The following is a 71,606-nucleotide window of genomic DNA, read 5'->3' as shown; positions in this document are numbered from 1 at the left end:
CCGTATGACAGTTTATGCTTGGTTCGTAAGGACAGATAAATGTCAAGTTTCCGCGGATAAATGTGAAGTTTCCGAAGATAATCACGAAAATCGGGAAAAATGAAATAACTCCATTTTTAAGCTATGACTGTTTAAGGGCAGAAGGGGAAAGGCGTAAACCGACATAGGGCAAGTATATAAGGAGTCCTAGGCGAGAGGCACGGGGAAAAACTTTTGAGACTTAGAAACTCTGAGGCATTATTCTCGACATGCTCTGTTTCCATGACTGGCACCCACTTACCAGACGAATGCGCACAAGCAGTTCGATTTTTTGGTTCACTCTTGAACTACGTTCGGCTTGATCCTCGAAAGGGGTACATAGGCAGCCTTTCATAAGGTTCAGTCCGAAATCAAACAAAAAACCTTTTATGTACTTTCTTCGTCTTTCGTTATCGATCTGCGACTCAACTAGGTTTGAGCTTTTAGGCCGCTAGAACTAGGTAATTCGCTGACAGCCTTTGTAATGATCGCAACGCTCTTACGCGGACTCGAAATAAGATCTCTTGTTTTCTCTAAACTCGTTTGTTATCTTTTCACGATTTCCGCATATATTTGGTCACTTGTTGTTGGCTCTCGCAGATATTCGGGACCTCTGGGAAATTAGGGTTTTCCTAGTTTCCTAATTTAAACGTAAATCGACAGTGCGAATTTCGGTTTCCACAGTTGCTGTTGTTGAAGTTGTTGTTGTAGGGTTTATGGAACTGTGAATTCTGGTTGAAATTACTCATCTGTCCATTGTCATAGGAGTTTATGTATCCACTCTGATTCCCAGGCCTCTGATTCTGAAAGCATGTACCACTGATTAAGTTCACATCTTCTTCCCTATCTCCATCACTGTTGATCTCTACTGCTTCTATATCCTCTGCAAACCTAACTTGCTTCTTAAGAAACTGGTGAACACTGTCCAGCTTGGCCTTAGCATCGTCCAGCTCGTCAATTCCTAGGGTGGCTGATTTTCTCCTCTCAAAATCAGTGTTTTTGGTGCTATTGCCAGCCGTCAAGTTCTCAATCAGTCTCAAAGCTTCCTCTGGAGTCCTGGTATTGAAATTTCTTTCACTACCTGTGTCCAGAGCCATCTGATATGCCAGTGCGATGCCTCTGAAGAAAGTGCTGAGTAGCTGCACTTCGTTGAATCCATGGTGTGGACAATCTCTCTGATAGGACTTGAATCTGATCCATGAGCTTCTGAATGACTCTGTAGGCTCCGAGTGAATGTTGCAATCTTGCTCCTTGAGTCCTCAGCTCGCAATTCATCTAATAAATTGCGCAGGAACACATTCTTGATGTCAGTCCAGGATGTGAGAGATCCTGGTGGTAACTGCTTGAGCCAACCCGAAGCTTCTCCAGCCAGTGAGTACTTGAAGAGATTGCAGAAAAGATAGTCCTCAGAGACTCCATTAGCTTTAATGGCAGAAACAAAATCCTCGAACCGCTCCAGATGGTCCATTTAATGCTCGTGTGACAACCCTCAGTAAGGTGTCTGAGTCACGAGTGTAAAGTACTGAGGTTTCAGCTCGAAGTCTATCCTCTGAATAGCAGGAGGACGAATAGCAGATCTGTTGGCGTAGTACTGATCTGGACGATCGTAGTCAGCCAACGTTCTGGGTCGAGCATCATCGTCTACAGCTTGATCAGCTGCAGCGATATCATCATCTTGATTAAGAATTACTGCCCTTTGATCATCCAACCTCTGACCCTCCTGGTCATGAAGGTCGACGGATGAAGAGTATCGGTCGACGTTTGCTGAAAAGTGTCGGTCGACATGGATCTATTTTCTTTGCGGATCGTGCGTTCCATGAGTGCAGGGTCTGAGAAGAGTAGGGATTTTTACTTGTTGCTTCTGGTACAGTTGGACATGCAACTGAAAGACGTTAAGAAAAAAATTTATCAGTTTTTGAGTAAAAGAAAAACCTAGCCTTAAAACTACCAAGACAAGATCTAACGGCGATCAAAGCTCCCTGACAATGACGCCAAATTTGAGATCACTCAAGTTACGCTAAGTGATTTGTACTCTCTCAAATAAGAATTTGAGTTGTAGTACTTAGGGATCGAATCCACAAGGAGCTAGGACACACAAAAGATCTTAAAGAGTTTATGATTAAGCTAGCTCAATTAAGTAAATTTTAAATAACAGTGGTGAACAAAGCAGTTGTTCGGTTGATTGGATTGAGGTTTTGTAAACGATTATGAGAAAGCGTTAGACTTAGGGTTTCTATTCAGATAATCATGATTATAATAGTATATAAGCTAGAGTAGTTTATTGGATATTCTAGAACTCACAAAAAGTAATAAACCATTAACTTTCGTTTGTTTAGAATATCTATTTTCTGGATCTCGGATCTCAACTGTCATTTGTTGATCTAGAGAAAGTGTTGATCAATATTATCAATGGATAATCGATCGATATTATCAATGGATAATCGATCGATACACCTTTCAGAACGTCGATACACCTATGGGGTTGTCGATCGACGATCCTTCCAGTAAGCTTTACCGAGCGGGTTTGACTTATGTTCACTAGGTTTAACAAAATCAGATGACGCTTGTTTCTAGCAATCCTAGCACAATGTGAACTAATTTAGGTAACAAACCATGCTTTCGCTTGCGCCTAATTATCCTAATATCAAGGTTCTAGTTAGCTGCTCTAGAACACATGCATTGGGAGCCATTCAACTGATGGATATCACAAAAAACTCAGCAATCTATATTTTGGGGCTAATCCTTCATAATCATATTTGAACCCTAAACCTAACAAGGTGAATTACTCAGACATAGCAAAGCAATTCAGAACAATCATAATAAAAGAATGCAAAAATAGATTAAGGTTAGAAATACTGGAGTTCCAATACACATCTCTGAAGGAGACTTGGATCTTCTCTCCAAATCTACTAAAAACCTTTGCTGTGTAAAACTAGGGAATAGAAAGCGTATGTTGCCTAGAACAATGGCATAACAAATAAATATTAGGTTAAAACTCGACCAGGGGTATCTCCGTAATTATGTCATGACATTGGTTTTAAGCCGACTGGGCTTTGCGCGCTTCGCTGTGGATCGATAGCACACAGTGTGCATCGATCGATGGTGAACTCTGAATGTCGACCTCGAACTTGTTCGATGGTTAGCTTCGAGCTTCCCCTCATTTTATCTCCAAAATACACTCAAATCATCACTTTTCTCCAAATCATCCCTGATCTGTAAAAATTCTAAAAGGACTCCAAAACAACATAGACAGTTCCTAAAACACTGATATATTATGGCTGAAAGTTGATAAAATCCATAGTATATCATATGTAAATTCGTTTTGTTATCTTTTCATATTTTCAGCATTTGTTTGGTCACTTGTCGTTGGCTTTCGCAGAGATCCGTGACCTCTGGAAATTTAGGATTTTCCTAACTTTCCTAATTTGACGGAATTTGACAGTGTGAATTTCGCTTGCTAGAGTTTGGCGCTAGAAGAAGGGGGGTCGGATTACTCTAAGTCACAGCTGCAAAACGCTTGGTCAAAACGATGTCTGGGTATATGAAAGACAAACTCGCAGCTCACAAACAAACTGCTATAACAACTCCAGCAGCGACTGCTCCTATGGCCAACGCTTACGCAAATGCCGCACTGCTCAAGAAAATCGAAAACCTAGTCGTAATTTTTTCCACAGGAAGAGCATGAAAACGTGATCCAGATTTCTCAATCTAAACAGAAAGGGAAACGATAATATCTATCAAACCCCATAAAATTTGTTTCTTTACCCAGTTCTGAGAACTCTTCGGGAAAATAAAACTTGATCTCCCCAAAAACCGCGGAAAAATCTTAGATTACTCGCAGAAATAGAAGCGCAGAAAATTGGGTTGACAATCCCCCACGTCTGTACTTCTTCCGAAAAACCTTCGGAGAAACGAATGTGATTTCTATAAAAGTCACTCAAAACCTAAAACGGTTAACGACGACTAAACAAAGCAAAAACGAGAGATTGTATCCCTCACTGCTAAGACGTTTTCTAAAACCTAAAATTTTGTGTCACTGCAGACTTTCGGAAAAATTAGGCTCACCGAATCGAGAGTTTCTGATGTTAAAACTCGGAAACAGGACCGGCAGAACAGCCACAAAATATGTGTTTTCCGAAAAGCTGCTCTCGCACAACCAAACTTGATAACATTTTACGGAACAACTTTCGTAAAATAATACTCGACAACATTTCACAAAACATCTTTTGTAAAATTAAACTCGACGATATTTTTTGAAACAATATTTGTAAATTTAAACTCGACGACTTTGTACGAAACAATTCGAAAGATTAAACTCGACTATATTTTACAAATAAACTTTCGTAAAATTAAACTCGACGACATTTTACAAAGTAATTTTCGTAAGATTTAACTCGGCAACATTTTACGAAACAACTTTCGTAAAATTGACTTGAAAACAGTTTGCGTAATAAATTTCGTAAAATAAAGGCTTGACAATATTTAACGAAACATCATTCGTAAACTCAAACAAGATCATATGAAACGATCAACGGAAAAGAAAGACAATAAGGGCTGGGACAGGATCAGTGATACCACTCAAATTACCCTAAGGAGTGATTTATACTCTCTCAAATAAGAGGGCGAGTTGTAGTACTTAGGGATCAAATTCACAAGGAGCTAGGGAACCTAAGAAATCTAATATGATTTGTTAAGCTAGATGGTTTTAGAGATTTAAATGTAAATTGCAGTTTTATATTGAACAAGTGTTTGTTCAATAGATTGGTTGAGGTTTTGGTGCTTAAAAAGGAAATAGTTAGACTTAGGGTTTTTATTAAGGAAACTTGGGATTATAATCCTACAGATGCCTAATGAGTTGCATGGATGATAATGTAAAGCTCAACTACTTAGTCAACAAGTCTATCAGTTTTCGCATGTTTAGACTTGTCTATTAACTAGATCTAATGATCTCAACTATCGTATGTTGATCAATTAGAAAGTGTCGATCGATGATCCTATAGGGATATCGATCGATTCACCTTTCGCTCCGTCGATCGATGATTCAATAATGATATCGATCGACGCGCTTGTAGTTAAGCTTTATGCGCAGGTTGAATGATTGCTTACTAAGCTCACTAGATCAGCTCTCGCCTTACTCATAGCAAGAAACTTAGCTCAGTTAGAATGTTTTTAGGATGAGAATGAAGCTCTCGCTTTTATCTATCAATCCTAGGGCAAGTTCTAGGTAGCTAATCTAGAGACATGCATTAATAAACAATCCTAATGACAATTACCACAACTCAGCAATCTATAGTTGGGGATAATCCCTCCTAACCTATTTAAACCCTAAAATCTAACAATGGAACTACTCAGACATGGCTAAACAATTCATAACAACAGTTAGGTAAGAAAACTTCATTAGAATAGTAAATAGAAATCAATGGAGTTACAATCACAAATTATAACTTTGGATCTTCTCTCCAATCTATCAAAATCCTAGAAAACCTTGCTATGAAAATAATAAAACAAGAAAAGCACACTTTGCCTCTAACATGGTGGCAAAGCTTATATAATTAGATTAAAACTCGTCAAGGGTAATCTTGTAAATTGGTGAAGACTTGGGCTTCAAGTCGGCTGTGACCAAACGGGCTTTCTGCGTGCTTCGCTGTCGATCGATGTCATGATATGAACATCGAATGATTATTCATCTTCAATATCGAACGATGGTCGAGCTCGATGGTCATCTCGGGTGCTTGCTCCAAATATCTCCAAAATGCTCCAAAATCATCACTTATCTCCAAATCACTCCTGATCTTATAAATATAATAAATAGATTCTATAATATAATAATTATTAGTAAAAACACCTATAAACCATGGATGAAAATGGGTCAAATCCATGGTCTATCAACTCCCCCAGACTTACCTTTTTGTTTGTCCTCAAGCAAAACAAACAGGCAGTCTCTCTGAAAGAGGTTTTAAAAACAGCATGGACTCGCATGATTTAAAACTTAGAATCATTACCTCTGAAATATTGCAATCCACATCTAAGAAGTCCTCACCACAAAAGCACATTATACCAGACCGTAATGGATGTCGACCGATGTAGGGATGTTGATATCGGTCGCGGCAGGTTAGGCAATGTCGATCGATGTCGACAGCTTCTCGTCGGTCGATACTCACGACAATCGTCTACTCGGATCTCTTTTTGTGTGTTTTTTTTATTTTTATGACCTGCAATAATTAAAAACCAACATAAATATTATATCAATAAAAACTAAATAAATATTACCTAATAGTGGGTTGCTTCCCACTCAGCGCTTTGTTATAATCATTTAGCTTGACTTTGGAGGTGATTGGGCTAGTAATTTTGAAAGCTGGAACTTGTTGGAAAACAAGTGTCCATCTCTTCTCTGCGCTTGTTGAACCATGTACCAGTGAAGTCTCACATAGCTTCATCCCCTCTACGCCATTTTTCTTTCATTGTTGCAGTTGTGTTTTCTATTCTCTACAATCTATCCTCAAGACTCTCAAGGTTAAACTGATGTCTTGTAAGTGTGGCGTATGTGTCAGCTGAGATCTCCTCTCCATGGTAATGTGTGTCGGACATGTCTGATGTCATCTTTGGTACTAGCCGGCCTCGGTTTGTAGCGTCGTCGATCGATGATTGATGATGAATATCGGTCGATTTGTTGTTGCGTCTGTGGATCGATGACGATGCTTCTGGTCGAAGGGCAATGTAACTCTGAATCTCCACCAATTCCCCTTGTATAGCTTCAGTCTTGGAAGTCAAAGAAATAATGTTAAGATCCTTTGGGAAATAGATGTCATCACATCTCCCATCAAGCCTCTCTTCTGTATTTTCCAGAGCTCTATAGATCTCTTCTACCAACTGATCTATCTCTTCCCTGGTGTGAAAGTTATGTTGAGACTTCATCGTATGTGGATGTGGTGGATTGTCGTCGACCGATGTTGGCATCTGGTTGTCGACCGATGTCGGCATCTGGTTGTCGATCGATGTGCGTTGACGAACGTCGATCGATGTCTGTTGATATCTGTCGATCCATGACGATCGAGCAACGTCGGTAGCATGTTGAATTCTGGCTATGTCTTGCTTCATCTCCTCCATGCAAGTAGTTAGCCAACTGATACTATCATTCAATGGATCGTAGACACCATCAAGTTTCATCTGGAAAGCTTCTTTGTTCTTCTCTTGTTCTCCACAGACTCCATAGAACATCTTATTGATCTCGTCCTTGGTGTAAATCTCTGGTACCAGCTTGGTCTGTGTGAATAATTTAGCATGTTCAGGAAGACATATGTAGCTTGGTTCATCTCTCGAAGCTCTCACCAGAACTCTTCTGATATCCATGTTGTGAAGACGAATGGTGTTTCCATCTAGATCACTGGCGTATCCCTGTTCATCTCTGTAGACTCCATACTGATCTTTCTCTTCCCAGTAAAATCTTCGGGTACCGTGGAAATCAAAGGCTCTTCTGCCGAGTTTTGGCTGTCTGTCGACCGATGTTGGGACGTCAACGTCGATCGATGGTCGAGTGGGATGGCGAAGCCTTAGTTTGAAGCTTTTGTCTATGCCACCAACTGCGTCATAGAACTCTTTTGTATCCTTTTGTTGGTATTCTGGAATGTTGTGTTGATGTACGAACAAATTTTCTGCTCCATTGGCTGTCTGAAGGATGTCTGCAATATCTTTTCGAGATACATTCAGTATACATCCGTCTATTTCTCTTGCGTGGCCATCTGGGTCCCTGAATGTACCAAATTCGTCTGGAGTTAGATACTTGTTATTAAATTTATGTTTTTCGCTTACAGTGGTTTTTGGTTTAGAGCGGATGTTGATTGATGTTGTATGTGTAAGGTTGATCGATGTTGAAGGAGTTATGTCGATCGATGGACGGCGTGCTCTGTCGATCGAATGCCTGTATCGTGTTCTTCCCCAAGCAGTTTCTGATCAATGTTGAGCTGTTTAATCTCGTCTTTGCATGTTGAGAAGTTCTTCATATGTGAAACCTTCATGTAGTTCATCTGCTCCTGGCTCATATATTGTTGTTTCTACTGCATAGCTTTCGTGATGGTGATCATCTGCCCAACTGTCAATCGAGTAGTCTCCCTCTCGCACTTGATTGACTCCTGTGTCGATCGATGAGTAGTTGGCAATGTCGGACGATGCTCGTTTCCGGTTTCTCTGATGAGGTTGAGTATCGATCGATGGTGAGCCAGGTACGTCGATCGATGGTGCATTCCTTTTCCAAGAGGAATATTGTAGAAGTGTATCTTCCTCATCAAGGATGGCTTTGTACTCAGTAGATCGTTCATCCTCATAGTCTTCATCATACTCTTCTGTATGCATGTTTTGTCTGGTGTATGCGGCAATAGTGGGGTTGTAGTAGTCGTTCTCCCAATCATCTAGAAGACTATCGACCGATTCTTCGTGGGGATTATCGGTCGATTTAAGATTGTCACTGTCGATCGATGTTGCAGTATGAGTTTTGATCGACGCTGAGTATTCTATCTCAAATTCCACTCCACATTGGCAAGCTGCAATGATTTATGGATCATTGATTCTTCTAGAGGACATTTGTGGTTTCTTGACTGGAATGGGGTCGTAGTGGGCATTAGGATCGATGAGTGTTAGACACAACTGGTTGGTTTGCAAGTTGCACACTGCTCCCACTGTTGAAAGAAGGCTCTCCGAAGTAGTAGATAAGAGTTTCAGTTTAGCTTGATGTCCAGGACATAGAAATCAGCTAGAACTAGGGTATTACAAATCTGCACCTCTAGGTCTCTCACAATTCCTCCTGAGTTCCTCTGGGAACAGTCCACAAACGTGAACATTTCCTGCGAAGGCTCCACCTGCAGACCCAGATTGTCTGCCATAACCCTAGGTAGGATGATGACTGATGCTCCTGTGTCGCACAAGGCATGTGGAAATTCAATACCCTTCACTGTGCATGGTATTGCAAATTGCCCAGGATCACTCTTCTTCTTCAATGTAATCCTCATCCTAATTTTTTCTCTAGCTTCACAGAACATTCTCTTGATGTCTTCTTCTTTCTCTCTAGTTTCTCTGAAGAATATCTACAATCTGTGAGTATAATAAACCTCTTCGAATGACTTATCTAGAGGAATCCTGAAGCCTCTCTTTCGTAAATTTTCTTTTTCCTTTTTATTAGGCCCCCTCTTCAGATGTTTTGCCACTTTTTCCTTTCTTCTCCACAGGGTTCTTCAAGTAGGAACCCTATCCTCTTCCATAGGATCTTCTCCTTCATCTGAAGGTGTCCTGATGGTCTCTGGTGGGTTTTCTAAAGGTTTGGGTTTGGGCCTGAGTGCATTAAGACGTGCAACATTTATTTTTGGCATCTGCACTCGGTAGGTAATAGGTGCTTGTCGATCGATAGGTGCTGGAGGTTTTCGATCAATATCGACATCCTGTTGTCGATCGATGGGGGTAACATCACGTCGAGCGATTCTGACGTTATCAGGGTTGGGTGGACGTGGGTGTTTTGCTGCGAACTCCTCGTGAGTCAGAATCCTCACGGCATTGCAAGATGCGGTTGACTCCGTTGGTGTCATCGGTCGATGCTCTGGAGATCTTGTCGATCGATTTGGACTGGTATGTGTCGATCGATGTTCGAAGTCTGGCGTCGATCGACACTGATGCAATCTGTCGAAACTCATCAAACTTTTTACTTTGAAATCTCCTTCTTGCAGCTTCTCTTCCTTCACCACTTGCCAAAAATCATCCTCAATGATGGCATTCACGTGGTGTTTCATCACATCATCCACTACCCCTCTTGTCGAGGCTTCCTACCTCTTGACAGCATCTCATGTCTGCACAACCTTCATCTCCAGCTTCTTTACATGAGTGCTCAAAGTCTTAAACTTTGTGTTCAAGTTGGTGTAGACAGAATCAATCTTCTCATTGAAGTCCACTGTCATTCGCTGCTGTGCCTCAAGAACCCTATCAAGCATCTCTTCAATCTTGCTCTCTTGAGTAGGCGGCGGTGGCTTCTGGTAGTAGGAATTTCCATAATAATTGATGTTGTTGTAGTTGTTGCTGTAGGGTTTCTGGTACTGCGAACTCTGGTTGAAATTACCCCTATATCCATAAGAATTTCTGTCTCCACCCTGGTTTCCAGAACCTTGGAATCCAGTTCCACCAATGTGGTTCACCTCTTCTTCTTCCTCTACTCTACCCTCTGTGTCTACAACTTCTGCATCTTCAACCAAGCAGACCTGCTTCCTAAGCAGCTTGTGAACACTATCCAGTTTTGCCTTCACCTCATCCATCTGATCATTGCCAAGGATGGTGGCAGACTTTTTCCTCTCAAAATCAGTGTTCTTGGTGCTGTTGCTAGATGCTAGGTTTTCAATGACCTTCACTGCCTCTTCTGGATTCATGGTGTTGAAGTTCCCATTGCTGGAAGCATCACGAGCCATCTGGTACTGCACCGAGATGCCTCTATAAAAAGTACTGAGCAGTTGTACTTCATTGAATCCATGGTGTGGATAGTCTCTCTGATAAGACTTGAATCTGATCCAAGAGCCTCTGAATGATTCTGCAGGCCCCTGAGAGAAGGTAGCGATCTTGCTCCTCAAGTCTTCAACACGTGCTTCATCAAAGAAATTGCATAAGAATGCATTCTTGATGTCGCTCCGGGATGTGAGAGATCCTGGTGGTAGCTGCTTAAGCCAATGAGAAGCATCTCCAGCAAGAGAGAACTTGGAGAGCTTGCATAGGAGATAATCCTCAGGGACTCCCTTGACTTTAATAGCAGATATCAGATCCTCGAACCTCTCCAGATGGTCCATAGGATGCTCTTGAGACAATCCATGGTAAGGTATCCGTCCCACGAGTGTGTAGTAATGCGCATTCAACTCGAAACCACTCTGAATAGTGGGAGGACGAATGGCTGATCTTTTGGTTTAGAACTGATCTGGACGGTTGTAGTCAGCCAAAGTCTTGGGTCGCATAGCCTCATCTACACGTAGAGTAGTTCCTGTAGCATTACCATCAGACTCAGGGATTGCAGCCCCCTGAGCCTCTATCCTCTGACCTGCTGCATTACGCAGATGACCCTCCTGGTCATGCAGTTCACCATTATTATCTCGTACAAATATCAAAGTCACAACCATGTCTCCCGGCTTCTCGCGGCTCTGTATCGATCGATGTCTGGGGTGGAGTATCGAACGATGTCGGATGGACGATGTTGGTCGATGGAAGATGAGTGTCTTCAGTCGACGGTGGTGAGCGAGTATCGGTCGACGGGACTAGTGTCTGGGTCGACGGTGGTTGAACGAAATCGAGCGACGAACAGGTGTTGTTGTCGATCGATGAGGAGCGCGCTTTTTTGCGGATTGAACGCTCCAAACTTGCAGGGTCTGGTGAGAATAGTAGTTGGGTTTCCTTATGTTCTTCTAGTACTGCTGGGCATGTACCTGGAAATCCAAGAAAAAATTTTGTGTCAGAAACTTAACAAAAATTAGATCGAATAGGCGATCAAAGCTCCCCGGCAACGGTGCCAAATTTGATACCACTCAAATTACCTTAAGGAGTGATTTATACTCTCTCAAATAAGAGGTCGAGTTGTAGTACTTAGGGATCGAATTCACACGGAGCTAGGGAACCTAAGAAATCTAATATGATTTGTTAAGCTAGATGGTTTTAGAGATTTAAATGTAAATTACAGTTTTATATTGAACAAGTGTTTGTTGAATAGATTGATTGAGGCATTGGTGCTTTAAAAGGAAATAGTTAGACTTAGGGTTTTTATTCAGGAAACTTGGGATTATAATCATACAGATGCCTAATGAGTTGCATGCATGATAATGTAAAGCTCAACTACTTAGGCAACATGCCTATCAGCTTTCGCATGTTTAGACTTGTCTATTAACTAGATCTAATGATCTCAACTATCGTATGTTGATCAATTAGAAAGTATCGATCGATGATCCTATAGGGATATCGATCGATTCACCTTTTGCTCCGTCAATCGATTATTCAATAATGATATCGATCGACCCGCTACTTGTTAAGCTTTATGCCGGGTTGAATGATAGCTTACTAAGGTCCCTAGATCAGCTCTCGCCTTACTCATAGCAAGAAACTTAGCTCAGTTAGAATGTTTTCAGGATGAGAATGAAGCTCTTGCTTTTATCTATCAATCCTGGGGCAAGTTCTAGGTAGCTAATCTAGAGACAGGCATTAATGAACAATCCTAATGACAATTACCACAACCCAGCAATCTATAGTTGGGGCTAATCCCTCCTAACCTATTTAAACCCTAAAATCTAACAATGAAACTACTCAGACATGGCTAAGCAATTCATAACAGCAGTTACGTAAGAAAACTTCATTAGAATAGTAAATAGATATCAATGGAGTTCCAATCACAAATTATAACTTTGGAACTTCTCTCCAATCTGTCAAAATCCTAGAAAACCTTGCTGTGAAAATAATAAAACAAGAAAAGCACAGTTTGCCTCTAATATGGTGGCAAAGCTTATATAATTAAGTTAAAACTCGTTTGGGGTAATCTTGTAAATTGGTGAAGACTTGGGCTTCAAGTCGGATGTGACCAAACGGGCTTTATTCGCGCTTCGCTGTCGATCGATGTCAAGATATGAACATCGAGCGATTATTCATCTTCAATATCGACCGATGGTCGAGCTCGATGGTCATCTCGGGTGCTTGCTTCAAATATCTTCAAAATACTCCAAAATCATCACTTATCTCCAAATCACTCCTGATCTTATAAATATAATAAATAGACTCTATAATATAATAATTACTAGTAAAATCACCTAAACCATGGATGAAAATGGGTCAAATCCATGGTCTATCAACCAGTTCGCTCACAGCTTGACGAACTGAGAACCTCACCCGAATGACATCTTGTCCATTGCTTCCTTTTTCCTAATCGCCAACCTCATCCTTCTTGGGATCATCACCTACTTCTCCTCACTTTGTTTCAATCATTTCGAAAAGTTCCTTTGGTCAGAAGACACGAAGAGAAGGAGAATGAAGAAGAGGCAAACCTGAATCTCCCATAAGGCTAAGGTATGGCCGACTTAGAAACTTTATTAGACTTGTAATTTTTCTTAGGAAAGAAAAGAAAACGTCTTGGAAACTTCCATGAACTTAGGGAATTTAGAATCTAGGTGGATAATCTAGCAAGCTAAGTTTTAGGCAATTTTTCCAGTCTGGTTCTATTGTTCCTTAACAGTCCAAGCAGAACTTGGAAACCGATCTAATCACTCGTAAAACCGAGAAATGATCGCCACACATTCATGCATTCTCATCTCGCTTCCTAAAGAAAGAAAAAACGTACACAACTCTTCGAAAGAACAGTTAATTCATTTTCTTTCATAAAAAAAAGGAGAGTAAGTACGTATACTCCCATACTTCAACAAATTTATCTTCAGTATCAAGAAAAACGCTTTCGACAGAGCAAACTCTCGCAGAAATAAGTAAAAGAACAGTTAGGCAATGCGATGCCCCATCAAAATCATCCCAAAAGGAAAACGACAATCTAAGATTCGTCTCCAAAGTTAGCAACATAACCAAACCCTCACAAACATAGTCTTGAAAACTCTACATCATCTCTTGTCGCAATCTCGCGATTACAAAACTTGTGCGAGCATCAGACTAATAACATGATGGTTAGCAATCGAATCGTAACAAAGTAACCCTCGGTAAAACTCCATGAGTGATTCCAAGCAACTTTTGTGAAAGGTCAAAATCAAAGCGGAAACTTGTCCCGCAAAATCTGCGGAAACAACTTTACTTAGACATCTTCGATTTACTATATTCATAGAACTGATCACCCATTTTTTTCGTAGAACAAAAACATTTTATACGAAACAGTCTACAGGAAACCAAGATCGGTGTCATGCAAAATGACTTTGTGAAACGAAAAATTGAATGAGGAAATAATATTCCTCGTTCAAAATCACGAGTAATTTGCGAGAAACACTCTCTATTTACTTCTACAAGAAGCCCCTATCACAATAATTTCAAGAAAAATCCTCCGTGTAGTCAAATCGAGTCGTACGAAGCAACTTTAGGAAATAAACATAATGGGTCTTATGAAGAACCATCGTAAATACTTTTTCGTATAACCAAAAATGAAGCTCCCTGCAGGTCGCTGACTCCTGCCTGTCGCTTCCCTCGGACACATCCGAGCAGGCAGTCACCTCGCAGCTGACATTGCACAGGTTCTGTGTTGAGTCTCTTAGGCTTTGTCTCCCTCTAACAAAAAGAAAACAATTTTCATATGACAAAAGGAATACATTATACTAAACATTCATCATATAACTGAAATCTAATACGGAAAATCTTTTTCTAAAACATAGGCCATCTTAAAACGGAAATTTCCGGTATACTTGGCCTATCAATCTCGACAAACGCTCTTTTCCCTCGGCCAATTACGCCTTCCAGTAAAAGTCTGAATTTGAATTTGGCATCTCCTTTGAGGAAAATCATAAACTTACATGACCTTAGTGTTAACACGAATGTGCCGTGGTCTAGTCCTTTGCAAACAACGTCCTTGGCTATACAGCTGAACACAGATTTCACGCAAAGCCAAAACAATTGAGCAACCACTGCTCCAATCACTTACCGGCTAAACGACGATCCCCGATTTGTCATAAACACGATGTGACCATTACACAAACAATTTGTCGTATAACCCATAAGAAAAAATCATGCGATAAAACTTCATAACAAAACTCGGTCCTGACAACCAAACGGTTAACATAAAATTTGAACTTATCGACGATCGACTAAGTTCTGTATGCTAGCTTTAATCCCGCAAAATTTTACCCACAAAATGCGGCATGAAAAGAAACACTCATAACAAAGCACCTAGAGCTATACAAGTCGTCCTTAAAAATACACGAAATAAATTTCGGAAGCCCAACACTTCATGAAGCACAGTGGAGAAAGACGCTTCTTCCCTGGGACAAATTTACGCAACCCCTCGGTCCAAATTTCCTTGATCACAAATCAAACAATTTAGCATCCAAACAGAAACGACAATTTTGGCTGCGAACATCCGCAAACAAACCAAAATGTTTCTTTGCCGTAAGGTTAGAAAAAACCCTTGCGATACCACTCTTCAAGCCGGCAAACATTTCAACCATGAAATGCGGCATAAGGAAAACCCACCCTTTGGCACTGCGAGACATCGCTAACGCTCGAAGAACTGTTTTCCGTCTAAATTTTTTAGACAGAACCCTCGTCCCAGAAACTTGAAACAGTCAAACGCACTAACACCTCTAAACTGTAACAAACATATAAATGGTAACACTTATCATTTATTTGTTTCTGATCACAACCTACGAACTCTAACGTCCTAAACAGACTTAGCCATCCCCACAAGGATACACTCTCGTACATCCAACAAGGATAACATAGTGCGCTATACAAGAAATTCCAAATTTTGGTCAGCACCTCCAAAAGGCTTTTGGAAGTAGCTCGGTTCATACCAAGACAAGTCATTTAAGCCGATAATACTTCGCGGACTTTAAATCGGTACGAATCATGAAATCGCAGCATGCAAAATGAAAGCGATTAGTTGTCACAAAGCCTTAAGCCGGAAATAAACCTAGGTCTTGCCTTAAACCCAGCATCCCCTGGTCTCTTACATCTCAAAGGGTATCAACACCCCGATACGAGATTCCAAAATTTGTCTCCTCATTTTTATTGGTAAGTTTATGAGTCTCTAGAAAATTTTTGAGAATTCTCATCTTGCGCAATGGCTGGTATTATGATCGTCCGGGTGACAGCAATGAGATGACAATGCACACCATGTCCCTCTAACTCCGAAAGATGTTAGTTCTCTCGATTTATAAAACTATAATCATATAGATTCGAGCACAATATTTTTAAACACCCTAACCAGGCAGGGATTCGAAGCCACCAACGGCCAGTCCCAAAAATATAAATACGGCCACACTTGGCCGAAACAAACAGCCTCCAAGGCTAGACTCGAAGCCGAGAAAGGTCCAATACAAAATGCCATCGGCAGCAACATGCTCGATATTCTCTACCCGATATATAACTAAATCGCGAAGGTATCATTGGAAAACATGGTCATAAGAACTTTAACTTCAAGACAAACTACGAAAGGCTTGATCCCTTTGATAAGGGTACATAGGCAGCCTTCATAAGGCGCAGCCCCAATCTTACCGCAGTCCACTCTTAGGAGAGCGAGAAGACCACTTACGGCAGACCTTTTCAACCATTAAATCCGCCTAATTTGCCTAACTTGCCTAACTTGCCTAACTATTCGCTAGAAGTTCACGGTTCTAATGAGCTGGAGGGTTAACTGTTGGGGTCAAAAACGGTCGGGACAGAATCAATGCTTGAAAGTCCCCGAAAAATAATTCTCGGAAAAAATAAATTTCGTTTAATCTTTAACTAGGGAATTTTACGATAAGTTCTGAAATTGTTTTATCGGCAATCTTGAAATCAACGTCTGAAGGCACTGATCTTGGAGAATGCTCGAAACAAGTTCGAGGAATGACCAAGACATCGTGCAGCAGGGTCGGTACATGGCAACCGAGACGTCGCAAGCCCATGTCGCCATATGGCGACCAAGACTTCATAGGTTCAGGCCGCCATATGGCGACTGGAACGTTACGTCCCCAGGTTGTAACTGGTTATAGGTTGTAACTGTTTTGTTCAAAGCAGTAAATCGGTTTTGAACAAAGTGATTGTTCGATTGAATGGTTATAGGTTGTAACTGTTTTGGAAAGGGTTAGGCTTGGGATAATTCTCAGGGATGACAAGTATGAAAATGTAACTAAATTGTTTAGGAATTGTAAATTAAATGTTCTCGAACTCAAACTTAAGTATAATTTATCAACTTTCGTTTGTTTAGATTATCTGATTCTGATTTTTGCGCTCTCGACCATTTTATCCCGAAGGGCGGGTTATCACATTCTCCCCCCCCCCCCCCTTAATAGAATTCGTCCTCGAATTCTTTGTTGCGTAAATGCTCAGCTTCAGGGCACACTCCTCCTTGATACTTTGTGATGGTGATCTCTTCTTGAATGATTCCGTCTTGTGGTCTCCATAGACACTTCAGACTTTAGACTCGCTCCATCTTGATGCTTCTCCAAGAATTCTTCTTGGTCGAACCTTTTCTTTTCCTCTCGAATTCCCATGGCTCATCCATTATCTACTTGTCCTCATCATCTCTTTTACGCTGTATACCAATGTTCCTTGAGTGTTCTCCTCAAGGTCTCCACAACAACCTTCGTAACTCTTCAGCTGAATGATCGCTGGATCATCTTCTCTTACTCGGCCATAGTATATTTATTTCCGATGATATTATCTTATTCTCTCAATAATACCATCCTTGAACCATATCACTCGAATCCTCTTCTCAAACTCTCTTTTCTCAATACTAATGAAGTGAAGCCTTGTCCCTGTCCATTGTCCAGTCCGTACCACAGTCCAGTCTCTGAATCTCTCTTTCCTCTTTCTCTTCGGGTTTTGGGTTTTTGGCCTTGAACTCTCTTTACTTTAAGGTTTTCATCCCTTAAAGTCTCGATCAACAAACACACTTACAAGCTGCAACTTAACAGAACACTGCATATGCAAGTTAGCCAACCACTTCACAAATAATCTACTAGCCAAACAACTTATCGCAAGGCTAACTAATCGCAATACTAACAGGGCAACCTAACTTGGAAAGCTAACCAGCAACCTAACAATTCTATCCAGGCAACCTAGCAATTCTATCCAGGCATTCTAGATTCCACCATCTAATCTTAAAAAGGAGGTCTAAAATTCTAAGGTTCCAATGATACTAACAATTTTGTGTGATATTTCAACCATTGTAAATGTTATGTTAGACCATATGTTCAAGCGATCTCCATTTTTCATTTTGCAAACCAAATAACTCAAATATGCAACATCAAACAAGAACATGCATACTTGAATAATATGGTCACATAATTACTAAATAGATTACGCAAACTGATAACCATTTTCACTACAAAACATATCCTTCCATCAAATATACATATACTTGACAGAAAAACATCCTTTATAACTACTGATGGTATATCATACAACAAAAGGGACATAGCCTGTCACATAGCACAACGAAAGTCTATACACCGCTATATCACAACAAAAAGTTAGTACCCAAACTTACCCGGCCCTAAGCGTCTAAGGACGCCATATATAAAGTAACATAGCGCAGTTGGGGCAGCGCCCCCACTCCGTCGATCCCCCATCAGGTCGTGCACATGGTAGGTAGGGTATCTCGAGCAACTCCACATATCTCGGACAAATAGCAGTCAAATGCCCCATTGTTCCGCGAACAAAACACCTCGGGTATAGATCAGATCCTCTAAGATAAGTCGTAGTATGATATGGGTATCCGTGCGGATCCACATATCCATCTTCGGCACCAGTGAACATCTCGCTACCTTGTCCATAGTAAAAGGACTGAGTAGCGTAAGGATCTCCAAAATAAGTTGATCCTCCGGGAGCATAAGCTGGAAAACTCGAAGGTCCTCCGGTCTCGTAAGTAGTATGGGGTAATGGTAACTTTGTCGTGGCTGTCTCCATATATGGAAAGCTGGAAGGCTCTCTAATCTCATATATGATCTCCGGGAATGGTAACTCCATCGTAGCTGCCTCCGCATGTGGAAAGCTGGAAGGCTCTCTGGTCTCAAAGATAGGCTTATAGTGGGGTAACTCGATCGGCTGAGTAAAAGGGTCATCGGTAATCATCATGTCTGGGTAGTAAGGTGCTGGGTCGTCCTCACTGTCTCCAATAGACTCCATATGCTGATAAAAGAGTGTCAGCCATCCTGTCTCAAGCTCGTACTGCTCATCAGTCATCGGTATAAAAGTGGGATCGGGTAATCCCGGTGACATAGGGGAGATGGGTAGCTCAAATGCCTCCAAAGGTGGGGACCAAGATGGCATCCCTACCTCTGGCGTCGGAGGAGAAGGACCATGATCCTCGGCAGGATCATAGCTAGGTGTCTCCCCTGTAGTGCCTGTAGATAGTGATAGGGCTCGGTGGCACTACTGAAAGTATCTCCAGAACATCATCATCTGACTCGGTGTCATCATCCGAAATGATAATAATAGGTGCTGGAACCGCCACATCGTCTGACTCATCATCAGACATGATGATAGGTGTCGTGAACATGTCAGGCACAACCTGATCAAAACTCTGGGGCGCAAAAAGGTCTGCCAATGTAGGACTAGGTAAAACGTCGAAATCCTCCATAACTCCAAATATCCACCCTACCACTCCAGTGCAACAACCTGTGGAATCAAAGTTACAAAAATATATATGGGTTCGACGAAATTCTAATACTATAATCTAACAAACCCCTTCCCAACGATTGGACACGACCGGATTTCCTGGAGAGTGCATTGGCGACTCCTTTTGACTAGAAAATTATTGAAAACGTTTGAAAACACGGGAATCAGTGAGCATAATCGTAACCATGCCTCTGATACCACCTCTGTAACACCCCCGAACCGTCCTAGGCATAGGTCGACCCACCGGCCAACAATCAAACAAGAACATGACCGACCGTCCAACCCAACACCATGGTCCGGAAGAGCTACATGACGGGCTAGGGATGATCCGGTCAGAGTCATAAAATTTACTCTACGACTTAGAACAGTTCGTCCACTAACACGTCCCGCTGACTCAAGGCTGAATGCTTTACAACCTACACCCAAAGTTAACGGTTCCGTTAGTTCGAGGCCTAAGGCTTCTCAACCCGTACCAAGACCTAACGTTGTGTTGGTTTGGACTAAACCAATATCATATTGGACCTGTTGATTTTTAAATTCAATTCTATGTCTTTTAAGAACATTTAAATATTTTAGGGATCCCAAATCCAAATAAAACGCAACGGAAACATAAAATTTTTTAAGAATCAAACCGTAGGCAAATGCACTGCAAATCTACTCTGGTGGCCTATGCGTCCAATCCTCTACAACCTGGTCTCCTGCAAAAAGGACAACGAGAGTTGGGTGAGTAACGTAAGGTCACTCAGTGAGCTGGCTACCTCTACCCAAAACCTAGTAGCTAGCCCAGACAACCCAAAATAACAAACAATCTAGCCTAAGCGCAATAAACAAAGCTTAAAGCTAATCCCCAAAACAACACCGACTAAGGTATGCTCATCCTTAATCTAATAATAATAACCTTGGCCACACGGCCAACTACTAAAACGGATCCCTAACAATTCTAACAATCATGACTCGATCAGAGACAACATTGTATCTCGGTGCTAATACTGACTCGAGGGTTCCAAAACCCCCCAACACAACACAATAAGACTAACTCGACACAATAAACTAAGACGACACGACACTCTAACTTGGGCCCTGGTGACTTCGTGTTCATCCTCTCTATCGGCAATATCCTATCTTCCTACCACAGAGGCCAGAAGAAGGAAGTTTCAACCGACCGCAGCCCACAGTCCTTCGGGTCACCGCGCGACAGCCCACAGTCCTTCGGGTCACTGCCACATTACACCGTCGTGTAATACTCAGCCATAGGAGCTGACCCCATTCGTCTGAGTGTTCCCGATCCAACGAATAAGGGGTTTCCTTGAACCCGCTGGGCACGAGGGCGAGGAAACACTAGTCCACCCCAAAACATGCCTAGCATGGGCAGGTTTCGCACCTGCTGTCGGCATAACACACACTCGACACAATTATCCCTAGGAAAGACCTAAGGGACAAGACTCCTATCCAAAACTAAACAATACTTAGTAGTCTACGACAATATCCACCAATACTCGTAGTCCAGCCTATATGGCATAGGACTCGTAGTATCAACATCAAAACTAGGAGATCGGCCTATATGGCCAAAGATCCCTAGACGACAACATTACCACAATCCCTGCACAAACAATAATCTTAACCAGCAGCAATCATCCTAACATCTCTAAGGCATGTTTAAATCATAACTAATCAACCAATTAATAAATAATCAAGACATGCATATTATCCTTAGCCAATTCAACTAGGTCATAATTCATCATAATATATATCGATTCATGAATAACTATAATCGATCATCTTAGTCCTAGTCCGGTTATTAACTCAGTCTTAATTCCATTTCATCTCAGCTTATCCCGTGCTAAACTGAGTCCGGTTTAATGAATAACCCTAAGGACTCTATCATGCAACAGTGGTGAGCATTCTACTCTATATGAATACTCGATCTTCCCTAAGTTCCAAGTGGAACTCAAACAAACCAACTCACAGTGTTCTAGGCCGGTGAGCAGCTGGTTGATCGGAGAGTATTTAGCCAAAACCCAACGTCAATGTCTTGATTGGACTGGACTGGACTGATCAGAAGTCGGACAGAGTCTTCTCTAGCTTCTGGATAGTATTTCGGAACTTCCCGGCAGAATTTCGGTCCTCGGAAACTCTCTAAAACTCTCGTAACAGCTCGGAATCTCTGGCTTTCTTTTTCTACTCTTCCTCTCACGTTTTTATGTTGCCTTGGACAGGTCTGGATGTGGAGAAATGAAGTGGGGGTCGTGTGTATATATAGATATCTTCAGCGAGTAACATCAAGCCACACAAGCGCTCGTGTATCAGCCCGCATGCTTCCGGTTACATGCGCGGCGACACAAGGGCACACACATGTCGTGAGGCATGTCCCAGAAACATGCAGGGAGACACACCCACGTCCACATGTCCCTCAGCATGCACAGACTTCATGCGTTGCGACACACCGGCCTCTGCATGTCAGTCCGAATGCGCAGTTCGCAGATACTGCGACACCTCGAGCTACGACTTGTCAAGCTGCATGTTCAGCACCCATTCACGTCTACACCTCTTCCTTTTGTTGACACTCAGCTGCTGATATGCTAGACTGAACGTCCTGGCCATATGTATAGAGACACCTCGAGCTTCTTGGTCGGTTTACGCGATTTTTGACCCTTCCATCATATTTTCGACCCACGATCAATCCCGAATATTTTTTCGCTCAAGTTCTGATGAGCTAAATATTCTTAATAGACTCCAAAATATTTCTGACCTTAATGAAAAATATTTCCCGAGTCTCCGTCTTCCTCGGAAAATTTCATCATACCGAAATTAGGGTTTTTACCTTTCGGGTTTTCCCGTCGTGCTTCGATCCCATCGTGCTTACTTCCTGTCCTGCTTAAATCCTGTCCTTCTTCTGACTTATGATGTCTCTGAATTAATATTCCGCTGATACGAAGTTTTGTGGATTACTTCGTGTTTAAGAAACGTTGTGCTTCGGAAACGCCGTGCTTCTAAAACGTCGTGCTTCTAAAACGTCGTGCTTCCAAAAATGTGATGCTTCCAAAACGTCCGTCTGATCAATCTAAGACATCTTCTAACTATGGTCTAGCAGCTTATTCGACTCATAGTTCACTCACGATCAATTCTTCGACCACTTCGTTCTTCAAAATTTCTCGATCGATCTTTACCGCCCGCGATTCGACCACCAAGTTGATGTTCGACCAGTCTTCTCTTTTCTTCGAATCATGTCAAGTTTTATGTGATCAAAACTCAACATTCCTTCTGATACTTAGACTCCCAAACGCTCGGCTCCAGATTCTGATTTTTGCGCTCTCAACCATTTTATCCTGAAGGGCGGGGTTATCACACAGCTGGTCTGCCATAACCTTAGGTAGTATCCTGACTGATGCTCCTGTGTCACAAAGTGCATGGGGAAATTCAATACCCTTCACCACACTTGGAATTGTGAACTTCCCAGGATCACTCTTCTTCTTCAATGTAATCCTTAGTTTCATCATTTCCCTGACATGATGAAACATTCTCCTAATGTCTTCCTCAGTTTCCTTAGTCTCTCTGAAGAACATCCACAACCTGTGTGTGAAATAAACTTCATCAAAAGGTTTCGCCATTGGGATTCTGAGGACTCTCTTAGTGAAATCATCCATCTCCTTCCCATTAGCTTCCCTCTTAAGGTTCTTAGGATTCTTTTCCTTCCTCTTCCTTAACCTTCTTCCTTCAATTGCCTCGTCAACTTGCATAGGCTCTGGTGTAGTGTCTGAAGGGTTGGTTGTAGGTTCTGGTGGGTTGGCTGATGGTTTAGGTGGTGTTCTGAGTGCGTTGATTCGGTCATTATCAATAGATAGTAACTGCACTCGGTAGGTGCAGGTGCCCGTTGATCGATGGGAGGTGAGGGGGGTAGATCGATGTCGGTCTCTCTCTGTCGGTCGACTGCTGGCTGAAGCGGTCGATCAATTTTGACGTAGAAAGGGGAGGGTGGGTGAGTATGTTTCTCCGCGAATTCCTCATGAGTCATGATTCGAACTGCACTACACTCCGAAGTCGATTCAGCAGATGATGTCGATCGATGTCTAGAGTAATCTGTCGATCGATCTTCGTCATGGTCTGTCGATCGATGTGTATCCATTGACATCGGTCGACACCATTGTGATCCGCCGAAACTCATGGAGATTTCAACTTCGAAATCTCCTTCTCCAAGCTTCTCATGCCTCACCACTTGCCAAAAATCATCATCTATGAAGGCATTAATGTGGTGTTTTGCTTTCTGAACTCCTGCCTCTCTAGCCAAGGTTTCTTGCCTCTTTACCGTGTGTCCAGTCTGAACTACTTGCATTTCAAGCTTCCTAACCTGAGTCCCTAAGGTCTCAATTCTTGTGTTCAGACTGTTGTAGGCGGAATCTATCTTCCCATTGAAATCCACAGTGAGTTGTTACTGTCCTTCCAGAACTCTGTCAACCATTGCTTCATTCTTGCTCACCTGAGTCTGTGGTGGTGGATTCTGGTAGAATGAGTTTCCATAGCCTCTGCTGTTGTTGCTGAAAGGTTTCTGAAACTGTGAACTCTAGTTACTCCTCTGACCATTGCCATAGAAGTTTCTGTTTCCACCCTGGTTTCCAGACCTCTGAAATCCAGTACCTCCAATGTAGTTAACATCCTCTTCTCCTTCCATGTCTACAGCCTCTTCTCCTTCAGCTGAGCAGACCTGCTTCCTGAGAAGCTCATGAACCACATCTAACTTTGCTCTAACTTCGTCCATCTTCTCCTTCCCTAGGGATGCAACATACTTCTTTCTTTCAAAGTCAGTGTTCTTGGTGCTGCTGCTGTTTGCTAGATTTTCTATTAGTCTAACAGCTTCCACCGGATTCCTTGTGTTGAAGTTTCCCTCGCTAGCTGTATCAAGAGCCATCTGATACCTCAAGGCGATACCTCTGAAGAAAGTGCTCAGCATTTGCACTTCGTTGAATCAGTGGTGTGAACAGTCTCGCTGGAAGAACTTGAATCTGATCCACGCGTCTTTGAAAGACTCTCCTGTCTCTTGCGCGAATGTTACGATTTTGCTTCTCAAGTCTTCAGCGCGTGCCTCATCGAAGAATTTTCGTAAGAAATCATTCTTGATGTCGGCCCAGGATGTTAGTGATCCTGTGGGTAGCTGCTTAAGCCAGTGCATCGCTTCTCCAGTTAGAGAATACTTGAAGAGCTTGCCCAATAGGTAGTCCTCAGGGACTCCATCCATACGAATAGCAGCGATAAGATCCTCGAACCTCTCAAGATGGTCCATAGGATGCTCGTACGGTAACCCAGAGTAGGGTATCTGTGACACGAGTGTGTAGTACTGAGGCTTCAGCTCGAAATTCTGCTTCTGAATCTCTGGAAGTCGAATAGCTGATCTATTGGCGTAGTACTCATCTGGACGATTGTAGTCGGACAGTGCCCTTGGTCGAGCAGCCTCTTCTACAGGTTGAGCAGCTCCTGTCGCATCAGTATCAGGGATTACATTCCCCTGAGCGTCTAGTTTCTGATCTGTTGCATTACGGAGATTACCATCCTGGTCATACAGGTTTCCATTCTCGTCTTGTCTGAGAATAACAATCGCAACCATGCTTCACGACTAAGGATCGATCGATGAACGTGGTGTAGTGTCGATCGATGGCGAACGATTTAGATTGGTCGAAGATGAAGGTCGGGTGTCGGTCGACGGTTGGGTGCGAGAATCGGTCGACGTGAAAGCTGCTGCGACGATCGATGGAACGTTGGTCTTTGCGGATCGAGCGTTTTAAGTGAGCAGGATCTTCTGAGAATAGCAGGTGTTTGTTCTTGTTGCTTCTGGTACTGCTGGGCATGCACCTGAAAAGACAAGAAAATTTTTGTGTCAGAATGGGGGTAGAGAAAAGAATAAGAATCAATAACACTAAATCTAATGGCGATCAAAGCTCCCCGGCAACGGTGCCAAATTTGATACCACTCAAATTACCCTAAGGAGTGAATTACTCTCTCAAATAAGAGGATCAGTTGCAGTACTTAGAGATCGAATCCACAAGGAGCTAGGGAACCTATTAAATCTAGTCAGGTTATTAATTCTAGGTGTTTGTTGTTTTATGGGTTTAAATGTAAATAGCAATCCTAATTGAGCAAGTATATTGCTCGACTAACAATATGTTTGAGGGTGTAACTTTATTGGAAGATATTAGATGCAGAGTTTCTATTTAGGTGTTGGAGATAATAATCGTATAGATGCCTAACAGTTGCATGCATGATATATTAGAGCTCAACTCCTTAATCACAGTGATCAGCGATGGCAATGTTTCATTGGTTAACTAACTAGATCTTGGACCTCAACTGTCGTCTTTTGATCACAAGAAAGTGTCGATCGATGATCCTATAGGGATATCGATCGATACACCTTTCGTAATATCGATTGATTGTCAGATGACAATATCGATCGATTGTCAGATGACAATATCGATTGATAGCTTCTAGTTAAGCCCTAGGCGCAGGTTGATAATGCACACTAGTCTCCTAGATCAGCGGTTAGCTTTCTCTATCAGTCCTAGCATGACAGATTAGATTCAGGACAGGATGATTAAGGATGCTTGACACATGCAAATTCCTAGGTTTAATATTTTAGTTAGCAAGGCTAGAACAAGCATTAAGAACAATCAATCAATGAATATCACAACTAAGCAATTCTATAGTTGGGGCTAATCCCTCTAACCTATTTGAACCCTGAATCTAACAAGTAAACTACTCAGACATAGCTAAGCAATTCATGACACAAAATATAGATAAAAACTACATAGAATAGAACAAATGAATCAATGGAGTTCCAATCACAAATCTCTCTATGATCTTCTCTCCCAAAACTCTCTCTCTCTCTTGCTGAAAGTAAGAATACAATGATGGTAAATGCTCTCCTTGCCTCCTAACACTTAGGCAAGTATATAACTATTAGGTTAAAAACTCGTCAGGGGTAATCTTGTAATTTGGTGAAGCCATGGGATTAAAGTAGGCTGGAACCAAGTCACGCGTTCTGCGTCTCGACATCGATCGATGGTACATGATGTACATCGATCGATCATAATCTTCAATCGTCGAGGCTTCTCTTATGTATCGATCGACGGCACTGGGTGTGCATCGATCGATTGCTTCTTCTGCATATCGACCTCTAATGGTCAGCTCGGATGATATCTCTTTTAAGCTCCTAAATGCTCCATAATCATCACTTTACTCCAAGATACTCATGAACTTGAAAACATACCTAATAGGATAGAATATATAATATATAGATAGTAAAACACTTATATACCATGGATGAAAATGGGTCAAATCCATGGTATATCAGTATCCTGACTGGCTCGCTAATCCAGTCGTTGTCAAAAAGAAAAACGGAAAGTGGCGAGTGTGCGTCGACTTCACAGATCTCAATAAGGCATGTCCAAAGGATAGTTTCCCACTGCCACACATCAATCGCTTGGTCGAAGCAACGCCAGGGAACAAACTCTTATCCTTCATGGATGCATTCTCTGGGTATTATCAAATCATGATGAACACTGACGATCAAGAGAAAACCGCATTCATTACTGACCGCGGCACTTACTGCTACAGGGTGATGCCGTTCAGACTTAAGAATGCTGGCGCCACTTATCAACGACTGGTCAACCGTATGTTTTCCGAACAACTCAGAAAAAACATAGAGGTATACATTGATGACATGCTCGTTAAATTTCTCGAAGAGCAGGATCATATCAATCACCTCCAAGAATTCTTCCAAAGGCTAAATCTGCATATATAATATGAAACTGAACCCTGCAAAGTGTAGATTTGCAGTAGCATCAGGAGAATTCTTGGGGTATCTCGTTACCTTCCGCGGGATTGAAGCCAACCCTAAACAGATCACCGCGCTAATCGAAATGGCATCCCCGAGAAAGAAACGAGAGGTACAGAGATTAACCGGGAGAGTCGCAGTGCTCAACTGCTTTATCGCGCGGTCAACGGATAAGTGTTTGCCTTCCTACGACACCTTGAAGGGGAATAAGAAATTCGAGTGGACCGAGGAACGCGAAAAATCTTTCCAACAGTTGAAACATTACTTGGCCACTCCCTAGTGCTCACAAAACCCGTAGAGGGGGAGTCACTGTTCCTATACATCGCAGTATCGGTCACGGCTGTGAGCGACGTCCTCATCCGAGAAAAACGCAGCGAGCAAAAGCCCATCTTTTACGTAAGCAAAACTTTGCTCGACGCAGAAACACGTTATCCGATGATGGAAAAACTGGCTCTTGCGGTCGTAATGTTATGAAAGCTAAGGCCGTATTTCCAGTCCCATACAGTCGTAGTGCTTACATCATTCCCACTGCGGACGATCCTGCATAGCCCCAGCCAATCCGGAAGATTAGCAAAATGGGCATTCGAGCTGAGCGAGTACGACATCGAGTACCGAGCAAAAGCTTGCGCAAAATCGTAGGTACTTGCCGATTTCTTAGTATAACTCCCTACGGGGTGCATGACAAACCAAGAACCCGAGTCGACCTGGACCCTCCATGTCGACAGATTCTCATCCAAACAGGGCTCATAAATCGGGATCAAACTCACGTCGCCAATAGGGGAAGTACTGGAACAGTCATTCCGACTAGTGTTCCACGCCTCGAACAATGAAGCCGAGTACGAGGCCCTAATCGCAGGCTTGCGACTGGCTCACGTCCTAAAGATATGCAGCATCCACGCCTATTGTGATTCCCAACTTGTGGCAAGCCAATACAGCGGGGAATACGAATCAAGGGACGAGATGATGGATGCTTACTTAAAACTTGTTCAAAACATGGCTCAAAGTTTCGATCATTCGCTCTTACCAGGATCCCTCGCGCCGAAACCGCTCAGGCCGATGCCCTAGCTGCCTTGGCGTCTAGTTCGGATCCATGCCTAAGCAGGGTAATTCTCGTAGAGTTCATAGAGCATCCTAGCATCGAGCTGCATGTCATTATAAACTTAATCGATTCACCCGACGGCGGTCCCGACGAAACCGATGTCTAGGCAATGCAGGATCCAGAGCTGTCCGAGCATGGATTCAATAACCCTATAACAGAAACAATCCTCGCGTACATCGCCGACGGGAAACTCCCAACAGAAAAATGGGCAGCCTAAAAAATTAATACCCAATCCGCACGATACGTCTTGCTTGACGGAGAACTCTACAAGTGGAGATTTTCTAGACCACTCATGACCTGTGTAGAAGGGGAGAAAGCGCGAAAGATAATGGAAGAGGTACACTCTGGATCCTACGGAAATCACTATGGTGGAAGGTCCCTCACAGTCAAAATCAAAAGCCACGGACACTACTGGCCAACGATGATTAAAGATTGCGAGAACTTCACGCGGAAATGCGAAAAATGCCAGAGGCACGCCCATACTATCGATCAACCGACCGAGGTCCTCTCATCGATCTCGGAACAATACTCGTTCATGCGATGCTCGATGGACATAGTCGGACCCATGCACAAGTCAAAACAAAAACGATTCTTGCTGCTCTTGACGGATTTCTTCTCAAAATGGGTCGAAACAGACTCCTACGCAAGCATCAAAGACACCCAGGTTGAAAGCTTTGTATGAAGAAATATCGTCTGCAGACATGGAGTCCCATACAAAATCGTAACGGACAACGGATCTCAATTTATTTCGACCAGATACGAAGCATTCTACGAAAAGTGGAGTATACGACTAACCAAATCGACTCCCAGATACCCGCAATGCAACGGCCAAGCCGAAACCATTAACAAGACCATCCTCGATGGGCTTAAGAAATGGTTGGACGCCAAAAAGGGTAGATGGGCCGAAGAACTCGAAGGAGTCTTATGGTCACATCGCACAACTCCGAGACGCCCAACGGGAGAAACTCCGTTCGCTCTCGTTTACAGAAGCGAATGTATGATCCCAGCGGGAGTCAAATTTTCCAGAGTAGGCAGAAGATTATTCCTAGAACGAGAAGATTCTAATAATCTAATGTTACTGAACGAGCTCGATCTAATCAACGAACGACAGGACCAAGCCCTTATACGAATTGAAAACTATCAACAGGCGGCTGCAAAGTATTACAACATTAACGCACGCAGCTGCAAATTCAAAAAAGGTGACTTAGTCTTATGAAAAGTTTTGCAAAACACTGCCGAACGGAACGCAGGAAAACTCGGAGCGAAGTGGGAAGGACCTTACAAAATCAAGAAAGTAGTCCAACCAGGCGCGTACGAAATCGCTAACATGCAGGACGTAAAAATTCCGAGATCTTGGAATGCAATACACCTCAAAAAATACTACCACTAAGCAACACTTTGCATGGAACTACGAGACGGCTTGATCCCTGAAAAAGGTACGTAGGCAATTCGTCATACGACAAGCTCAGCTGCCCCACCGCCCCCCCCCCCCCCCTCATTAAAAAGGGGGGGGGGAGTAGATCGTATACTCCCAAAAAAATTGAAATATCCGATCCTAGACTCGATATTTTTGAAATTTCTGTTTAAGGCAGCGAAAAATATCCCAATATCTGAATGTCATCAGAACATTCCATCACTTGAAAAAACGACGAAAAAAATTCGACCTTCGGCAAAGTGAGATGTCGCTAATGCCCGAAGGACTCTTTTTCACCAAGAACTTTCCGAAAGGGAACGCTCACTTTAAAAACAGTCCATCCACGACTATAAAACACACACTCCTACTTAACATGTATCCTTCGCGAAGAATCTAAAACGGTAATATCTGCCGATAAGTTTGTTGCTGATCACAACAAGCTCTCAACGTCCTAAACAGACTAAGCTGTCTCATAGAGATAGCTCTCGCACACCCGACACAAGGGTAATAGCGCTATACAAAAATCCGAAATTTTGGTCAGTGATAGACTATGGATTTGACCCATTTTCATCCATAGTTTATAGGTGTTTTTACTAATAATTATTATATTATAGAGTCTATTTATAATATTTATAAGATCAGGAGTGTTTTGGAGATAAATGATGATTTGGGGCATTTTGGAGATATTTGGAGCAAGCACCCGAGATGACCATCGAGCTCGACAATCGGTCGATATTGGAGAGTTATAATCAATTGATATGCATGACTTGGTATCGATCGACAGCGAAGCGCGCAGAAAGCCTGTTTGGTCCCAGACGACTTGAAGCCCAAGACTTCACCATTTTATAAGATTACCCCTGACAAGTTTTACCCTAATTATATAAGTTTTGCCGCCATGTTAGAGGCAAAGTGTGTTTTCCTTGTGCTTTCATTGTTTTACTATTTTCACAGCAAAGGATTTTAGGATTTTGATAGATTGGAGAGAAGATCCAAAGTTAAAATTTGTGATTGGAACTCCATTGATATCTATTTACTATTCTAATGAAGTTTTTATACTTAACTGCTGTTATGAATTGCTTAGCCATGTCTGAGTAGTTCCATTGTTAGATTTTAGGGTTTAAATAGATTAGGAGGGATTAGCCCCAACTATAGATTGGTGAGTTGTGACAATCATCTTTAGGATTGTTCATTAATGCATGTGTCTAGATTAGCTACCTAGAACCTGCCCTTGGATTGATTGATAAAAGCGAGAGCTTTATTCTCATCCTGAAAAATTCTAATAGAACTATGTTTCTTGCTATGAGCAAGGCGAGAGCTGAACTAGTGAGCTTAGTAAGCCTTCATTCAACATGCGCATAAAGCTTGACTAGAGCGCGTCGATCGATATCACACTTGAATAATCGATCGACCGTGCAAAAAGTGTATCGATCGATATCCCATAAGATTATCGATCGACACTTTCTATTGATCAATATAACGAGAGTTGAGATCATAGATCTAGTTAATAGACAAGTCAATACATGCGAGAGCTGATTGACTAGTTGATCAAAGTAGTTGAGCTTTACATTATCATGCATGCAACTCATTAGGCATCTGCAGAATTATAATCCCAATTTTCCTAAATAAAAACCCTAAGTCTAGCTATTTCCGTTTTAAGCACCAAAACCCCAAACCTGCTATTGAACAAATACTTGTTCAATATAAGATGTAATTTACATTTAAAACTCTAAAAACATTCTTGCTTAAAAAATCGTATTAGAATCCTTAGGTTCCCTAGCTCCCTGTGAATTCGATCCCTAAGTACTACAACTCGACCTCTTATTTGAGAGAGTATAAATCACTCCTTAGGGTAATTTGAGTGGTATCAAATTTAGCGCCGTTGCCGGAGAGCTTTGATCGCCTATTTTTCTAATTTTTGTTAAGTTTTTGACATAAAATTTTTCTTGAATTTTTAGGTACATGCCCAGCAGTACCAGAAGCAACAAGGAAACTCAACTGCTATTTTCACCAGATCTTGCAAGCTTGGAACGCTCGATCCGCAAGGAAGCGCGCTCCCTATCGACCGACAACAACACTTCTGTGTCGCTCGATTCTGCCAACCACAGAAATTATGGAAGTTCCTACTACCAGAAGCCACCGCCGCCTACTCAAGAGAGCAAGATTGAAGAGATGCTCGATAGGGTTCTTGAGGCACAGCAGCGAATGACAGTGGACTTCAATGGGAAGATAGATTCTGTCTACACCAACCTGAACACAAAGTTTGAGACTTTGAGCACCCATGTAAAGAAGATGGAGATGCAGGTTGTGCAGACAGGAGATGCTATTAGGAGGCAGGAAGCTTCAACAAGAGGAGTAGGGGATGATATGATGAAGCACCACGTGAATGCCATCATTGAGGATGACTTTTGGCAAGTGGTGAAGGAAGAGAAGCTGCAAGAAGGTGATTTCGAGGTAGAGAGTTTGATGAGTTTCAGCGGATCACATTGGTGTCGATCGACGCCAGACACCAAACATTGATCGACATACACCAACCCAAATCGATCGACAGGAACTCCAGAGCATCGATCGACAACGCCTACGGAGTCAACCTTATCTTGCAATGTCGTGAAGATTCTAACTCACGAGGAGTTCGCAGCAAAACATCCACATCCGCCCAGCCCTGATAACGTCTGAATCGATCGACATGCCAACAGCAACATCGATCGACACATAGAGGCAAATATCGATCGACAACCATCACCGCCTATCGATTTTCGAGCCCCTATTACCTACCCAGTGCAGATGCCGAAGATAGATGTTGAACGACTTAACACACTTAGGCCCAAACCCAAACCTTTAGAACACCCACCAGAGCCTGTCAGGACACCTTCAGATGATGGAGAAGATCCTATGGAAGAGGATAGGGTTTCTACTGGAAGAACCCTAAGGAAAAGAAAGGAAAAAGTGGCGAAACATCTGAAGAGGGGGGCTAATGAAAAGGAAAAGGAAAATTTCCAAAAGAGAGTCTTCAGGATTCCTCTACATAAGCCATTCGAAGAAGCTTATTACACCCACAGATTGCGGATGTTCTTCAGAGAAACCAGAGAGAAAGAAGAAGACATCGGGAGAATATTCTGTGAAGCTAGAGAAAAGATGAGGATGAGGATTACATTGAAGAAGAAGAGTGATCCTGGGAAATTTGCAATACCATGCACGGTGAAGGGTATTGAATTCCCACATGCCTTGTGCGACACAGGAGCATCAATCAGCATCCTACCTAGGGTTATGGCAGACCATCTGAGCCTGCAAGTGGAGCCTTCGCAGGAATTGTTCACTTTTGTGGATTGTTCCCAGAAGAACTCAGGAGGAATTGTGAGAGACCTAGAGGTGCAGATTTGTAATGCCCTAGTTCCAGCTGATTTCCATGTCTTGGCTATCAACTTAAACTGGAACTCTTCTCTACTACTTGGGAGAGCTTTCTTGTCAACAGTGGGAGCAGTGTGCAACTTGCAAACCAACCAGTTGTGTCTAACACTCATCGATCCTAATGCCCACTACGACCCTATCCCAGTCAAGAAGCCACAGATGATCTCCAGAAGAATCAATGATGCAGGAATCACTGAAGCTTGCCATTGTGGAGCCGAGTACGAATCTGACTACTCGAAATCGAACGACACTCATCATCAATAATCGATCGACACTTGTCCTCAACAATCGATCGACACCAACAATACCACGTCGATCGACAACCGTCCAATACCGAAAACCACTGTAAGCGAAAAAGATAAATTACATAACCAGTATCTAACTCCAGACGAATTTGGTATTTTCAGGGACCCTGATTGCTACACAAAAGCAATAGACGGCCGCACACTACACGTATCTCGAAACGATATCGCAGATATCCTTCAGACAGCCAATGGAGCAAACAATCTGTTCATGCATCAACGCAGCAATCCAGAACAGAAGGCTACAAAGGAGTCCTATGACACAGCTGGTGGCATAGACAATGGCTTCATACAGCGATCTCACCTTACAACTCATCCATCGATCGACGTTGACGCCCCAACATCGGTCGCCAGACAGCCAGAATTCGGCAGAAGAGCTTATGATCTCTATGGTAACATGAAATTCTACTGGGAAGAGAAAGATGAGTATGGAGTCTATAGAGACGACAGGGAATTTGCCAGAGATCTAGATGGACACACCATTCCTGTTCACAACAAGGATATCAGAAGACTTCTGGAAAGAGCTTTAAGAGATGAGCCAGCCTACATATGTCTTCCTGAACATGCTAGTTCATTCACACAGACAAAGTTGATACCATAGATCTACACCAAGGACGAGATCAATGAGATGTTCTATGGAGTCTGTGGTGAACATGAGAGGAACAAAGAAGCTTTCCAGATGAAGCTTGATGGTGTCTATTATCCATTGAATGATAGTATCAGTTGGCTAACTACTTGCATGGAGGAGATGAAGCAAGACATAGCGAGAATTCAGAACGCGACCGACGTTGCTCGACCTCCATCGATCGATAGAAGACAACCACCATCGATCGATATCAGACCACCTCCATCGATCGACACGCACCATCACACATCGATCGACAGGCACCATCACGCATCGATCGATAAAAATCCACCACGCCCACACACGATGAAGTCTCAACCAGATTTCCACACCAGAGAAGAGATAGATCAGTTGGTAGAAGAGATCTATAGAGCTCTGGAAACTATAGAGGAGAGGCTTCATGGGAGATGTGATGACATCTATTTCCCAATGGATCTTAGCATTAGTGTTTTGACCTCCAAGGTTGAAGCTATACAAGGGGAGTTGGTGGAGATTTAGAGTTACATTGCCCGTCGACCAGAAGCATCACTATCGATCGACAGACGCAACAATAAATCGATCGACATTCACAATCACACATCGATCGACAGTGACACAAACCAAGGACGGCTAGTACCAAATATGACATCCGACATGTCCAACACACCTTACCACGGAGAGGAGATCTCAGCTGACACTTACACCACACTTACCAGACATCAGTTCAACCTTGAGAGTCTTAATGAAAGATTGCAGAAGATTGAAAACGCAACTGCACTATTGAAGGATAAATGGCACAGAGGAGATGAAGCAATGAGAGACTTCACTGGTACATGGTTCAACAAGCGCAAAGAAGAGATGGATACTTGCTTTCCAACAAGTCCCAATTCTCAAAATTACTAGCCAAAACACCTCCAAAGTCAAGCTAAATGACTATAACAAAACGCTGAGTGGGAGACAACCCACTATTAGGTAATATTTATTCAGTTTTTATTGATATACTATTTATGTTGGTTTTTAATTATTGCAGGTCATAAAAATTAAAAAAAAAAAGACAAAAAGAAGATCCGAGTAGACGATTGCCATCAGTATCGACCGATGCGAACCTGTCGACATCGATCGACATTGTCTTACCTGCATCGACCGATATCAACATCCATAAATCAGTCGACATTCATTCCGGTCTGGTATATCATTCTTACTTGTTACATTGAGTCCTTATGATTTATTTCCAACCAAAACTCCGACTGAATTTACACTGGGACAGTGTAGTTTAAGTCTGGGGGGTACTGATATTTATTTACTTATTAGTCTTATTAAAATGTTTTCAAATTAAGTTATTATTGAGTCAAGAAAAGGATTATGAACTTATAGATTTTGCTAGATATCTAACCACTCTTTAGCACCATTCTAGACTTACTGATTGTAGATAGTACTAAAGATATTAATATGGATCAACCTGTCAACTATCCACTCTTGCTGAGATTGTTTTGAAGGAACCAAAGCTGACCTCCAATACTAAACCTGACACAACTGCTTGTCTTGGGGCTTGGTATACATGGGATCGGATTCTTCAAACAAGTCTGGAAGGTAAAGCCTTGTGTATATAGATTTATCACCCTTTCTCTCTCTATTTTCGAAATATAGATTAAAATATATATATATATATATATATATATATATATATATACATATATATATATATAATATAGAGATTTATTAAGAAGGAATTCGAACAGGACTTGGTTGCTACAACCATTAAGACTTGCGTCGTAAGAATTTCATAGGTAAAGGATTAGAATAGGACTTGGTGGCTACAACCATTAAGGCTTGATTCATGGAAGCCTGTCCAATCTTTGTCAATGATTTTGCATATAAGCAGACTTTGACTAAGAGAGAAAATTAGTAGAGAGAGAGGATATGAACTAATGTTTACCTATAGGTCTAGATACTTGTTTGAGAATCCTTGCATCCTGTGATCGATACTCCCAAGGTAAAGCCTACACTTTTATTTTATGCTAAGAAATGAGGTTGGTAGAGGGGAATGAAAGACAAGATTTGCTAAGTTGTTGGCTAGATGAATTTGGTTGCTAAGCTAGGATATGGTATAATGTGCTTTTATGATTAGGACTTCTTAGATGTGGATTGCAATATTGTAGAGGTGTTGTTTCTAAGTTTTAAATCATGTGAGTCCCTGCTGTTTTTAAAACCTCTTTCAGAGATACTGCATGTTTGTTTTGCTTGAGGACAAGCAAAAAGGTAAGTCTGGGGAGTTCATAGACTATGGATTTGACCCATTTTCATCCATAGCTTATAGGTGTTTTTACTAATAATTATTATATTATAGAGTCTATTTATTATATTTATAAGATCATGAGTGTTTTGGAGATAAGTGATGATTTTGGAGCATTTTGGAGATATTTGGAGCAAGCACCCGAGATGACCATCGAGCTCGACAATCGGTCGATATTGGAGAGTTAGAATCGATCGATACGCATGACTTGGTATCGATCGACAGCGAATCACGCAGAAAGCCCGTTTGGTCCCAGACGACTTGAAGCCCAAGACTTCACCATTTTACAAGATTACACCTGATGAGTTTAACCCTAATTATATAAGCTTTGCCGCCATGTCAGAGGCAAAGTGTGGTTTCCTTGTGCTTTCATTGTTTTACTATTTTCACAGCAAGGGTTTTTAGGATCTTGATAGATTGGAGAGAAGATCCAAAGTTATAATTTGTGATTGGAACTCCATTGATATCTATTTACTATTCTAATGAAGTTTTTATACTTAACTGCTTTTATGAATTGCTTAGCCATGTCTGAGTAGTTCCATTGTTAGATTTTAGGGTTTAAATAGGTTGGGAGGGATTAGCCCCAACTATAGATTGCTGAGTTGTGATAATCATCTTTAGGATTGTTCATTAATGCATGTGTCTAAATTAGCTACCTAGAACTTTCCCTTGGATTGATTGATAAAAGCGAGAGCTTTATTCTCATCCTGAAAACATTCTAATAGAACTATGTTTCTTGCTATGAGCAAGGCGAGAGCTGATCTAGTGAGCTTAGTAAGCCTTCATTCAACCTGCACATAAAGCTTGACTAGAGCGCGTCGATCGATATCACACTTGAATAATCAATCGACGGTGCAAAAGGTGTGACGGTGCAAAAGGTGTGACGGTGCAAAAGGTGTATCGATCGATATCCCCTTAGGAATATCGATCGACACTTTCTATTGATTAATATAACGAAAGTTGAGATCATAGATCTAGTTAGTAGACAAGTCAAAACATGCGAGAGCTGATTGACTAGTTGAGCAAAGTAGTTGAGCTTTACATTATCATGCATGCAAATCATTAGGCATCTGTAGGATTATAATCCCAATTTTCCTGAATAAAAACCCTAAGTCTAGCTATTTCCTTTTTAAGCACCAAAACCCCAAACCTGCTGTTGAACAAATACTTGTTCAATATAAACTGCAATTTAAATTTAAAACTCTAAAAACATTCTTGCTTAACAAATCATATTAGAATCCTAAGGTTCCCTAGCTCCCTGTGAATTCGATTCCTAAGTACTACAACTCGACCTCTTATTTGAGAGAGTATAAATCACTCTTTAGGGTAATTTGAGTGGTATCAGTCAGCGCTTTCGGGAGACTTAAAAATTATCCTCGACGAGAGGCTCGATTCCTACCATAGAAGTCACGTAAGCCGAGAACATATCGCGGACTTTGAAGCGGGACAAAATCAGGTCAAAAACGATACGGGAGACGTAAGTCGAAGTAGTCATCGCACCCCCTAAAGCCATGATTAGACCCAGATCTTACTCTAAACCCAGCACACTGGTCTCTAATGTCTCTAGGCATAGTATCAAACACCCTGATACGAGATTCCAAAATTTGCCTCTTGGCTAGTATTCGTGCAACTTCAGAAATTCCGCAAGTCTTTGCACTACGTGAAACTCTCGAAACAGATCACGTATATAGCAGTACACCCAGAGTTAGCCTACGAGATGACAATTCGTAGTCTTCCCTCTACACCCATATAAATACTCCATGAGATCGTAAAAACGCAAAAACTAAGTTTCATCTAAAAGTTGCGGAAGCGACGGGGATTCAAAACCACAACCGGCCAGTCCCAAGATAAAAACACGGCCATACTTGGCCGAAACAAAAACGTAAAAAACAAATTCTCACACGAGACCATAAACTAATCCTCCGCACGCGGAGCCGCACCCCAATCATCCCTTCTGGGTTTGGAGCCACACTTCCTCCTGCGTCCTTGGCTATGAGATCCTGACCCACGGGCTCGCCTGAGCAGGACGGAAGAATGCACTCGAACTTCCGCATCTACCAGCTCTGCCATACGGATGGGAAGCACGGCCTCTTCGGCTCGCAGAGACAGGCGCTTCACCAACCTCGTTCACCCCCCCCCCCCCTCTTCTCGACTCCTGCCAAGGCCAAATCCCTAACGTGAACGGCCGCCAAGGAGTCAAGGGAATCGGCGATCCTCGACAACTCGCACGCATTAAGAAAGGGAGAAGTTTTTGCTCGAAACAAACTTTGGCGCGATGTCGTGACGCCGAACCCAAACCAGACGCCTTGATAGGCAAAGGACCGGCCTCGGCACATTTCCTCTTATTGGCCGCATCTGGGTTAGCGCTCGGCCTCTTGCGACTCTTCGACACGACAGCCGGAGTGGGGCTTGGAGCAGGAAACCCTACGACGATTGCTCTCTTGGCTGGGGGAGGCATCGACTTGGGAGCTGGTTCGGCATCGACAAAACGAGCCGGAGTCGTAGAGGAACCCGATAGCTGAACTTCAACCTCAGGCACCAACACATCCTTGGCAACCGCCCCACCGGCGGAAACGGCATCGTGCATAGGAGGAATCTCGGAAGTCAGGACGTCAGCTGAAACCACAGGTTACGGAGACGCATTGCGCGTAGGCTTCACCGTCCCCTCGGCATAGCATTCACCGTCCCCTCGGCATAGCAACGAGCCGGTGAGCTGGCACCTCTCCGACAGAAGGGGGAGCCGGTGAGCTAGCTCCGGCGGCGTCGGTCATCTCAACATCAAAGTTCTTCTGAAAGTTGCTTGAAGAAGACATTTTGGTGGAGAGAAATTTCTAAGAGAAAATGCTAAGAGAATTTGGGAAGTTGAGAGGATGTGGAGAGAATGAAGAAGGGAAACTCTATACCTATAGAAGAAACAAAAGTTGAAGAATTTTCCGCATTAAAATAATCGGAAGAAACATTTCGAGAAAAATCAATTTTAGCTGCGGATTTCGATTAACGCCACTTCTCGCTTGCAAGAATCATGCTATAAACTTGCGAGCTGGGGGGCTAATTGTTGGGGTCAAAAACGGTTATCTCGAAATCAACGTCTAAAAGTTGCATTCCTGTATGAAATCTTTCTCAACACACTCTCGATAGAAGTTCTCGAAGCAAAAGAAACAAGAAAAATGGATCTCGGAATCAGACGAGCAGTCCAACTCGCCCATTTGGCGAGTTGGACCGACTCTTGTTGCCGTGCACTGGACCTCTTGCCTTTTACCAAACCTCGGCGGATCAATAACTCGTTTCGTATCGATCGGAGTTACCATTGGAGCTTTATAATGAGAACCGTGAGAACTCGTTTTCCCGAATAAAGTTCATAGCTCTCGTATAAACGACAACAGTTAACTTAACACCACACTCATCTAACTATACGAGAAGTATGAACTCATTCGGAAAATTGACGTCGCATCAAGAAACATTCTTTCGAAGAAATAGCAAAAAACGCTTAACTCAGAAAACGGCCCAAAGAGGCCTAGAACACGGCTAAGGGCCCACTTACGATTTCGTAAACAAAGCCAAGCCCAATGATGCTATGACGGCCTACCTTTACTTGCGGAAGAAGATAAATCTCACGAAATCGGAAGATAAATGTCAAGTTTCCAAGATAATTATGAAGATTTAAAAGAAAAGGAATATTTCCGCGAATAGATAAACTCGACCCAAGGGCTGAAAAGAAAGCGAAAACTGACTTAGAAGGCATATATAAGAAGAGCTAAAGCCAACGGCGCCAGGAGAGAGATTTTAGACTTAGAAAAACTCTACTAGCTTAGGTAAACTTAGAATTTAGGCGGTTCGATTTTTACTCAGACTCTTTTCGTCTTTGTTCTAGGATTGACTTGGCTAGCAAAACTCTGTTCGTCTTGTCTCTCGAAAATCCTGTAACTTTGCTTTTATCAATCAATAATATGCATCTGTGTAATCTACTTTTGTTATTATGTTGTTCTTGTCTCTTTTGTTTTTCGTGTGTTTTCGTAGATAGTCCGGGACCTCTGGAAAATTAGGGTTTTCCTAACTTTTCTAATTTTACGGAAAATTGACAGTGTGGATTTTGGTTCCCACAATCTTACTAATGCTCCTAGTACATTCATGCGTTTGATGAATCATATATTGCAGTCCTTTATTGGTCATTTTGTTGTTTTGTACTTTGATGACATACTTATCTATAGCAAGAGTCTTGATGAACATAAGTTGCATTTGAAATCTGTTCTAGAAGTCTTTAGGAGATAAAGGTTGTTTGTAAATCTTAAGAACTGCTCTTTTGGAATAGATCACGTGGTTTTCTTAGGCTTTGTTGTAGGTGTTGATGGACTCAGGGTGGATGAAGAAAAGATCAAGGTCATCTGTGATTGGCCTAGTCCAAAGACCGTTGGAGAGGTAAGAAGCTTTCATGGGCTAGCTGGGTTCTACTGGAGGTTTGTCCAGAACTTTAGCACAATAGCAGCCCCACCCACAAAAGTGATCAAGAAGAATGTTGGTTTCAAGTGAGAACAAGCTCAGGAGGAGACATTTCAGATACTTAAAGGGAAGTTAACTCAAGCTCCTTGTCTTACCCTTTCTGATTTCTCCAAAACTTTTGAAATAGAATGTGATGCCTCAGGCGTGGGTATTGGTGCCGTGTTGATGCAGGAAAAGAAGCTCATTGCCTACTTCGGTGAGAAATTGGGAGGAGCCACGCTCAATTACCCCAGTTATGACCAAGAGTTATACGCTTTGGTGAGGGCTCTCCAAACATGTCCCGACGACCGAACTGAAGACTTTGACTCGGTGTTTTATCCAATGATGGACTTGTCTCTCAGACATTTCTTTAAGGCAAGGATCAGACCGTGCGGATCGTGCAATCATGTTCTGATATTTACCGCCATGGATCCGACTGACCGAATGAACCTGGACAGTACCCGAAGGGTCACCTCGACCAAGTTGTGTGAAACGAAGAGTTCTTTGACTATCTTTTAATTTCTAGACTTTGTTGTTTTCCTAGATGTTTTTTTCCACAAAACATTAAGTTCTTTCTTCTTTCTTTCTTCTATAAGTATGTAAACACTTCTCATTATTAAGCCATCGATTTTTCCTTCATTTCATGAGTTTTTCTCTTTGTTCTTTGTCTAGAACACTTCCTTGTTTCTTGGTGCGTAATATCCAATTAAACAGCCTCCTCTTTGCTGGTCTAGTGCATCATATCTAGCAATAGTTGGAGTTGGGAATATCAGCAACCTTCCACAACTTTTGTGCGATCCTTCAATCCACCAGTTCTCCCTCGTTGCAGTCTCCATCTTGGCGAGATCATATCCCTTTCAGTCCGGCTGAGTGATCCTTCTATTTAGGGCGTATCAGGTGGTAATGCTAGCAAACTTAGTCTCGTTTGACAGTTTATGTTATATGGTTTCCATTCTAATCCCATTTCCAAACAAGCTTCATGTATGCTTTTGTCTTTGGAACACTCATACGCAAAATCGAAATAAAGATCTATTGTTTTCTAAATTTGTTTTGTTATCTTTCCATATTTTCCGCATTTATTTGGTCACTTGTCGTCGGTTCTCGCAAAGAATCCGGAACTCAAGGAAAGTAGGGTTTTCTTTGCTTTCCTCCGTTAACGAAAATCGACGGTGAAAATTTCGGTTCCCACAATGGACAAAAGCAGTATCATCCTGCATAACGGACAGGGAGAAGAAAAAGCACCAGAAGAAGCAGCGGCAGCAGCAGCAGCAGAAGTGGTGGCAGCGGCAGAAGCGGAGGCAGCAGTGACAGCAGCAGAAGAAGCGGAAACAGCAACGAAAGTGGCAGCAGATGCAGCGGAAGCAAAAGCATCCACCTCTAAAGGCATAAGAAAAAGCACCAGAACACGCAAGAAGAAGACGCAAAAAGCAGCAGCCACCTCGAAAGCTAATGCTAATGGCAACGAGCCACAACCTATGGAACTTGATGAAGAAGATTATTAGCCGTAGTGAGTGTCAGAGGATCTTCATTTTGAACTGAGAGATCATAACTATTTTAAAATTCCCATTAACTTTTAGTTTAATCTTTAATAATCTCAAGGGGTTACAAACTCATAAGACTGATTATTATACTTGAGAAGGAGATTAATTCATGTTTTTTTCCTCATCAACGGTTAATCAGCAACAAACAGAAATCCTCGTTTCAATTAAAATGGATGAAGATAATGTGCTAATCTAGATAATCTTGGAAATCCTTAAGAAGATATTGTTGCTACATTAGTCATAGTCATAACCTTGCATGCATTTTAGAGGGGATCCCTCAGTTCTTAGAAATAAAAATGCTGAACTTCTTTCAAATCTTAAATGCAAAAAGCTAAGTGATTTCCAATGGTACAAAATACATTTTTTACTATATTTTTATTCCGTCGGGATTCTAACCAACCTTTTTGGAAAGTAAAATTCCTAGTTGGGATTCCTACACTCTTAGGAGACAAAGTTAGAAACGAAATTATAGATTCTATGGGAACCCAAATAATAGATTATGATGATTTCCCTTATGGAGAATTTAAAGTATTATTCAACAATAAGGTCTTAGGATATGCCAAGATCTGAAACTCCAGAAACATCTCAAGTGGGAAGTTAAAAGAACAAGAGTAGAATTAGGTTCATTATGTAAATAATTTGAAATAAACCCCAACCATAGTACTAAATCTTGTGTAGGAGATTGCTACGAAAACAACTATTCTAAAAATAAGCCTTGAAAATATTCTAAAACCCATAAGAGCTTTAAAATTCGTGAGAATTCATGGGAAAAAACTCCAAAACAAATTTCCTTCAAAAGAAACCCAAGCCAAAAAACCCTTCTATAGAAACTTTACATGCTTCAAATGCCATAAGAAGGCCACACTTCAAAGTTTTGTCGTTTTAATCGCAAAATCCAGGAACTAAACCTCAGAGAAGAGAGCAAAATATTTAATGTTTTACTAAATGATTTTTCTTCATCTTTTAACTCTGACTCAACCATGGCTTCTGAAAACGCCCTTCAAGTTGATGAACTAAATAGTTCATCATCTAGTGCAGAGTCAAATGAAAACAATATTTACGTCCTTACTAAAGATCAAGGATTACAACTTGAACTACTAAATTCCATTTCTGATCCAAGCCTAAAACAAAAATTTCTTGAAAAAATCATTTCCTCTCTAAACCAAAAAGATGTTAAAACACATATAGTTCTTCAAAATCCCATGGTCCAACTTCATCGAAATCCTCTTATGATCTCACCACCATTCTCAACAAATGAAAGAAAGACACTTGGAGAACAACAATACAAAATCTTAGGATTGAACTCAAAGAAGTAAATAATGATCTAAAATCCTCAAAGAATAAAAAACAAGATTCTGAGTATTTCACTCAATTATATCATCTGTCAAAAGTCATCATGATTCTAGTTCGGAAGAACAAGAAAATGAGTGCTTAAATAATGAAGATGAAAATCTCAAAGAGCAAATTCAATCTCTAGATATGGCCCCAAATGATTTCCTTTTCGTTCTAAGAAGAACAACTTCTCGAAATGTAATATTAGAATTACCATTGTTTATTCTGAAAATTATAAAGTTGATATAATTGCTTCATCCGACACTGGTGCAGATCTTAACTGCATTAAGTCGGGGCTTGTTCTGAAATGTTTTCATCTAGAAACTCAAAAAAAAAAAAAAAAAAGCTGCTGCAAATAACTCTATATAACATCTAAAGCAGGAGCTTCAATATTAAAAAAAAAAGATATCTTTATTAAAAATGCATTTATTCTCACAGATGAAATATATCAAAATGTTATTTTAGGAACATCATTTATTAATTTTATTACACCATATACAGTTATGGATGATGAAATTTTCTTTAAAAAACAAAATATAAAACTATATTTTAAATGTCTTGAAACATTAAAAACGATGCCTAAATCTTATAAAAGCTTGCTCAATACAAGAAAACTTTTGAAATTCTTTAATCCACGGTAAAACCTTCCACCTAGAACATTTAAAATCAGAAGTTTTACTTCAGAAGACCTTAGACACGTTAAATTCAAAATATATAAAAAATAAAATTTCAAACTTAAATAAAAAGGGAAAATTGTTTTTTTTAGAGCAAAAAAAATGATAACTATGTCCTTTTAGACTAATATCTATTTTGTGTCATTTTTGCCTATAATACCCTTTAATATTTTTGAAAATAAATTTAATAAATAGTTTTACAAAAAAAAAAAATAGAAAAATAGTAACTATTGATAAAATACTTATATGAACTTAGTGGTATTTTTTTCAGTTCTAAAAATTTTTAAATCATAATTTTCAGATTTTGTTCTAAATAAAGTAGAAATGGCATTCTACCAAGTAGAAAACGAAATCCACTTTTTTCATTGAATCTATAATGTTTAGAATATGTGATCTACGTAAATAAGAGTATTCTAAAAATATTTAGAATACACATTCCCCGCTTAACTTACCGATCTAAAATCTTTAGAAATGAAAATCTACACATTAATATAAATCTAAAACACGTAGAAACCGACTTCAATAGATTTACTGTAAATTTAAAACATGTAGAAATCGAAATCTACACATTACTATAATTCTAAAAACCAGTAGAAACCGATTTCTACAGATTAGATGTATTCTACGGATAAAAAATCAGTTCCTAAAAATATGGAAACAAAATATTTGGGAATATTCACTTTCATATTTTGAAAACATCGATTTAAAAAAAAACAAAACAAAAACGAAAAAAAATGTGGTAACCTTCTTCTCACGCCGTCTTCTATATTCCATTGATTATTCACAAAATTTTCACAAAAAATCACATTATTTCTACCAAATCAGTGTGAAATTGAGTGAGTTAGGGTTTATGAACTTGAGACTTTGATTTTCTCTCCCTTTGTTCGTGAAGGAGGTGAGAAATTACGGGTTTCATCTAAAAAAACGAGTTTAAAGAGTTGAAATCGTGTTTGGTCGGTTCAAATCAAGTGAGAATCAAACCGAATATAACCGAAGAAAACCAGGAAATCGATTTGGAATACTTACCTGGGCACGAGATCGGTCGTTCTATAATTCGAGATCAGTCGATCTGTATGAAATCGACCTTTGCCGATCGAGTGAAATGGCTCAGATCGATCAGTATATGCTCCGCGTTTTTTTTTTTTGTTCTGCATAATGATCAGGATCGATCGATCCGTTCGACCTTGTAATTTCGGATCGATCGATCCCGCTTGATCGAACACATTATTTATTATATTTAAAAATTACAATTTTAAGGGCATTATTGCTATTTTGAAAATAATTAACTTAATGAGACATAAAATATATAAGATTAGTCTAAAGGGACATAGTTATCATTTTTCTGCTCTAAAAAAAAACAATTTTCTCAATAAATTATATGAGAAAGAAAATTGTTCAGGCTAACCAACTGCTTTTTGGGATAGAAAACAACATATTGTTGATCTATCTTATGATGAAAATTTTCATGAAAAAAAAAAGATTCCCACGAAAGCTCGTCCAATTAAAATGAACTCAGGATTAGAAAAACATTGTACAAAAGAAATTCCTGATCTTTTAGAAAAAGGATTAATTTTGAAATCAAGATCTCCTTGGTCTTGTGCTGCTTTTTGTGTAAATAAAAATTCTGAAACTGAAAGAGATACCCCAAGATTAGTAATTAATTACAAACCTTTAAACACTGTGTTGAAATGGATTAGATATTCAATACCAAATAAAAAAGATTTACTTCAAAGACTTTACTCTACCCACATATTCTCATAGTTTGATCTAAATCAAATTTTTGGCAAATTCAGATATCTGAAAATGATCGTTATAGAACAGCATTACAACAGTCCCTTTTGGTCAGTACCAATGGAATGTAATGCCATTTGGTTTAGAAAATGCACCTTCTGAATTTTTGTTGCGAGAAAAAATGGTCTTGTTGTTTCCAGAAAAAAAATGTCTTTATTTCAAACTAAGATCAGATTTTAGGGCACTACATATCACAAAGTATGATAACACCTATTGAAAGATCTTTAGAATTTCCAAATAAATTTCGAGACAAAATTATTGATAAAAATCAATTAACCAGGTTCCTTGGAAGTCTCAATTATTTTCTAGACTTTTGTCCTAATATTAATAGAATTACTGGAATCACTTAGTAATATTGATGTTGATCCGAGAGATACACTTAATCTGGTTGTACTGGAATCAAAACTTTGGGCTGAGGCTCAGGTTTTAAGGAATCAGAGAGTGGCACCAGTTACACAGAATAGTTCCATCCAAACGAATACAGGACGATGGTGTTTTATAGATGGTTCTTGGAAAGATAAGGATGTGTTCTCAGGGCAAAAGTGGTTTAGTACTTTACCAGGCTTTGATGGTTTGTTAGGGGCACGAAATGTTTGTGCATGTCTATCACCTCTTCACTCGGAGGTGGAGGCATTGATTTGGGCAATGGAATGCATGAGAAATTTAAGACAATTTCAGGTTACGTTTGCAACAGATTGTTCTCAGTTGGTGAAGATGGTTTCGGAACCTGAGGAATGGCCTGCATTTGGAGCCTATTTAGAAGACATCAAGCTTTTGAGAAGAAGCTTCCATAACTCAGACATCGTTCATGTACCAAGGACGGCGAACCAAAAGGCGGACAGCTTAGGCTTAGCACGTAGTGCCCGGCATCAACCGTCTTTCGTCGTACACATGGATGCAGAGTTTCCAAGTTGGTTCACAGAGTCAATATGAGTCTGTGCATTGTTTGCTGTCAAAAAAAAAAAAAATTAATAGAATTACTAAATCTTTGCACAATCGTAAAACAGACGCTTCAGAGGTAAGGTAATTCTGAAACAAAAGAATTTAGATAGTCTTGAAAGTATTGTACGGTTTACATCATCACATTGGAACGATGCCCAAAAGAAAAACAATTCTACTATCAAAAAGGAAATTTTGAGTATAGTTTTTTTTTTGTTTTCAATAATTTCAAAGATATCTTCAAATAAAAAAATTTCTTTTAAGAATTGATTAGAAAAATATCTGAAATGTATTGCATCAAAACAAATTTTTGTGTGGTGGGAAGCGATTTTGAGTATTTTCGATTTTGAAATTGAATTTACAAAAGGAGATTCAAACATTGTCCCTGATGTTTTGACACGAGAATTTCTCTAAAACAGGTACAATGCCTCCGCAGAAAATGATTGACAAAGGCAAAAGAATTTTGTTGGAACCAGTCTCAGAAAAAAACTGAACTTACAAACACTCACCCAAAAAAAGAACCATGGATCTAAGTTACAAAAAAAAAGTTCTAAAAGAAGAAAAAACCAGACACCCCAAAATCTCTTCAATCTCCGGAAGTTATCATGAATCAAATGTTAAAATTGTAAAAAACTTTCAAACCAAGTTTTTCAAAGCAAGAGTTGGGAGAATCTTCCAAAACCTCCCTTCTCAGGAAATTTCAAAATTTAACGAGGTCTCTTCAAAAAATGATTTTAAGATAAAACCAGACCTCTCAAGAAGATTTCCCAAAAGACTCCGTCCGAATATTCCGAAAAACATACCTACCAGAATAAAATAAATGTTGAAAACCTTTTTTTTTTTTGGCAAACAATGATCCATTTTTAACAGTCAAAAAATATTTTGGCAAAAACAATTTCTTCAAACCACATAATACATATAAAATTGTGTTATTCTTTCAAACCATTTTGGAAATTAAAAATTCATTGTCCTTCAAACACTTTTATCTAAATGAAAACCACACTTGTATATATATAATTGATTAAATATAATAGTGTGATTTTTCAACTTATTTATCACTCAAATTAATATCCACATATATCTGAACAATATATATATATATATCACACATCTATAATTAATCAATTCGGTATATATATATACTGAATTGATTAATTATAAATTTGTGATTTTTCAACTTATTTATCACTCAAGTTGAAGAAGCAATACTAGGAATAGCCAAAATTGATCTGAACAAATGAAAAAATCAACACTTTAATAAGTGGTTGAGGACTAAGGTAATAAATATACATCTTCCTCAAATGTTTAATATGAATTGTAATGTTGTGCTTATTTTTGTAGGTTGAGTATGACGATCCATATTACCCTCCATTGTTCCAAGAATTGATTCAAGGTCCAGTTCACATGAGCTTTAGTTTTCTGTCATACAAGTATGGGAGACGCCGGGCAACCAGTAATTACGGAATATGTTTGAAAGATGAAACATGTTTATATGGGATCTTGCAAGAGATTATTGAAGTGTAATTTTCGGGGTTACTGAAGCTGACATTTGTCATCTTCAAATGTGAATGGTTCGACTTTGTCGTCAACAAGGATGTTTGGTTTAACAAGTTCGGTGTTGTTGATGCCAACTCAGAACGAAGATACAACACATTGAAGCCTTTCATATTAGGTTTGCAAGAAGAGAAAGTTAGCTTTATTTCATACACTCGGCTCATAGAATCTGCAACAACTTGGTTATCTGCTATCAAAATTATACCACATGGCTGAATTGTTGATGGAGATGAACCACCTTTGCAACAAGAAGTGTGTATCAATGAAGTCGAGTTACCAGAACAACAAGCTGATGACATCATTCTTATTGACCCTGATAACCGTGAATATGAAGATTTTCCCAACGATGACTGATGAAGTAGGTGAAGATGATTTTTATGAAAGTGATGATCAGTGTGGTGATGATGAAAACTCGAATGATGAATCTGAATTATGCAATTTGTTTTCAGGTATAAATGAATTTCAGACTTGTATAATGCATGTGTGTTATGTTTAATTATGATAATTACTTGGGGACTCAAGGGTTAAAGGAAAATAGGGTTTAGGGTTTGATGGGGTTTAATGGGTTAAGGGACTTGAGGGTTAAGGGAGAATGGGATTTATGATATGGGATAAGAAGTTATGGAACTTGGGGTTTAGAGGTTCAGGTTTTATGGACTCAGATGAAGTCCTCGTAATTTCATCGTAAAATGAAAAACACGGGACGTGGTGAAATCCTTGTAACACGTGTTTGTCGTAAAATCCTCATAATCATTGTAACACATATTCATCATAACATCCTCGTAACCTGAAAATTCGGGTCATGGTAATTTAGTCGTAAACAGAAAACACGGGACGTGGTAAATTCCTCTTAAATTTACGAGTAGTTTACGATGAATCATTTTTCCTTATATAAACCCGAGACACTTTGCACCCTACTCCTCCTCTATTCATCTTCACTCTCTCCTTCCTGCAAGAAAGAAGGTTAGTTTCTTTTTATATTTAAATTTTATAATATTGTGTAGGTTGTTAGCTTCGGTGGTTAGTTTTGGTGGTTAGTTTAGGGAAGGAGACTAGGTTATGGAATTTATAAAATTATTTTAGGCATTTTAATTTATAATTGTTTTTTGTAGATGGCTCGTAGGAAATGTCCTCCGCAACATTACAGCAAGACGTTCGGCATAGGCCATATTGGCACTTCTACTTCTCTCCTGACACCTTCTTCAGTTCAGAATATTGTTGCCTACTGTCAATTTTTGCAGAGAGGTTCCGGGACACCTCCTCCTCCTCCTGCACCATAGATGCCTTCTCCTGTTCCAGATGATGTGCCACCTACCCCTGCAGCCGGAGTTCATCCGCATTTACTGGTTCCCCAGGTGCACCTTATTCTCAAAACTAAACAATATTTATAAAAAGTAAGATATCTAAAGGAAAGTAAAATTTACGATTAAAATTTAAATTTTTAGAAAAATGTTAGAAATTTCTGAAAAATTTTAGTACTAAAAATTTTATAACTATAAAAATAGAATTAAATAATATTTCAAAATTTCCAATGTCATATTTAAATATATTTATTTTAATGATAATGTATGAGTTATTACCATATTTTAAAAAGTTTACCAAAAAATAGAAATCCCCTATATATTAATTGAGGATCATTTAAAAAGTTGTAATCTTAAAAATCAATTGAAAAAATCAATTGAAAAAATGTTGGTCCAAATCCAATTACTAGGGAACATTATATTAACCCAAAATATAAGAAGCATGTATTCTTTCCTTAAATAAAAGGTACAGAATTACCTAATATGATTAACATATATATGACAATTAATGACTATGAATAATAAAGATTTGATAACAATTTTTGCATCCTTCTTCATTTTTGTTTAATTTTATATTATTAAAAAATTAAACAATCACATTAACCATATAATAAAAAAATTAGATTTTTTCTTATATGTTATATTTTGAATTTTTTAAAATGACCTTAAATTATAAAAATGAGGAAATCTTATATGTTATATTTTAATTTTTTAAAAACGACTTTAAATTACAAAAATGAAGAAACCTTATACGTTATATTTTTCTTATATGTTAGATTTTTTTGTTATATGTTATATTATGATTTTTTAAAACGACTTTAAATTACAAAAATGTAAGTTTTCCTTAAGCATACGACTAAAAGCATTAAAAAGACATGTATCAATTCAATGGATTATCTGAAACTAGGGCTGTTTAATATGGTACCGTACCGAACCGAACCGAACCAAAATAGATAATATGGTTTGGTTTTGGTATATACCATATAAACCGAATGGATATAATTTTATAAAAACCGTAGGATTTGGATATGGTTTGGTATATAACCGATTAAACCGAATAAACCAAACAAAACCGATTAAAAGTAGAAACATGTAAATATGTATCTATTTTATAACAATACATGAAAATCTATTTGTTACATAAGTTAAATTTGTGTTAATAACTATTACCATAATTTTATAGTAATAAAGAACCTTAATTTGTAAAACACTTGAACTATAATTAAATAACAATACATCGCAATTCAAACATCTTATTTTCTAAGTCTTCTTTTGATTTTTTTCCTTTATTTTAGTCTTCACTAAATTAATATGAAGATTATAAATTTGATGGACAATAATTAATGAAAAAATTTCACAAATTTTTTCTTATCTGTAAACAAACAGAGTTTCGTGTTCAATTGAAAAAACATGACTTTAATGAACACTAAATATGGAAGAGTGGAAAAACTTTTCTTTCATGTTTCTATTTTGTTTCATATTTTTATTTTCAAAATTTCAAGCTTTGATTTTAGCTATAGTTTTTATTATTTTATTTGATGGTAGAAGCATTTTTACTTTTTTGTTCATTTATTTGAACATGTAATATATTTTTAATAAATGACTGTGTTGACAATATGACTCTAAAATTCATATAATATGATCTCAAACTAAATAATTATGTTTTTTAGTATAAAACCGAATAAACCGAAAACCGATGGTATATAAACCGAACCGAACCGAAGTAAATATGGATTTAGAATGGTAGTTATATTTTACTAACCGAAATACCAAAAACCGAAAAAAACCGAACCTAAACCGAACCGATATCCGGATTGAACACCCCTATCTGAAACCTTTCAAAACCACATGAAAGATAAAGATCAAAAATAATTCAATTGTGGAAACAATGCTGTTCATTTTTTTTTTAAGAATGTGTTCGATAGAAAAAATAAAGTTTTTATGTCATAATTTGTTTGTTGTCCAACCCGATCAACCCATGATATATTAATTATAATTTAGTTCAACAATTTTTAATAAAAATTGATCCGGTCCATCGGAAAGAAATTATATAATATAAAAAAATATTGTATATGTATAAATAAAATGATCAAATACATAAAAAAATGTCGATAATATATACAAATAAACTCACCATATGCAAGACGCATGTCTTAGTTATTACATTATTCTAAAAATTTTACCAAAATAATAAATCAACAGTAAGTATAATTTTCTATGTCATATTTACCTAAATATTTATGAAAATGATTGTAGAAATTACGTGTGGCAAATCATATAAATTAACATTAAATCATAGTTAAACATATGTCAGGCTTCAAATAATATTTGTCTGTGTCATTAATAGTCATGTCACTAATAGAAAATTATATAAATCAATATTAAATATAAATTAATATTAAATATAATTATTGATGTCATTAATAGTAATGTTTATGAAAGTGATAGTAGAAATTACAGGTAGCAAATCACTTCTCCAATAATATCTTTAGAATGAAAAATATAAAAATAAAGAGAAAATGAGAGAGAAAATGCGATGCGAGTAAGAGGAGACCTTTGTTGTGGCTTTGTCTAATTGAATCCACTGAAAAAGCGCGATAAAAAAGCGAGTGACCGACCAAGCAAGTCGCCGGTGAAAATTCGATGCAGTCCACTCACGACGGCGGCGGAAAAGGAGGAGGTGGTGAGGTGAGTCGAGGTGGGTTGTCTCGGATCCGTTCAGCTCCGGCGAATTGGATTGAAACCCTACTCCAGGATGATGAAGAAGATGATTTGAAACCTAACCTCTGTTTAACTGAGCTTCTCACCGGAAACTCGTCCGGGATAACGAGTCGTAACTCGTTTGAGTTCCCGAGTGCTGTTGACCAGGGATTGTCCACTAACCAAGGTGGGTTTCACCGCCAGAACAGCTCTCCTGCGAATTTTCTCGGTGGCTCTGCTGCTGGGAGCGATGGGTTTTTCTCAAATTTTGGGATTCCGGCTAACTACGACTACTTGCCGCCGCCGAACGTTGACATTTCTCCGGCGAGTAAACGGTCGAGGGAGTTCTCTTCTCAGTTGGTAAGCTTTCATCGGAACAATCAGTTCTAATTTTCTTATTAGCCGTGGAGACAAGAAAAATATTAAAGATCTGTCTTGTCTAATTTTGACAACTTGTATTTATTTGAAACAAAACCCAGCAAGTTGCAGTTTTCTTTTCTTTCTTTTTGAAAGCCATGTTGCATAAAGCTTCTATTTAGCTTCTATTTATAGATGACAAACAAAAAAACAAAACACAGGCCACATTGTTAATCTTTGTTTTGTATCAACTACTCGTGTTAGTTATGTATCGATAATTTATAAGACGATCTTGTAACTCGAGTAGTTTCTGAAGTGCGGTTATGTGAGATGTGATATATTCATATGGAATGGACACTCGGATTTTGATAATTAACTCATCACTTTTGTTCCGTGAGTAGAAAGAAGAGCAAATGAGTGGTGGTGTATCAGGGATGATGGAGGATAAGCTTCTTGAGGACTCGGTTCCTTTTAGGGTTCGTGCTAAACGCGGATGCGCAACTCATCCTCGTAGCATTGCTGAGCGGGTATTTACTTAAAAGTTTCATTCAATCATTTGTGCTGTTCTTGTTTTGTTGTTACGTATTTCTCTTTTCGTTTTTTCAGGTGAGGAGAACGCGGATAAGTGACCGAATCAGGAGGCTGCAAGAACTTGTTCCTAACATGGATAAGGTAGTCTTCTTCCTACTAAGCTTAGCCGTAAAGCAAAATGAAACGTCCATAAACTATGGTTGTGCAGCCATTTTTTCCGCATATTCTTTGTATGATATCTTATAATTAGCTGCCTCGTTATACATTATGAAATCAAACGTTTGAGAGATGGTTTCTGATTTGGTTCCTTTTTGGTGTGCAGCAAACCAACACTGCAGACATGTTAGACGAAGCTTTGCAGTATGTGAAAGCTCTTGAAAGCCAGATCCAGGTTTATCTACATACATATTGGCATAAATTTAGCATATGAAATGAGGGAAATATTTCGAGAGAAAAAAGCATGGGAAGGATGATAAGTAACACAAAACTATTAAAAACAATTTGATCATTTTATGTTGTTTTGTATGGATTCAGGAGTTGACGGAGCAGCAGAAGAGGTGCAGATGCAAAAATGAAGAAAATTAAGGTTTTAGGATTGATATACATATATATATATACATGTATTTTTCTTTTTGGTTTAATCTATGAATGGTGATGATCTTTTCGAAATTTCGAAACTTGATCTAGAAAAATTAGATTATTTGATGTATGTACTTTAGCTGTAAAATTTTTGTACAATAAGGTGAAACTTTTTAAAGAATCAATAAAAGAAAATGTATATTCGTAATCGAAATGGACAAAATAAAGTATTTAGTGTTGCATTTTTATTTCAAGGAGGTTTGTGTAAATGTAACTTTGTTGCATCTATTCTGTTTTTTTTTTTTTTGTTCAAGCATCTCTTCTGTTTATAACATTTAACTGTTAAAAGTTTCTGAAATCTGAACAAATAAGAGTATATTCGTTCTAGGCAAGAGAGATATGTGCCCTTTTGACATAACCATTTCTCAAGTTAAGGTTATAACAATACTAGGGTCCCCCCGCCCGTAAGATGATCAGATTGTGAATTATAAGATGATCTTGAAACTAAAGTATTAGTATATTAATCTTAGTTGTTCGTATGTCGCGTGTTTTTTTTTTATTGGAGGGAGAAATGCATGAGAGTTTAATGGTTTGTCTGATTTTTGTTATACGTTGCTAAGTAATTGGTAGATATATTAAATTTAGGATTATGGATGCCTGGACAATAATAGCAACTATTGCGTCAGTTGTACAAATTAAATAGTGTTTCAATGGTAATGACAAAAGAATGGGTTATATGTTATTATATTTAAAAATATATATATTATATTATACTCATGTATTTTTCCATCGACGTTATAAAAACATATGTCCGCGCATGGGAAACACAAAAGCTTACTATATAGATACGTAACTAACGATAGAAAATCCTATATATATATTTTTTAACACATACAATGTAACATAAAAATTTAATATAAATAATTATAGACTAACCGTAAGAATAACATAAATAATAATATACTAACCGGAAGGTTAACACCTCATAATTAAAACCGAACCGAAATGCATGCCGTTAAAATTAAAGGGCCCATATAATGGGGAATATCCAAAACAGAAACATTCAAATTTGCGAAATCAAATAAACATGCATAAACATCATGTAAACGATAGTCTGAACATTATTAATTGTTGATATATCTCAACCAGCACGTGCCTTCTTCGCCACCTTTGACGCCCCTGCGCCAGTCTTCTTACGCGCCTTACTGGTTCCACCTTGATCACCTGCAGCAGACGATGGCTCGATGGTCGGACTGGCATCATCATCATCGTCGTCGTCATCATCTCCCTGTACAATATGCAAAAACGTATATGCAACCAGCAAGGAGCTAATTGAACATCACGATACACACATAACTTACATTGTTCACAACGTCATCTACTGGTAGACGACCATGATCCTCAGCAATACGTGTTATGGTGAATGTCTTGTAATGCTCGGTAAAGTTAAACGCAGTGACCCTCACTTGGAAAGTGTACGTTTTTCCTTCCGTATCTGCAATGAACGGGGGTAACCTAGTGTCCTCAGGGTTCACACCGTCTTCAGCCTTGTAAAAAAAAAAAGATGAGAAGTAAGATTTCGTTGACATCACGAATGTAAACAGTTATGAGTCATACCAGCATTTGTGCAGCTTCGCTTGCTCGGATACTATGCAGCTTCGTTAATACACCATCGAACCATACGAATACTCCTTCCGCAGTATCATCAGATATTGCCATCTCCACACGATAGCTATATGAAGATGGTAAAGGTGAGGTCAGGTCACCAGCAGACGTGTAAATCCTCATATATAAGACGTGATACTTACCGTAGGGCCCCAACAGCATGTGGATTGTTGCATACTCCACACGTGAATGCAGACTCAGTCCGCTGTAATTTTTTACTGCATTTTGAGCAGGCAACATAACACCACCCCTTATCTGTGTCAATCCGGACAACTTTCCCAGTGCACAGAAAATCAATCTCCTGCAACATATAATCAAGACTCACATGAAAAGCGAACACTGACACTACAGATAAAATAATACAAAACAAAACCAACAGCTATTATACCTGAGATGCAGTAGAAACGATGAAACTGCTGAGGTCAGCGATGGTCATAGTCTCCACCTTCGCATATGACTTTAGCAGTGGAGCGGCCGACGGCAGACCAGTATCTCTGGCGACCAGCCTACGCAGAGCATAATGATTAGGCAAAGAACAACCGAACACACAAACACACGGCTGATTAACGACATTCATACCTGTAGAATCGAGCAGCTCCTGCTATAGTCTTCTTATCAAAATACACGTGCGTTCCAGACGTAGCGTTAAGAAACAGACGACCTACATAGATGGCAATTTTTCAGGACAAAAGTGTTATGACATCACAGTATACCACACAATTCGATACCTCCGACTATCTTGGGATTGATGCTAGTTACGACCATGACCTTCGGATCAACACTCATAGCCTCAAGCTGGTTATGGAAAGTAACCGCCTGAGAGTCAAAGAAGCTTAAAGTGACGGTCTCATCACTGCACATATCAGAGAATCAATTGACATCAAATATATTCATCACTGCACATTATGGAAAAAATAAAACAGCATGAGAGTCAAAAATTTACCTTTCCAGCTTCAGAGTCACCATAACACGATTCTTCTCCTCTGGAGGATCACAAACCGTGCTCTTCACACTCAATATCTCACATATGATGTCTACATCAAGTTCAAAGCCGGTATCATTTTCTTTATAATACCAGTCTGATCCTAACTCTATACTCAAAATATCAACAACATATAAGTACGTGCTACTGTATCAACATACCTGGTAGCTGAGTGTTTGTATTGGCAAGACCAATTAGCTCCTGTTGGTTACGGAACCGGAATGCTTCCTCTGGCAAGGGGGAGTCAGGTTCAGTCAACAGTTGGAATGAGGTAGTCTCGCTGAACCGGATCATCAAAGACGAATCAGTGAGCCGGAAATTCTGTGCGCATCTGGAGACATCAAAACCGGACAATGAAAACATTGTTCCGGCAAGGAGCCTATCCCGAAACTGTGGAAGACGGCCAGCACTGATCGTGACTTGCATCATGGTTGACTGAAACGCAGATAAGAATCCATCAGTTACATAAGAACTCAAAAGTAATTAATTATCTTTATAACAGGAAGACAGAACCTATACTAAACAAAAGATCAACGACAAACCAAATCAACACTGACAATCACAGGAAGACAAAACCTATACTAAACCAAAGGATCAACGACAAACCAAATCAACACTAATAATCATAATTTTAAAGTACGAAACGACTGCGATAGGATGAACAACTCACGTTGACATCGACCATGAGCAGATCCATCCACATCAGCTCACCACCACGCTTAACGTTCTTAGCCTCCCAGAATCGAAGCAGTCTCGCCTCCACAACGGATGAGCACCGCCCAGTCTTGAGATCGGAAAAGAAAACCTTTGTCAAAGCCATTTAAGAAGATGATGAGTAAGTTCTGAGTATGAGCAAGGTGTGAGATTAGGAAAGCGTGGAAAGCGCATCTGTGAAATCGAAGTATATTTATACACAATATAGCCGATGAACGGCTCAAGAGGTTGATTTGAGTGGGGTAGGAATTAAATACGATTAAAGACGATTAAAAACATAACCGTTACAGGTTCTGGACGATCGATGCGCCGATAGAAGACGAACGAAGATCAGGAAGGGAGCAACTGATTAGGGTTTTCCGTATAAGATCTGTGCATATGGGCCTCGTGAAGAAGAAACCTCTGGTTAGCGCGTGAAGCCCGTTCAGACAAAAACTTTAGTGAAACGGTGCGGATCCGACGTGTCAGCGCGAGGGAGCTCCTATTTCCGACGTGGAATCCGAGCTGGCAGCCTCAGGATGGATACAATGCTTCTTTTATATATAAAGATCTTCTATTAGTGAAAAAATAGAATCATAAACACAATCAGAAGCTCACATTGTGAACAAACTTCGTCTGAAACATCTACACTTTGGATTGCAAGATTTATTCTTAAAACTTTCTTTTTACAGAATAGGAAAGTTCAGAATAATATCACAGGTATGAACAAGAGCCACGTAAGGATGAAAACAACCAAAGAAACAAAGCAGAGTTTCAAAAGCAAAATGCGCGGCTAATCCGATTTCATCTTCTTGTACTGTTGTTGTTAAGAACATGGTGGAGCCGGAATGTTTCGCCTTGGTCTCCATTCATTGACCGCCTTTCCAAACAGCAAACTGTTAGCTGTCTTAGCAGCATCTCCAGATGGGAATGCAAGTGACACGCATCTTTCTTGTTTGACAAAATCGCTGCATTCACTGCATCAGCAACTAGTTCCCTCTGCGAGTCTTCTAGGAAGTACCCCACCGGTGATTCCTCGGGCTTTGGATAAACAAGCAAAGCAAAGCAGTCCTGAATAACCAACATGGAAATCGAGTTAGTCGTAAGAGACCAGCAAAATAGAATCTCTCTACGTTTGAACCAGATCTTGCTTGAAAGAGGCAAAAGGAATAAAGTTGAAGGAGTCAGCAGTACCTCGATTATATCTTGAAACTCGGTTAACCCAACAAATTTGGCTAACTCGAGTCTGCCATACTTCACACCTTCTGCAAGTTTTCCTACCTGTTTTCCAGAACCACAAATTAGAGAACAAACTCGATGTTTCTTATAAGACACAGAAAAACTTGTGAAAAATCTTAAAAATGTGAAACAAGATGTATAAGGGAATCAAGAGCATACCCGTACAAACTCAATAAACTTTTGACAGTGAAGGAGGAAACAAACTACAGATTTATCGTCCTGCAGTAAGTACAGCTAGGTTAGAGTTGATATCTCAATCCTGCAAAGTGATTATCTTAGCAATACAAAATAAACGAATCTCAGTTCACCTGTACAATTTGGGGATACGAATCTTGGAGATTAGCCAGAGCAGCATCAATGTCACCATTCCTCACAAGCTATACCAAATGAAGTATGGACCGGTCAAAACCAACCAAACAAAGCAATAATTCGTAAATTTAGAAGATCTTTTTTTGTTGAACTATAACCAGTAAAATTTTAGGCACAGTAGAACTCTTTCAATACCTTTCTAAGAGTTTTTCTCTGATGCAAATCATCCTCGTCATCAATAGCATTCTCTTGAGCTATAAGAATTGGAGGGACTGTAGTTTTAGTAGCAAGGTTGAAAGCATTGAGCGTCTCCTCATACCCATAGTGTAATAAGTAGGACTTTACAAGCCTAATAATAAAGAATAAAACTTTAGATAGATAAAGCAGAAAGTTGTTTCAAAAAAAAAAAAAAAAAAATAAAGCAGAAAGCCATTTGTTGCTTATTCTTGTAAAAAAGGCATATTTTTTCAACTTAGGTAACAAAGTTGAGAAGGAGTGTACTCACCCATAACCGATATTTGGAGGTATGGATATTTTTTCGATAGCCATTTGTTGCGTATTCCTGGCTGATGTTTCATATCCCTGATAATACATAAAGAAGGCAAGCCTTCGTCAAAACTTTATTTCGAACATATACGTAATGCAGAGAGCGAAAGGGGAAAGATTTATATCTATATACGTATAATTGGAGGGTCCAAGAGGTTTGATCACACAGTAAAAGTAGCAGATGCATGTGAATAGCAAACATGAGAGCAATTTGTACGAAGAGAACCACTGGAGTAGATTTGTACTACAGTAGTTTTACTCCTGATTACACCAACCCCACCTTTATAAAAGGTAGGACCTAGAGACTCTACTAATAAAGTTTTAATAGGACTTTTCTCTTACCTTAACATCGAAAACAAACTTCTGCTTCCCAAAATTGACAGAAACCCTGCAAAAATTCGAAAGAAATGCATTGCGTAAGTACTTCTACTCCTGCACTGAACCCGTTTACAGAAACGCAACCAACAGAGGAGAAACTGAGAACATACTCCTCATTTTGGCTATGTACAGCTACAGTAGGGAATAGGTGACCCTTTATGTCCTTAGGGATTTTCCCCACTAAAGCTCCGTTTTTACTGGCATGAGAAAGTAACCAAATATGTCAAAGGGCAACAGGAAAATGGAATCGAATTAGTTAGTTCTTACGTGAAAAAGAACTCCTGCGAAGCGTAGTTTATACCACCACCAACAGTATCACCTGTCGTATAAGTTGGACCAAAGGCTTCACCTGTTGCCTTACCTCGGTATATATTTCCATCGTCCCCATGATAGCCACAGGTATTCACTTCCCATCTACCATTAATAACAAATTAGACACATCATCCGCATGATAGAAAGACAATAGCCACATAAGCTCAAATTCTATAATAAACATAACTTGTATCAAAGGCATCCTATTTCAAATGAGCCACAGAGAGAACACGACCTCTTTATGATAAAGCTAAAACCTCTACCAAAAATGCCAGAGTGATCAAGCTAAGGGCTAAAAAGCTTATGTTAAAGAATCTTGTTTTCAAACCAAGAAAGCTAAAAGGTTTACCCAGGTTGTCTCCGCATTATAAAGCCCTCCTTAGTGAAACCAATAGCGACTTTCCCTTTAACACCAGCATCCTTAACAAAAATCTCGAAGTAGTAAGTAAGACACTTGAAGGAAGCAGGTTTATTAGCTTGAGCAACGCCGACGTCGTAACCGTGTAGATTCGCGTTCGTGTACTTGACGGAAAGCTTATCGGGAGAGACGATCACAAACCCGCCTGCGCTGTTAATTGCGTTAAGCTCCGTCGGCGATTCTTCACCTTCATTATCCTCCATGGCATCCCCTCGCCTAGTACCGGAGAGACGAATCTTGTCTAAGAATTGCAAGATCGGATCTCGACGATTTACGGCGGCGCTGGTCTCGTCGTTTTCGTTGCGGCGGCCGTTGGAGGAACTCTCCGTCATCCCTTTTTTCGATACCTATCGATTTCTTCGTCTCTCTTCCTTTCTTCATACACTAAACTTCCTCGCTAATCTAGCATTTGTTAGACTTTGACTCCATTTTTGTATGTACAATATTTTATTGTTTAACTAGGGCCTCCTTACTTCTCCTACCCTTTTATCCTTCCTACCCTTTTATCCTACCGCTTCCCAAAATAGCATTTTTTCATTTATTTCTTTAATTAAATAAATCAACCACAATTCAACTACCTACATGCCGCACAAGACAACTTTAACCAATGAGAGTTCAGTTGACCCACATGTCCTTCTTCTTCCTGGTACTCTCTCCTCCTCTTCAATCTACATTAAAGTGTCGTGTATATCATGGGCAGTGTTTAAAATATATGATTTGATAAAAATTTGAGAGATTTAAAACGATTTCAAAAACTGTGTTTAGGGCTTTCGGGTATTTTTTACGTCCGTTTTTGATGAATTTTTTGCAGAAATGTTATTAAAACAAGTGTATATCTCGGCTAATGTAAAAAAAAAGAAGATCCAATAAAAATTATGAGAGATTAAAAAAGATTTTGAAAACTGTGTTTATAGATTTTTGGTATATTTTATGTGTTTTGATGATTTTCTGTGTGTAATTTCATTTAAGATGAATTATACATCATGTGTAATGTAAAATCCTAACAATTTCGTCTTAAAAGCGGATTAGTTAGTACAAGGATAAGTTCTGGGTATTACTGGTATAACTAGTTTTACTAAGCAAAATAGTTTTAATGGAAATACTAGGATTACTATATTTATATTTCTTACTAGTATTTCTAGTATTACTATGTATAGTAATGAATTAAATTAGTATTAGTAAGAAAAAATTGTACGGTGTGAAAACTAATTCTAAGCATCTTAATAATGATAATTCTAATGATATTTTATTTTATTTCAGGAAAATGCAAAATCCGCAATGCACAATCATTTGTTTTGATTATGGTGGATATTATATGAAAGGTGGGGCTGAAATAAAATGGATATCGGGAGATGGTGAAGGAGAAGATGAAATTCACACGATTGTGTTGAGGAAATCAATGGAGGAAATCACTTACTCTGGTTTGGTTGAGCGTATTTGCAGAAAGATAAAGGTAGATGAATCTAAGGTGCAAGTGAAGATTAGTTACTTTCCAATGATATTGTATTCATACAAGCCATCATACATCTGGAATGATTAAGCCATTTTTTGGTTATCTACTGCAAATAAATCATGAGAAGTGTAGAAGTATTCTACATGTGGAGTTCATCAATGAAGAAGTGCAACTTTCAGAAGAGGATGATGAAACTGACGGCTATGTCGGTCTATCTGATAGAGAGGCTATAGAGGCTGTGATGAGAATGGTACTGAGAATGATGAAACTGATGTCTATGTCGGTATATCTGATAAAGAGACTACAGAGGCTGGTGATGAAGATGGTAATGGTGGTGTGCTTACTTTTCACAAAGACATTGAGATGCATGATGGTGTTAATTAGAGACGGGATGATGGTATGGATTTGGTTATAGGTCAAGAATTTATAACCAAGGAGGCAGCAAAAGTTCTTATTCAAACGGCGTCATATCAGAAATCTTTTGAATTTGATATAATTAAGTCGGATACTAAGAGATTTGTGGTTAAATGTCGAAGAGCCAAAGATGGGTGCGAGTGGTTTGTGCAAGTTGAAATGTTAAAGAATTCAGATATTTGGACGGTTAGAAGTTACATCAAGCAACATACATGTTCTGTCGTTACATGAACATTGCCTGATAGAGAGGCTGGTGATGAAGATGGTACTGAGAATGATGCAACTGGTGATGAAGGTACTAGTGGTGTGCTCACTTTTCACGGAGACATTGAGATGCATGAGAATTTCACGGAAAGAGATTAGCATGTGTTTGAAGATACAAAAGTAAGACCACGAGTTGTCTATTAGCCACGAGATGATGGTACATGTTTGGTTTTAGGTCAAGAATCTAGAACCAAGGAGGAAGCAAAAGTCCATATTCAGACGGCTTCACATCAGAAATGTTTTGAGTTTGATATAATTAAGTCGGGTACTAAGAGATTTGTGCTTAAATTCCGAGGAGCCAAAGACGACTGCAAGTGGTTTGTGCGAGTTGCAAAGTTAAAGAATACAGATCTTTGGACGGTTAGAAGTTACATCAAGCATCATACATGTTCTGTTGTTACTACAAGAACACTGCCTGATAGAAGGAAAGGCACATCACAAATCGTTGCATCTGTTTTGGCTCAAGATTATCCTGGTACATTTGACACACCAGTTCCCAAAGTTCTGATCGATTTGGTTCATCGAAGGGTTGGTGTGCATGTATCATACACCTCAGCATGGAGAGGAAAAAGAGAAGCTTCTAATGAAGTGCGAGGAAGTCCAGAAGAGAGTTTTACTTTATTATACTGTTATATGCACATGTTGGAGCAGACGAATATTGGCACAAGAACTCGTGTGGTAGTGGATGAGGCCAACAAATTTAAGTATCTGTTTCTTGCCCTGGGAGCTAGCATAGATGGGTTCAGTGCGATGAGGAAAGTCCTCATTATGGATGGAACACACCTCAAGAATGTTTATGGTGGAGTTCTCCTTGTTGCGACTGCTCAGGATCCTGATCATCACCACTACCCAATTGCGTTTGGTGTAGCAGATGGTGAGAATGATGAAAGCTGGATATGGTTTATGGAACAGTTGAAATCAGTGATATCCGATGTCCCGGGATTGGTATTTCTTTCAGATAGAAACAAAAACTTGATCAAGTCAGTGCGTCTAGTGTTCCCTGAGGCCGAACATGAGTATTGTATATGGCATTTGTCTCAGAATGTTAAAAGCCACGTTCATAACAACAAAGATACTTGTGCGTTCAAGTTTAGAGAATGCGCATACACTTATACGGAAAAGGAGTAACTGGGGAAGGATGGTTAATGAGTGCCTTAAAGATGACGTTTGGAATCAGCCAAATTTCGTAACGTCTCCATATTTCTGTCATTGGTAAGTAGAAAGCCAGATGATAAGAAACAGATGCTGGATTCCAACATGATATGGTCGGATAACAATCAATTTACATAAAATCGGTGGATAGTACGGCGGTAAGAAGAAAAGAATATGTACTTCGGCGACCACAAATTCAGATCGTAACGGCGGAGTATCCAAGAGAAGAAGACACGAACTCTGAGTGTTTCAGAGATAGGGATGAAGATCAGAAGTCAGCCACGGAACAAAAAAGAGAGACGAACCCAAAAGATCCATTTTCGCGTAAAACACTTGGGTTCACTCTATTGGGCTATCGGGCTGTCTCCACATAGAATCATAAAGCAATTTTGTTTCCAAGCCCAAAAACACATGGACATATCAGTTTAATGAAATTAAGCCCAAATCACAACGAAAGATATGAGTTAATGAAACGATGTGTATTGAGTCAAGGGACACGTGTCGACTCGGCAGCGTTTGACTTATTGACGTGTAATCCCACGTGGAGGCACCAGGAAAGAGAAAAATATTCTTTATATATATAAATAGATAGATTAGATGATGGTTAACACTTCATTCATACAAATGTTAAATGATTGTGGAATGTTGTAGTTTCCATTCTTTGGATAGGAAAGAGAATTTTTTTAAGGATGGGATACATTAGTTATATTTATATATGAAAAATTCAATTGTTAAATGTTATTTGGATTGAGCAAGTAGTAAATGAAGACTGGCATGAGAGCTTCCCTTGTTCGTTTGTTTAGTATTTACGTATGTGTTGATCAGTTCATTGTCTAGTCTTAGTAGATATCTTCGGACTTTAACTCCAAATGCCCCAAGTGCTCTTAAAAAATTCTCAGGTGCCCTTTTAATATAATATAATTTCTTTTTTTATTTTATTTTAAATGGATAATATGGATAAAGAGTGGTTAAAGACGAATTGTCCAGTAGTGAACTATAATATTTACTATGGCCCAACCTAAATATCCGACCCACCCAAACCCAATCAAAAAATCCGACCCACCTAAAACTAAACGACTGTGTTTCGTCCCAGACCTAAATCCACCCCAGTTTCCTCTCTCCTTTCTCCCTCTTTTCGTTCTCCGTCTCCTCTCTACTTTGCGATTCCGAAACCCTAGCCTCTGTTACGTTGTGCCTTAATCCATCAATCTCTCCCTCTCATTTCTCGTGTCTCAACTCTCTATTTGTCTTTGTGTTCGAGTTAAACCCCAAACCCTAGAGTCGAGAATCTCTTAGTTTCTTCTTCCTTCTCCTTCAAAATCGAGTCTTCATCTTCGTTCCTTTTGGTAAGTGATTAGTTTCCCTTTGTTTGGTTGTTATTAGGTTGTTTTTATTAGTTGATTTGGAAAACAAATTTGGGGAATTTGGGACCAAAGACTGATGTTTTTTGTGTATTTCAGTTTTGAGTATTTACATTGTTGAGATGCCTTATAATCAATGTTGTGTTGTTATTATCCGATGTGAATTTTGAGTGACTGAGTGGTTCTGTTTGTATTGTCTTGTACAATAATCTTTGGCTGTGCAGTAATTTATGTTATTTTAGTTAGTTGTTTTGGTTTTGATGTATTGTGAATCAAATTTGGGGTTTTAAGTTTGTTTGTTGTAAAGATTAATTGGTATTGTTATGCTGTTTGCATTTGAAGTCGGAGGATTGAGTTGTTGTGATTAACATCTTGTACAAGAAATGAAGGGCCAAAAAAGAAAGCGTCCATCTACTAGAGGTGGAGTCTCCACTAGAGCTAGAAAGACGGTCTCAGATGAGAATGAGCCGGTAGGAGAAGACTGAAGAGGTAGTCCATCAAGAGAGTACTCCAATGAGAGAAACGAGTGTAGTTTCGCTCTCACTTGATTCTGAAAGTGAAGACATATGCTGTATCATCAAAGGTATCTTTTGCATTCATTTTAATTATTGTTAGTGAGAAAGTCAAACTAGTTTTACTTGTTTTAGTTTTCGTACTAGTTTTACTAGTCTTACTAGTTTAACTAGTAACGATAGTAACGAATGACTAATACATATATATTATGATTGCAGACAAGACAACCACCACATACCCTTGAATTTTACATCAAGAGCACGGAGTTCACGAAGACTTGCAAGATTCAAACCAAGTGCTTTGTGAAGAACACAGTCGATGTGATTAAGAAGCTTAAGGAGGAGGTTAGTTGGTTCACAAGCCATCCTCAGTTTCGTCATTTTTCCCACATGCCTGATGAAAAATACCGAAAGCTCCAAGGAATGTGGATGTTACTCTTGCGCACCATTTGTACTGAAGAAGAAGATGTTGCATGGTTTGCGGTGAATGGTGTGCCCATCCGCTATTCTACGAGGAGCATGCACTCATCTCTGGCTTAGATTGCCATGAGTATCCGAGGAAATATTTGAAGCTCGGGGGTACTAAGTTTGTGGATTATTACTTCGGTGAAAAAGAGAAGATCAGCATAAAAAATGTGGAGCAGAAGCTGTTGTCTATGAATTCATGTAATGATAGATTGAAGATGGCTGTCTTATTCTTCCTTGGTCGGGTTATCAGAGGAAAGCCAAAGGATAACTGACCAGTAGACCGGTTCATCTTAAGGATTGTGGAAAATTTGGATGTTTGCAGAACAGTTCCTTGGGATCGGCTAACATTTTAGGATTCAATAAAGGAGATTAAGCATATGATGGAGCTTCTGACGAGTGAAGTGCATGAGGCATGCGGTTTTCCTGGATTCATAATTTTTTTAGAGGTAAAGCATACGATTTAGTAAAATTTTAGTTGCTTTATAACCGTACATCTGACACTGAGACAATTTATTTCTGTAGGTTTTGGCTTTTGAGTGTATTCCCAATCTGGGGAAAAGATTTTGACTCTCTTCAGACAGCCCTTGTGAAGATTGTCCTAGGATGTGCAAGAGCCGGTTTACAAATAGTAGCATGAGGGGTTATCCTTTGGAAGATATATATGCTGCGCTTGGAAAAACAAAGGTATATGTATATACTTTTTAGTAGAAACTAGCAGGATAGAATATTTAAACTGATCTTTCTGATTGTTTTTATTTTCAGGTTAAAAACAGTGTGTTGGTTCCAACAACAAGTGAGGAAACTTTGCTGGCTTGTATCATTGATGAGGAGCAAGAGTATCACCGTGAGGGAAGCACAATTGATACTTGGAACTACTGACTAAATGTGAAGCCGAAAAAAATTTGGTGGAAAGAACTATATTTAACAGATGTTGATGCACATGTGTTTACAAAGAAGAAAGACAAAGCGAAGGTGAAGTCAGTAGAAGAATCATCCTCAATTCAGGTTTAGAGCAGAGTTTGAAAGGTCTAGAAGACAGGATTGTGAAGGCAATGGGAGAAGGATTTGATAGACTTACCGCAATGGTGGAGGCAAAGCTGGAGGTTATGGACTCAAGGTTGAGTTTCATTGAAAAGAATCAACGAATTCCGAAGAGAAAGGATAGGAAAATAGAACGAACAGTAGCTTCTATTGAGAGTAAGGGTAAGAGAAGAGTCGTGGTGAAGCAATGGATTTTGATTAGTGGGATGCTGGTAGAGATTATGGTAAAGATGATGGTAGAGATTATGGAAAGGAGGTTGGTGAGAAAGGCAAAGAAAACAGTGAGACTGGTGAGAAAGTTGAAAACAGTGAGACTGGTGCGAAAGTTGAAAATCGTGAGGATGATGAAAAACTTGAAGAAGATGTCGAGGAGGAAGAGCAAGAAGCTGAGGAAGTCAAGGAAAATAGTGAAAATAATGAGGAGGAAAAAGAGAACAGTGAGAATTATGAGAAAGAGGATGATGAAGAAATGGAGAACAGTGAGTATGATGAGCAAGAGGCTGAGAGGAGGAGAGTAGAGGCGGATGCAGCGTGGAGGATAATTCTTTCTGAATCTGACAATGATGAAGATGTGGAGAAGAAGAAAAAGGTTTGACCAAGTGAGGAAAATAAGGAGAAGGACTCTGAAAACGATGATGAAGAGCAGAAGAAAGAGGCTGAAAACGCTGAGAAACTAGAGAAGGAGGCTGAGAAAGAATCCGAAGGAACTTTTACACCACTACGTGGTAGGATAACGCCATCAGCAGTAGAAGCAGAGAAAGCTGTGGAAACAGAGGAAAAAAACAATGAGGAAGAAGCTATGGTAACTGAGAAAGAAGCTATTGAGACTGAGAAAGAGGCTGAGTAAGCTGAGAAGTCAATTGAAACAGATGTGGAACAAGATGTGGAGGAAAATGCTGAGGAAAGTGATAAGAATCCTGTGGAGAAAAGGAAAAAGATGAGGAAGTTGTAGAGTAGAGTCTCACCGAAAAACATGCTGAAATAATGGTGGAGGAAGCTGAAAATTCCACTGACGAAGAATTAGAAAAGCCAGAAGAAACAGCTGAGGAATTGGTGGAAGAATCTGAAAAAAATAGTGGAAGTTGTGGAAAAAAAACACCGAGAAAGAAGAAGCAAAATTCAAGGAAAAGGTGACATACCATGGATTTTACCCATTATTAGCCATGGTATATAGCTGTTTTAAGATATATTTACTACTATATAGAGTCTATTTAGAGTGTTTACAGGTTCATGGACGATTTGGAGGAAAGTGGTGATTTTGGTGTCTTTTGGAGTCTTTTGAGTGCAAAACTGCACAGACGCGTCAGATTTCTATTTATGGAGTGAGACCTTCCCACTGTTATATTGAGCCCATCTTTTGACACAAGATAGAGATTTGAGTTAGATTTCCAATGCACCCGGTTTGAGGTCAATCAGCATCCTGTAGCAGAATTTAAGCATGTTTTACTGAAGAGTGGTCAGTCTGCCTCGCGAGAGGAAGCTGTCGAGGAGATGAAGGAAAATAGATTGATGGTGAACCCTTGGCATCGATCGACGGTGTTTCCAGAACACAGGCCTGTTATATTTTATGACTAATTTAGGTCCAGAAGTTACCACAAATTACCAGAATACCCTTGCACGACTAAAAACCCTATTTTACTGTTTCTAAGCCATTGTTGACGGCTATGCTTCATACTATTCTAGAGAGAGAGAGAGCTTAGGATTGGTGAGAGAGATTTGTACCCCTTGAGAGAGATATGTACACCTTGAGAGAGGGAAGATCTTGAACTCCATTTGTTTCTTTACTCTATTCTGTCTTTATTTATCTATTGTAGTATTATTCAGACCATCATAACCATGTCTCTTATGAATATGTCTGAGTAGTCTTACTGTTAGATTTAGGTTTCTCATAAGGTTGATATTTATTTTGTTAACTTAAATTGTTGCTAGGGTGTTTAAAATATATTTCTTCATCTAGTTGTTCTTAAAGCTAAGCTTATGATTGATCACCCTTTAACTTAGATCTTAGGATTAATTGAGAACAAGCCATTGCTTGACTCAATACCTGAAACTAAACTAGTATGATCTAACTGACTAGATACACACGAGAGTTGGTCTAGTAAGTTAGAGAACACTAATCAAATCCGCTCGTAAAGCTTTTTGGAAGAAGCATCGATCGACGCGACGATAGTTCTGTCGATCGATATTTTGAATGGTGTATCGATCGATATTCTTTACGAATCATCGATCGGCACTTTCTCGTGATTAACATACAAAATTTGAAATCCGAGATCTAGATTAGATAATCTAATTGATTTTACCTAAGTTTGTGTTCAAGAACAACTAATATCAATAAACCCCTAAAAACCCAAATTAAGTTGTTTTCTTATCATACCTGAGAATATACCCGAATCTAGCTATTTTCCCAACTGTTGATTATGTGTCCAAATGGGTGGAAGCAGTAGATTCCCCAACAAATGACACATCTGTAGTTATCAAGCTTTTTAAAAGCATTATTTTCCCAAGATTTGGAGTTCCTCGAGTAGTCATAATTGACGGTGGATCCCATTTCATTAACAAAGTTTTTGACGGATTACTCCAGAAGAACGGAATTCACCATAGAGTTGCCACACGCTACCATCTGCAGACAAGTGGACAAGTAGAAGTTTCAAATCAGAAGATCAAAGAAATCTTAGAAAAGACTGTAGGAACCTCTTGGAGAGATTGGTCTAGGAAACTAGACAATGCACTCTAGGCTTACCGGACTGCATTCAAAACTCCATTAGGAACAACCCCATTTCAGCTATTCTATGGAAAATCCTATCACTTACCGGTTGAGCTAGAACACAAGGCAGCATGGGCTACAAAATTATTAAATTTCGACATCAAACCAGTTGCCGAAAGGAGACTCATGCAGCTTGACGAGTTGGATGAAATAAGAAACTTAGCCTATGAGAGCTCAAAGATATATAAAGAGAAAACGAAAGCATATCATGATAAAAAGATCATCTTCAGGCACTTCGAACCAAATGATCAAGTGTTGTTATATAACTCTCGGCTTACGCTGTTTCCAAGAAAACTCTGATCTCGTTGGTCATGTCCTTTCACTGTTTTGGATGTCAAACCTTATGGAGCAATCACACTTATAAATGATAAAGAAGAAGAATTTACAATGAATGGTCAACGAGTGAAACTCTATTGAGCTAAACCGCCAATTAGCAGGCCTTTAAACTTTGGCCTTCTTCCTGATAATTAGACAGATCGGACCTCGAGACGAGCTTAAGACTTAATATAAGCACTGAATGTGAGGCAACTCATTTCTAGTTTTAGGATTTATTTTAAATTTAGTAAAAAAAAAAAAAAAAACAAAATGAGATCCAAGTTGACGAGTGCCAGATCGACCGATGAAACAAGATCAACATTGATCGACCTTACAACAACAGAAACGATCGATGGTACTTCCATTCTATCGATCGATCCTAAGATCGGTTAGGTATATCGTTCTAACTTGTTCAAAGGAGTACTTATGATTTATGTTTTCACCATAACTCCGACTCGATGTACACTAGGGACAGTGTAATTTAAGTCTGGGGGGGGGGAAGTTTACTGATAATAGTTTATTCATGATTCATATCAAAATGTTTTCAAAAAAAAAAAGTTTTATTGAGTCAAGAAGGGGATAATGAACTTATTAGATTTTTGCTTGTTATCTAGCCACTCTTTGGCACCACTCTTTGGCACCATTCTAGACTTACTGATTGCATATAGTACTAAAGATACTAAAATGGATCAACCTGTCAACTATGTCCACACTTTCTGAGATTGTTTGAAGGAACCAAAGCTGACCTCCAACCTAAACCTGACTCAACTGCTTGTCTTAGGGCTTGGTATATATGAGATCAGGTTCCTCAAACAACTCTAGAAGGTAAAACTTTGTGTAGATTTATCACCCTCTCTCTCTATTTCGACCCTAGATATATCGATAAATATATTAAAAAAAATGAAAAAAATAAAAATAAATTATATATATATAAGAATAAGTGATAGTTAGAAAGAATCCGAACATGACTTTGTGGCTACAACCATTAAGGCCTGATTCATAAGGATTATAAAAGAATTTGAACATGACTTGGTGGCTACAACCATTAAGGCTTGATTCATAAGAATTCTTAGATATAGGTCAAAAAGAAGTGAACATGACTTGGTGGCTGCAACCATTAAGACTTGATTCATGGAAGCCTGTCCAATCTCAATCAATGATCCTCCAATGGAAACAGACTTTGACTGAGAGAGAAGTGAGTAGAGAGAGGATAAGAACTAATTTTTACCTGGAGGCCCAGATACTTGTTTGAGAATCCTTACATCTTGTAGTCGATAATACCAAGGTAAAGC

At 39.4% G+C, this 71,606-nt stretch overlaps 5 protein-coding genes across 6 annotated transcripts; 2 read left to right on the top strand and 3 right to left on the bottom strand.

Annotated features, from left to right (window-relative positions):
* Nucleotides 1-52,331: 52,331 nt before the first annotated feature.
* Nucleotides 52,332-54,236, top strand: LOC106402710 (transcription factor bHLH80-like). Of its 2 annotated transcripts, XM_048758686.1 has the most exons (6): nucleotides 52,357-52,921; nucleotides 53,320-53,445; nucleotides 53,525-53,590; nucleotides 53,772-53,840; nucleotides 53,984-54,055; nucleotides 54,160-54,236. In XM_048758686.1, the coding sequence occupies exons 1-5, from the start codon at nucleotides 52,505-52,507 to the stop codon at nucleotides 54,032-54,034; spliced, it is 729 nt and encodes a 242-aa protein (XP_048614643.1). In that variant the 5' UTR covers nucleotides 52,357-52,504; the 3' UTR covers nucleotides 54,035-54,055; nucleotides 54,160-54,236. The 2 variants fall into 2 exon arrangements, with proteins under 2 accessions (XP_013698951.2, XP_048614643.1); XM_013843497.3 differs by having other exon boundaries at nucleotides 52,332-52,921; nucleotides 53,984-54,236.
* Nucleotides 54,237-54,329: 93 nt separating this feature from the next.
* Nucleotides 54,330-57,776, bottom strand: LOC125587697. The gene is made up of 2 exons (XM_048758687.1): nucleotides 57,346-57,776; nucleotides 54,330-57,110 (listed from the first exon to the last, which is right to left on the bottom strand). The coding sequence occupies exons 1-2, from the start codon at nucleotides 57,493-57,495 to the stop codon at nucleotides 56,820-56,822; spliced, it is 441 nt and encodes a 146-aa protein (XP_048614644.1). The 5' UTR covers nucleotides 57,496-57,776; the 3' UTR covers nucleotides 54,330-56,819.
* LOC125587217 lies at nucleotides 55,170-56,659 on the bottom strand. Its single transcript, XM_048757422.1, has 8 exons — nucleotides 56,637-56,659; nucleotides 56,422-56,546; nucleotides 56,273-56,354; nucleotides 56,082-56,199; nucleotides 55,837-55,994; nucleotides 55,646-55,760; nucleotides 55,390-55,575; nucleotides 55,170-55,316 (listed from the first exon to the last, which is right to left on the bottom strand). The coding sequence occupies exons 1-8, from the start codon at nucleotides 56,657-56,659 to the stop codon at nucleotides 55,170-55,172; spliced, it is 954 nt and encodes a 317-aa protein (XP_048613379.1).
* A 189-nt stretch (nucleotides 57,777-57,965) lies between the features above and the next one.
* Nucleotides 57,966-61,029, bottom strand: LOC106406831 (ran-binding protein M homolog). The gene is made up of 10 exons (XM_013847569.3): nucleotides 60,502-61,029; nucleotides 60,108-60,254; nucleotides 59,951-60,037; nucleotides 59,805-59,850; nucleotides 59,422-59,498; nucleotides 59,112-59,265; nucleotides 58,916-58,984; nucleotides 58,767-58,826; nucleotides 58,563-58,649; nucleotides 57,966-58,439 (listed from the first exon to the last, which is right to left on the bottom strand). The coding sequence occupies exons 1-10, from the start codon at nucleotides 60,900-60,902 to the stop codon at nucleotides 58,173-58,175; spliced, it is 1,395 nt and encodes a 464-aa protein (XP_013703023.2). The 5' UTR covers nucleotides 60,903-61,029; the 3' UTR covers nucleotides 57,966-58,172.
* Nucleotides 61,030-65,597: 4,568 nt separating this feature from the next.
* Nucleotides 65,598-68,082, top strand: LOC106404114 (uncharacterized protein At3g43530-like). Its single transcript, XM_013844863.1, has 7 exons — nucleotides 65,598-65,684; nucleotides 65,946-66,216; nucleotides 66,772-66,878; nucleotides 66,957-67,038; nucleotides 67,149-67,297; nucleotides 67,438-67,824; nucleotides 67,882-68,082. The coding sequence occupies exons 1-7, from the start codon at nucleotides 65,598-65,600 to the stop codon at nucleotides 68,080-68,082; spliced, it is 1,284 nt and encodes a 427-aa protein (XP_013700317.1).
* Nucleotides 68,083-71,606: the final 3,524 nt, after the last annotated feature.

Source organism: Brassica napus, chromosome C5, assembly GCF_020379485.1.
Source record: "Brassica napus cultivar Da-Ae chromosome C5, Da-Ae, whole genome shotgun sequence".
Lineage (NCBI taxonomy): Eukaryota > Viridiplantae > Streptophyta > Magnoliopsida > Brassicales > Brassicaceae > Brassica > Brassica napus.
Note: the sequence above shows the minus strand (reverse complement) of the source record. Positions and strands in the feature narration are given on the sequence as shown.

Excerpts from the sequence above, each read along its gene's own strand:
- LOC125587697 (XM_048758687.1), bottom strand. The coding sequence starts at position 57,495 with ATGGCTTTGACAAAGGTTTTCTTTTCCGATCTCAAGACTGGGCGGTGC. Across the intron at positions 57,111-57,345 it reads TGCTCATGGTCGATGTCAAC|TCAACCATGATGCAAGTCAC; the intron begins GTGAGTTGTTCA and ends TCTGCGTTTCAG.
- LOC106406831 (XM_013847569.3), bottom strand. The coding sequence starts at position 60,902 with ATGACGGAGAGTTCCTCCAACGGCCGCCGCAACGAAAACGACGAGACC. Across the intron at positions 60,255-60,501 it reads ATAATGCGGAGACAACCTGG|ATGGGAAGTGAATACCTGTG; the intron begins GTAAACCTTTTA and ends TATTAATGGTAG. Across the intron at positions 58,827-58,915 it reads CGTATCCCCAAATTGTACAG|GACGATAAATCTGTAGTTTG; the intron begins GTGAACTGAGAT and ends TACTTACTGCAG.
- LOC106404114 (XM_013844863.1), top strand. The coding sequence starts at position 65,598 with ATGAAGGGCCAAAAAAGAAAGCGTCCATCTACTAGAGGTGGAGTCTCC. Across the intron at positions 66,217-66,771 it reads TGCATGGTTTGCGGTGAATG|ACAGCCCTTGTGAAGATTGT; the intron begins GTGTGCCCATCC and ends GACTCTCTTCAG. Across the intron at positions 67,825-67,881 it reads ATGTGGAGAAGAAGAAAAAG|AAGAAAGAGGCTGAAAACGC; the intron begins GTTTGACCAAGT and ends GATGAAGAGCAG.
- LOC106402710 (XM_013843497.3), top strand. The coding sequence starts at position 52,505 with ATGCAGTCCACTCACGACGGCGGCGGAAAAGGAGGAGGTGGTGAGGTG. Across the intron at positions 52,922-53,319 it reads GGGAGTTCTCTTCTCAGTTG|AAAGAAGAGCAAATGAGTGG; the intron begins GTAAGCTTTCAT and ends TTCCGTGAGTAG. Across the intron at positions 53,446-53,524 it reads CTCGTAGCATTGCTGAGCGG|GTGAGGAGAACGCGGATAAG; the intron begins GTATTTACTTAA and ends TCGTTTTTTCAG.
- LOC125587217 (XM_048757422.1), bottom strand. The coding sequence starts at position 56,659 with ATGGTGACTCTGAAGCTGGAAAG. Across the intron at positions 55,995-56,081 it reads TCGTTTCTACTGCATCTCAG|GAGATTGATTTTCTGTGCAC; the intron begins GTATAATAGCTG and ends TATATGTTGCAG. Across the intron at positions 55,761-55,836 it reads CATGCTGTTGGGGCCCTACG|CTATCGTGTGGAGATGGCAA; the intron begins GTAAGTATCACG and ends ATCTTCATATAG.